The sequence below is a fragment of the Gymnoscopelus microlampas genome (assembly GCF_963454915.1).
Source record: "Gymnoscopelus microlampas genome assembly, chromosome: 13".
Lineage (NCBI taxonomy): Eukaryota > Metazoa > Chordata > Actinopteri > Myctophiformes > Myctophidae > Gymnoscopelus > Gymnoscopelus microlampas.
The window spans coordinates 48265584-48337672 of NC_139950.1; the positions used below are offsets into that span (position 1 = coordinate 48265584).

General features: G+C 41.8%; 2 protein-coding genes across 2 annotated transcripts; one reads left to right on the forward strand and one right to left on the reverse strand.

The window, feature by feature from the left end:
- The first annotated feature begins 562 nt into the window (after positions 1 to 562).
- LOC311058988 (kinesin-like protein KIF20B) lies at positions 563 to 48739 on the forward strand. Its single transcript, XM_084076554.1, has 34 exons — positions 563 to 687; positions 3098 to 3202; positions 4967 to 5044; positions 5947 to 6054; positions 6292 to 6430; positions 7072 to 7542; positions 8151 to 8262; positions 8690 to 8761; positions 9990 to 10136; positions 10724 to 10886; positions 11541 to 11702; positions 13462 to 13605; positions 14251 to 14390; positions 16100 to 16211; positions 17454 to 17550; positions 19916 to 20040; positions 22981 to 23226; positions 24324 to 24575; positions 26163 to 26387; positions 27791 to 28136; positions 33673 to 33943; positions 34295 to 34445; positions 35763 to 35885; positions 36231 to 36294; positions 36823 to 36948; positions 37471 to 37586; positions 38829 to 38975; positions 40314 to 40484; positions 42540 to 42614; positions 43070 to 43279; positions 45622 to 45693; positions 46030 to 46120; positions 47252 to 47391; positions 47745 to 48739. The coding sequence occupies exons 2-34, from the start codon at positions 3098 to 3100 to the stop codon at positions 47817 to 47819; spliced, it is 5076 nt and encodes a 1691-aa protein (XP_083932680.1). The 5' UTR covers positions 563 to 687; the 3' UTR covers positions 47820 to 48739.
- A 7993-nt stretch (positions 48740 to 56732) lies between these two features.
- LOC311058865 (5-hydroxytryptamine receptor 7-like) lies at positions 56733 to 67649 on the reverse strand. The gene is made up of 7 exons (XM_084076391.1): positions 67569 to 67649; positions 66536 to 66641; positions 64883 to 64996; positions 61636 to 61931; positions 60143 to 60290; positions 58370 to 59298; positions 56733 to 57343 (listed from the first exon to the last, which is right to left on the reverse strand). The coding sequence occupies exons 2-7, from the start codon at positions 66620 to 66622 to the stop codon at positions 57220 to 57222; spliced, it is 1698 nt and encodes a 565-aa protein (XP_083932517.1). The 5' UTR covers positions 66623 to 66641; positions 67569 to 67649; the 3' UTR covers positions 56733 to 57219.
- Positions 67650 to 72089: the final 4440 nt, after the last annotated feature.

Here is a 72089-nt window from a genome sequence, read left to right on the forward strand (position 1 = left end):
GGCTTGTTGTTTTCACAGACCCTGGTTGCATCTTTCTTGCATAATCTGGCAACGCTGGTACCACGTGGGCATGGGGGTTGGCTCTGTGTTCCGCGTTGCCATGTCTGCTTATTATAAGCGACGTAGCGCTTCTTTTTCTGTAAAGTTCGCTTGTACATATTGGTCGTTGCTGGGCTTGTTTCTAAAGTGTAGTTGTTTATCTGGGCTTGTTTCCAGTTTTTTTTATGTATTATTTAAACCAGTGGTTCTCCAATATTTTCATGAAAATGTTTTGTGCCACAGAGAGCATTTAATGTGTTGTTAGAATGTTTCAGAAATATTCCAAATATTCCACATTTTATTGCAAATGTTGTTTTAAATAGCAGATCTACAAGCTATTAGATCTGCTATTTTCAAATAGCTGCTGTATGGATAATGGATGTATACAGTAAATAGGTTTAAAGTGCTCATGTGTTCTTTAATTAGTCGCTTCTTTTTCTCGGAGGAAAGTTTTCATAGACCTGGTGGCTCGTTTCTCTCGCACAATCTGGCAACGCTGCTCCGTGTTCTGATTGGTCAGATTCAAAAAAGGACGCGGCTGTGTGCTGCATAGTTTCCTTGTTGTTTCGGCTGGAATGTTTTAACGTTTTAATCTGTTATATTGTATTTAATATTAAACGTTCTTAATCCTGATTCCTGTTATTTAAGGTAAGTCCGTTTAACGTATTAAAACGCAACGGAGTGACGTCATATTGTAGTTCTGTGTGTTTAACTATGAAAAGCTGCTGTTAGCGCTCAGCTGGTAGGTTGTTATGCTAACATGCTAACATGCTAACTGGGTTTGTTTGTTTGTTAGTTTAAATATTTGTCAACCTGTTGATACATTAAAGTGAACACACTCATGTAGTTGTTAGTTTAAAGCAGTGGTTCTCAAACCTTTTCATGTCAAGGACCCCCAAAATGATATGTATTTGCCCATGGACCCCCATCTCAAAATATGATGTTCCAGGGACCCCTAGAGCAGTGGTTCTCAAACTCTTTCAGGTCAAGTACCCCAAAAATGCATTTTGAAAATGCGGATTTGGCCACGGACCCCCATCTGAAAAGATTTTCACATGTGGTCTTAAAAATATAAAAAATATTCAAACATTTTCAAAGAATATCAAGATTTTTTTTTAAACAGCTGATGTATATACGGCCCTGGGGGTCCCCGGACCCCACTTTGGGAACCCCTGCATTAGACCACGGACCACTATAAATCTGAGAGTGTACAAATGTTACCAAATAACATTTGTACACTCTCAGAGTTACAGACCCATAAGGGTCCATTTGGTTACTAACTATCCAACATTTATCTGGGGACCCCCTGGAACCCGCTCAAGGACCCCTGGCGGTCCCCGGACCCCACTTTGAGAACCATGGCCCTAGAGAATCAAAGATTTGAGTTACAAATGTTCGCTTTAGAAAATATACATTTTCAAAGAATATTTCAAAAATAGCAGATCTACAAGCTCACAGTGCCGCGCTATGAGCTTGTAGATCTGCTATTTTTGAATAGCCCCAAAGTATAAAATATGGATAAAGGGGTCACAAATGATCGTGAAGCTATACTAACTAATTTTGCTGCGGACCCCCTATAGCTGGTACCCCTCTACGGACCCCTGGGGGTCCCTGGACCCAACTTTGAGAACCAATGGTTTAAATAACCTTCAACCTGTTGGTACATGTCATGAAAGTGAACAAAGTGATAGTTGTTTAGTTTAAAGCTTATTTAAAGCTTATTATTAAGATAATAGCTAACTCTGTTATCCTATTATCTTATTAACCCTTAGAACTGGTAACCTTGTTAACTGTAATGTTTCCCACATGAAGTCGTTAAATGTTTAATTAAATTACAGTTGGTTTTATTGGTGATAAAGTACACTTAGTCTTATTCAGAGTCGAGTGGTTTCAGTCATCTAATTAGAGCAGTGGTTCTCAAACATATTCGTGCCAAGGACCCCCAAATTGATATATATGTGACCACGGACCCCCACCTAAGAAATCTTGTGCCAGCTAGGGACCCCCACCTGAGAAATATCTTGTGCCAGGGACCCCCACCTGAAGAATTATCTTTTGCCAGGGACCCCCAGAAGCAAAGATTTGTTAAAATCTTTTTAAAAAATAATTTAAAGATTTTCCTACATTTCCAAGATTTAAAAAAAAAATAGCAGATCTACAAGCTCATTGCGCAGCACTCGTGCCGTACTATGAACTTGTAGATCTGCTATTTTTGGTACATTTTCAGAATGGGGATACTAGGGTTCAAGTGGTTAATATCACACAAACAATTTGGTCACCCCCCCCCCCCTGTAGTAACTCTGGGGACCCCCAAGTGGTCCCAGACCACCTGTTGAAGACCCCTGGGACCTTTCCCCATAAATAACTAACGGGGGCCTCGTTGTTGTTTAAAACCATTATGGTTCTCTTTTAATTTCAAGGACCCCCATAAGTTATGAGTGGAATAATTGTGGAAACGCGTTGCGATGTGACATGTTGTGAGCTTGTATATTAGATGCTATTTCCACTATTTTCAAAATATTTTGAAAGTTTCAAAATAAAACTAAATAATAAATGTCAGTCTTTTCTTTTTATATGTCATGTATAGTTACTTGTCATCTGCCCTGTGCTATGTTTGTTTACAAAGCCTACAAGGCAAATATAAATGTCATTTTTATCTATATGTTCCAATGTTCAATGCCAAAAACAATTTATTTGTGACAATTTCCACAGACAAATGCATATAACTTTGGGGGTCCTTGACATATAAAAGTTTGAGAACAAATGTATTATAGGAACATAAGTTAAAAAAAAACTGTTAGGAGATTTATAGAATCTCCCAGAAGCAAAGATTCGAGTAATATGTTGTCTTTAAAAAACATATGTATTCAAAGATTTGCACACATTTAGACGATTTTTCAAAAAAATAAGCAGATCTACAAGCTCGTAGCGAGCTTGAGCTTGTATATCTGCTTATTTTTTTTGAATAGCCCATAGTGTAAAAATAATGTAATTATAGCTAAAAGATGACACAGTATGCGTTCCGGGATTGACTGACTGGGTTAATGTTTGTGTCCAGATGGAGTCTGTGGAACAGGAACTGGACAGAGGTGAGCCTGTAGACGTGGACGACCTGAAGATAGACCTGAGCTCTGAGTTCAGCGCTCTGCAACGCAAGTCAAAGGTGTTTGAACGTCGTTTTTATTTACTAGACGTTAGGGATGGGACCATAATGAACATTTCATGTTGTTATTGTGACCAAAATAACTGATTTTATTATATTATCGTGATAATAAAAATATGCTTAAGTTGTAACCACTTGAACCCTAGCATCCATAGTCTGCGGTGGAACATTTGCCGAAAATAGCCGATCTACAAGCATCGCGACGCGTTGTGAGCTTGTAGGCTATTTTTGGCAAAGGGATTTAGAGTGGGAAAAAAAGACCGTATCAAGTACGTTCTTTACAGGTGCGTTTTACCAATTCTAGAGGGTTCAAGAGGTAGCGGACATGCAGCTATTATTATTATTTTAAAGATATTTTTGGGGGCTTTTACGCCTTTATTTAGACAGGACAGTAGAGAGAGAGTCGGCGTGCTGAAGTCAAGGCACAGACGGCTGTGTTGTTGACGGACAACGGATGCACGCTTATGAGAAACAACAAAAATAAAACCTGACAAAACAGTTGCGTGCATTAGCACAAGATGAGGATAAAGGAAACATTCAGTCTAAATGTACAGCAGGGTTCCCCAATTACTTTTCCCCAAGGGCCAAATTATGTCTCGGGGACGAGCAGAGGGCCAGGGACATTGTGCCCGTGCGCAAAATATTTAGTTTTTTATTCGTTTTTTTTCTCTATAAATCGAGCTAATTTGACACTGTGTTATTTTAGGCCTGGGATTCTTAAATCCTGTGTTGAGGGTCACAAAAGGAAAAAGATGCACTCTGGAAACAAAATAAGTCTGCTTGAAAAGTAATACAGATTAACAGCAGCCAGTTGTACATACTGAAAATCAAAATAAGTCCGGAATCAACAATTGACTTACAGATGTGTTTGTTGGTCTGCTTGAACAGTAATACAGATATTATTATTTTTCCCAAAAAAAAATAAAAAGAATTGGGGAACCCTGATGTACAGTTTGCTAATTCTCACCTACTACTTTTGTATTTGAAAGTTTAAATGTCTCTAAATATTATAAACTTTCAGGACAGCCTAAGTACAAATATAATTTATGAAAAGGCTACTATAGGCTACACAGTGAAGTCACTATTCAGTCCGACTTCACTGTAGCCTATAGTTTTGTAGATGTTGTCTTTTTCATGTTCAAACAATGTTGTCATGAAACAAATCAGAGATAAGTATTCAAAGTGGCGTGCACAGACATTTTGAGGGGCAGGTGCTCAAGTAAATTATACTTTTTTTTGTTTACTTGGTCTGCTCTTTTTTCCCTCTACTCCTATACCTCCAACTCCTATACCTCCAACGCCTCGCGCTGCGAGGCGTTGTGAGCTTGTAGATCTGCTATTTTTGGCTAAAGTTCTCCTCAGAAAAGGGATGCTAGGTTTGGAGTGGTTATGGTAAAAAGAAAAATCATATCACATAATGATTTGGCGGACCCCCTGTAGTAACTCTGAGGACCCCCTAGGGGTCCCGGACCCCCTGTTGAAGACCCCTGCTGTAAACTGAAAAAAAAAAAAAAAAAAACGCTTTTTTTTTCAAAAGGGCACTTCTGGTCAAGAGGGCAAAGGGCAGGTGCTGTAGCACCACCTAGAGTCTATCTGTGCACGTCCCTGAGTATTCATTACCGCCTCATCAGTAAAAGTGAACCCCTGAACCCCAGCTTCCCTGTCCCTAAACTGGGGGGGCGAACATTGACGATCTACAAGCTCACAACGCGTTGTTACACATCTAGATTTAAACGCTCACTGACTTCATCATCTCTCCAACAGGAGGGCAGAGAGCTGCTGAAGGTCTACCTCCGAGTCCGACCTCTGACCTCCAGCGAGGCTGATCAAGGAGAGGCCCAGGTACGTTTAGTTTTTTTTTTTATCTCCGGACGTTTGTTCATCTTGTGGATCTTTGTGTTCTTTGTGGCGTTTATATCGAGGCCTGTCACAATTATTACATTCCAAACATGACCTGCATTCATCACTTCAGTCTATGTTGGTTGTTTAATGACTAGTATTACAATGTCATTGTCTTTTTTATGTCCAATGTATTTGTATTGAACCTCATAAAGTTAACATCAGTCTAACTTATGCATTAGAAATTCAATTAAAAAATAACTTTTCCCAATTAAAAAATATCAAAAATAGCCGATCTGCAAGCGCAAACGCTATTTTTGCTACTTTTGAGTGACAGTAGAATGAAGAAGTAGGACATTCATTTACGAAATAAATCAAGTTCAAACATGGAGATAAGAGGTTTCTGCCCGACAGTAACGACATGCAATGTGGCCTCCTGGAGTGAGTGGAAATATATAGTCATAGTTTTTTGGAAAGTATAAAGTCTTTAAATATGTCAGTAATGTCTTTGTATGTTTAGGTTATTTGTCAGCGGCAAAAGTAGCAGATCTAAAAGCTCAAAACACAGCGTGTTTTGAGCTTTTAGATCTGTTACTACTGAGGTTTTTTTTTGTGAAGCTGTAGTATGATCAAGTAGGCCGTTAATGTACAAAAAGTTAAAGTATGGGGGGGGTGTGTAACAGGGGGTCCCCAGCAAAATTAGTCAATAAAGCGTCACAATCATTGTAACCCCTTTATCCATATTTAATGCTTAAGCTATTAAAAAATAGCAGATCTACAAGCTCATAGCGCGGCACCAAGTGCCGCCAAATGCATATCATTTTGGGGGTTCTTGACATGAAAAAGTCTGAGAACCACTGCTGTGTGTGTGTGTGTGTGTGTGTGTGTGTGTGTGTGTGCCATAGGACTGTGTTACCATTGAGTCTTCAGACACCGTGCTGTTGAAGCCCCCTCCGTCCAGACTCAGTGATAAATCACTGAGTCAAACTGGACAACGTTTCCAGTTCTCAAAGGTTGGATTTGTTTTTGTTTTTTTAAATTCTATAATTATGAGAGAATCGTTAAGAAACATCTGTTATCATCATCACACATTGCTCATTCAATCCTGTATAAATAGTGTGTGTGTGTGTGTGTGTGTGTGTGTGTGTGTGTGTGTGTGTGTGTGTGTGTGTGTGTGTGTGTGTGTGTGTGTGTGTGTGTGTGTGTGTGTGTGTGTGTGTGTGTGTGTGTGTGTGTGTGTGTGTGTGCAGGTACACGGTCCAGAGTGCAGTCAGAAGGAGCTGTTTGAAGGCACTGTGAGGAACTCTGTGAAAGAGGTTCTCCAAGGAGAGGATTCTCTGGTCTTCACGTACGGAGTCTCCAACGCTGGGAAGACCTTCACCTTCCTAGGTGAGTTAACCACTTCAACCCCTGTGTGTGTGTGTGTGTGTGTCTGTCTGTTTTCAGCTGTATAACAGCAGTATGATTAGTGTTATAACACTGTGTGTGTGTGTGTGTGTGTGTGTGTGTTCAGGGTCAGAGTGTGATGCAGGGGTCCTACCTCTGTCTCTCAGACTGTTGTTCAGCAGTATAGAGCATCGCAGTTCCGCCACTTCCTGGTGCCGGAAGTAAATACTCGATGCATTTTTCCCATTGACTTTTCCAAAAATATTTATATCAATTAATTTAAGCCTAGAATCAAGCCATCCAGGGTCCTGCTGAATCATGACCATAAAACCTTTTTTTCTGTGTTTTTTTTTAAATTTTATATTTAATGATATGATATACTATATTTAATAAATACCCTTTGTTGTTGCCGTTTTCAAAAAAGTTATTTCACAGAATCAAACGTTTTATGGTCATGATTCACCAGGATCCTGGATAGCTTGATTCTAGGCTTAAAATAATTTATATAAATATCTTTGTAAAAGTCAATGGGGAAAAATGCATTGAGTATTTACTTCCTGCACCAGGAAGTGGGCGGGAACGGCGACGCTCTATAACATTAGTAATATAACATTGTGTGTGTGTGTGTGTGTGTGTGTGTTCAGGGTCAGAGTGCGATGCGGGCGTCCTACCTCGGTCTCTCAGACTGCTGTTCAACAGTATAGAAGGCAGAGTTTTCACCCAGACTTCGGTGAAGCCACATCGCTGCAGAGACTTCATCAAACTGACCAGAGAGCAGCAGCGCCAGGAGACCATCTCCAAGAGGAACCTGTTCAAACACCTCAAAGAGACTGACTGTCAGAAGAGCCAGAGCTCAACTAGCAGCAGGACCAACCTGGAAGGTTCCTCCTCAGAGTCCCTGCAGGGCAGCAGCAGCAGCAGTGTGTCGGTCCCAGAGGACCGTGTGAGCGTGGACGACGTGGACGGCCAGGCCACGACGCTCTTCTCCGTGTGGGTCTCCTTCTGTGAGATCTACAACGAGAGCATCCACGACCTGCTGGAGGCCCCCGCTGCCGGGGTGAGGAGACAGGCCCTGAGGCTGTCACAGGACGTCAAAGGAAACTCCTTCGTCAGAGGTGTGTGTGTGTGTGTGTGTGTGTGTGTGTGTGTGTGTGTGTGTGTGTGTGTGTGTGTGTGTTCAATATGGCTTGTTCAGAATTGGGGTGATCTGGGCGATATGACTTAAAGGGTTAGCGTTTCGGCATCAAGCCTTCCTCAGCCAATTAAAGTGTTCAGTGGTGTTGTGTGTGTACCAGGAGGGACTGATAGACAGACGTAACAAGGACTTCAGCTGCTGTCAGTAAAAAATAAATAACCGTGATTATAGCCATATAATATCAAACACAGGTTTAATACTGCAATTTCTCAAAAACGACACATTTTATTAGGACTCCTAAAATGTCCATGGGACTCAAATGACCACCTGTGAGTCCTGGAAATGCATTGAAAACACTGTGTTCATGACATTAGAGCAAGAAGAGTATCAGTGCGTTGTCTTTGACAACATACTAAATACAAACATGTGTATCATAACTATAATATAATAACGTGTGTGTGTGTGTGTGTGTGTGTGTGTGTGTGTGTGTGTGTGTGTGTGTGTGTGTGTGTGTGTGTGTGTGTGTGTGTGTGTGTGTGTGTGTGTGTGTGTGTGTGTGTGTGTGTGTGTGTGTGTGTGTGTGTGTAGACCTGCATTGGGTCCAGGTCAACGGCCCAGATGAAGCCCTGAAGGTGGTGAAGTTGGGGAAGAGGAACCAGAGCTTCTCCTCCACTAAACTGAACCAGCTGTCCAGCAGGAGGTAATTATTCATTATTAATACATCGGGGCATTTTCAAATAGCCAAAATGTATATATAGGGCTGAAGTGGTTTAATTAAGTGGTGTGTTTTGTAATAATAATCTAAGTAACTAGTAACTAAAGTTTTCAAATAATTGTAGTGGAGTAAAAGAACAATATTTGCCTCTGAGATGTAGCGGAGTAAAAGTATAGAAAAATGGAAATACTCTAGTAAAGTAAAAAGACCTCAAAATTGTACTTAAGTACAGTACTTGTGTAAATGTACTTAGTTACTTTCCACCACTGTGAGCTTGTAGATCTGCTATTTTTGCGACCATAGTAGTATGACAAAGTAGGGCATTAATCCCATCCAACACATTTAAATATGGAGATGAGAGGTTTTTGCTGCGTTTGTAAACCTGAACTGTGTTGTGTTTTTGTGTCTTCAGCCACAGCATCTTCTCTGTTCGCCTCCTGAGGGTTGAAGATGGCTCAGTTCCTCGCGTGCACAGCATCAGCGAGTCAGTAAACATCTCCTTCATCTCATACATCTTACTGAACTGCAGTATAGAGGAACATACTGGCATATTCATTTTTTTTTGTGTGTGGGTTGGGGGAATTTATGATCACATAATGATTACATTATTATTATGAACCCATGTGAGACCTCTTGTGAATTGTTATACCTTAAAGGGCAAGACCACTTTGGTAGAGGTTTGGGTTGTGTATTTACCTTGCCATGATGTAACTCCCAAGGTTGACAAGACATTAAAAATAATTGCTCCATGGATTAGAAATTGATGATTGAAAATATGCTCCTCATTGACTTGTGTTGTATCGTAAAACGTCACTCTTTTAGCCCGTAAACGAACGCAAACAAAGTTGATCCAGACAATATAGAACATCACTTTTTTTTAAATAAAATGTTAACTTCTTCCTAATAAAAATGGCAAAATCAACAGGGAGTTAACATTTTTACAAAAAAAACAAAACAGTACTGGCTTTGTTCTGTGATGTTCTATTGTCTAAATCAACTTTTTGTGTGTGTTGTTCGTGCTAAAAGAGTGACTTTGAGAGCTGTTTCACCATACACTAAGTCAATGAGGAGCATATTTTGAATGATCAATTTCTAATCCATGGAGCAACTATTTTTGATTTCTTGTCGTCCACCTTTTGGAGTTAGATCATGACAAGGTAACTACACAACCCAAACATCTACCAGTCTTGCCCTTTAAGACCGGAGTACTTCTGTGTTGTTGTACTTTTTTTTTGTTTTTAATGCCGGGTAGATGCCTACATAGTTTTAGATGCTGCAATGAGTGTACATCCATTTATCAGCCTCTGTAGCAGAAACAAAAACGCTTAAACCTTTGACAATTACTGAAAATGACTTTACACATTCCCTAATATAATGAAAGAAAGAAAGGGAAACTATCAATAAAAAATGAATCTATATTAATCTTTAGAAATTCCACAAATCTCTAGTCTTTTTGATAACAAATTCAACAACCATTATGAACATTGCAGCAAATTAAAGTACTTTTCTGTTAAAGCCAAAGGTTTAATTTAAGCTCTAAAAAAGCTAAGCTGTAACAAATAAATAAAAGAAAACCTCCTACAGAGGCTGAGAAAACTCGCAGGTGATTTACAAACACTCAGGCTCATAGTTTGTCACTGTGTGATCTGGCAGGGTCAGACCTTTGTGCTAAAACCCAGAACATTAATATTATTATTATTCTTATGTTTCAGGTTGTCACTGTGTGACCTGGCAGGCTCAGAGCGCTGTGCGAAAACCCAGAACAGAGGAGAGCGTCTGAAGGAGGCGGGGAACATCAACACCTCTCTGCTGACCCTGGGGAAGTGCATCAGTGCACTGAGACACAACCAACAGGCCAAGTACGTTATAACATACATTATAAATACAACTAACTGGCCAAGTACGTCATAACATACATTATATAAATACAACACAACCAACAGGCCAAGTACGTTATAACATACATTATAAATACAACTAACAGGCCAAGTACGTCATAACATACATTATAAATACAACCAACAGGCCAAGTACGTCATAACGTACATTATAAATACAACTAACAGGCCAAGTACGTCATAACATACATTATAAATACAACCAACAGGCCAAGTACGTCATAACATACTTACAATTTAGGCCAAGGGTCTTCAACAGGGGGTCCGGGACCCCTAGGGGGTCAGTGGCCAATGAGTTGTCTAGGTTTCTGTATCTATGGTCCACTGGTCCGGTCTCCTAAAGAGGAGGGGCCACCTATGTCACATAGATACAGGAAGTAAACCGGAGATAACGTGTCTTGCTTTCCTGTTTGTCTTTCTTGGATAGAGCCTATTAATGACCTCTGTGTGTGTGTGTGTGTGTGTGTGTGTGTGTGTGTGTGTGTGTGTGTGTGTGTGTGTGTGTGTGTGTGTGTGTGTGTGTGTGTGTGTGTGTGTGTGTGTTTCAGGCTGTTGAACCACGTGCCGTTCAGGGAGTCTAAACTCACTCACTACCTGCAGAGTTACCTGAGCGGGCGTGGCAACGCCTGCATGATTGTCAACATCAATCAGTGTGCCTCCGTGTACGATGAGACGCTCAACGTGCTCAAGTTCTCTGCTCTGGCTCAGAAGGTTCACTCACTCACTCACTCACTCACTCACTCACTCACTCACTCTCTCACTCACCCATTAAGACCGGGAACGCATCTGTGTCACTTTTTGATTTGAGCTAAAAAGCATTATTTTACACTTTGGCTATTCAAAAATAGCAGATCTACATTTTTGAAAAATCGTGGAAATATGTGCACATCTTTTAATATATATTGTTTTAAAGCAAACATTTTTACTCAATCTTTGCATCTGGGGGTCCCTTGAACAAAATATTTTAAGATGGGGGTCGGCGGCCAAATAAATATAATTTTGGCGGTCCTTGACATGAAAAAGTTTGAGCACCACTGATATAGAAACATGTTTTTCAGAAAACTTTTAGGATTTAGAAGACATTTGTAGAATCGGCTTCAAGTCTTGGGTTAAAAGATTAACTTTACTGTCTCCGCCAGGCCGAAGGTGTGGCCGAGACAGACTTATGTTTTGCCCCCTGTCCGTATGTGTGTGTCCGTCCGACTCAACAGCTAATCTCCAGCGACATCTACAAGCTCATGTGCCGCGCTATGAGCTTGTAGATCTGCTATTTTTTTAATTGGCCAAAGAAATCTTAAAATGACAGATACTTTCCCGGTCTAAATGGTGTTAAGTACTTAATCACGTCTTCCTCCCTCCCTCCAGGTGGTGGTGCTGGTGAGCAGACCTCTTCCCGTTGTCGTCGTCGTCTCCGACCGCTCTGCCAGTGAGCTGTCCTTCCTGATCGACAACGCCGACAGGAAGGCCCTGCTGGGACGCAGGAGGAGCTCTATGATTGGCTGGGAGAGCAGCCTGGAGGACGTACAGGTAGGAGGCGTGGCTTTCATTCAACCTTCTCTCTGGACATGATATCCAAAGCTCTTCCGTTTTCCATGTCCTGAAAAAGTACACGGCTTTGCTCATACAAGGTTTCCTCCGTCACAGCGTTTGGACAAAGTGTCTGCATTATGTTGAAACGTATGAACTGCTGTCTATTCTTTTGAGCTGCTAAACATAAATAGTTGAGGGCAATTCGTTAAAAAGTCTTGTAATTCCAAATCTGGGAACCCATCGCCAAATAAAAATCACACCCAGTGTGAAGTGGGCGGTGTGTGGTCATCACAACATGACTCACTTAAAAAAAAAGGATAAATGACTTTTTAAGTCCATAATGCTATTCATAGGGCTGCACATGTGTCATGTGTTTCGCTAGCCAATCACAGTCCTGAATTTGCAAAGTCAGCCAATCACATTACAACTAGTGGTGATGACACTAGCTGTAATGTGATTGGCTGACTTTGCAAAAGTATAGATTTGCATTGACTGTGGAAGGGTTAGGGGTGTAGACTGCGTTGTAGACTATTGGCCAATCACGGTGCAGGATTGGTCAGTGTCCAAAACTCACTTATAGGGGGCGGTTACACCGCCCCAAAAAAGGAAAAACAGCGCCCTCTGCTGTTTTTTACATTTTCCCTTAGCTCTGGGGGGAGCATGGAAACCGGGGTTTTGGTCTGCCTTCAGCCTTTCACTTCCGCTGGTGCGACTATGTTTTCATTCCCACTAACAATATTTCTACACGGAACACTAACACCACTTCTCCCAGAGAACATGGATGGTTTTGGTTATAAGACCACTTGTTTCTATGATGAAAGAGCAAGTTGAAATGTGAATATCTTTCCGTGGTTTTCTGCTCCGCGGAAGCTATTGTTAAATGAGTTTAGGTTTGTTTCTAGTGGGGAAGGATCGGCACACGCGTAAATCCCGCCCACTACATTTGATTGGGTAAAGCGCGGCCTGCTTCCTGATCTGAAGGCACGCCCAATTGTAGGCCAGTGCGTACGCGATATGACGAACCCCCCCCCCCGACAGATTCAAGCGGAGAGCAGAATCTGTTCTTGAGAGATTATGTAATTCCTAAAGAACTCATGTTTCTATATCAGTGGTTCTCAAACTTTTTCATGTCTAGGACCCCCAAAATTATATGTATTTGATTACGGACCCACCATCTCAACATATGTTGTGCCAGGGACCCCCAGAACCATAGATTTGAGTTTAAAACATTTAGCTTTAACCCATTTTGGGTGAGGGAACCCTTATCTGTAACTATACCTTTCAGGACGGGAACCCCCTTTGTGGTTCTTGTTAATGTACAGTTTAACCCATTAAGACCTGAGGCCGCATCTAAAAAAAAATCTAAATCCTAACAATTTTTCGGAAAAAAATATAAAAAAAATGTTCATGATTTTTCATAGTGCCGCGCACCGAGTGCCGCGCTATGAGCTTGTATATTTGCTATTTGCCAAAGAAATCTAAAATGACACAGATCCAGGTCTTAATGGGATATAGCAAACATACATTTGTTGTAATTTTTAAGTTTTTCAGAAAACGTAGTCAAGATTTTAGAAGGCGTTTTTAAAAGGTATTATTTATTCAAAGATTTGCAAAAAAAAAATCAAAATGGCCGATCTACAAGCTCATAGCGCGACACGAAGTGACACGCTATGAGCTTGTAGATCTGCTATTTTTGAATAGCCAAAGTGTACAGAACCAAGGTTTAAAAACGTGTCATGACACCTCTGTGTGGTAGGAGGATGGCGATGGGGAGAGTGATGAAGAGCAGAGCCTGATGGAGCGGACACTGGGAAACACTGTTGATGACGATGATGAAGATAACATCACTGTTGATGAAGATGAGGAAGAGAACATCATCGTGAACAGAGCTCAATATCAGGTCAGTATCTCTGGTTGTTGTTTTTTTAATCCAGTGGGTTCTCAAACACTTTCATGTCAAGTAGGGCTGTCAACCTTCCTCAAATGATATTCGAATTTTGGTCTTTTTTTTTTTTGCAGATATTTTATTATTATTATAATAACAAAAACGGTACAAAAAAACAATGTATCGAGAGCTCGGATCAATAAAACTTATCTTTTGTTTGTTTTTATAACTTCATACATTGTTTTTTGTATTGTCCCTGTCAAATAAACAAGAACTTTTTTAATTGTTTAAAAAAAAAAAATAGAATATTAATTAGCGCTGCACCGAGTGCCGCGCTATGATGGGCTTGTAGATCTATTTTTGAAAAATCGTGAAACTTTCTTTGCTGAACTTGGAAAAAATATATTTTTTGAATGAGAACATTTGTAAATATATGTTGTTCCAGGGACCTCCAGAGGCAAAGATTTCAGTTACAAATGTTCGCTTTAAAAATATATATATTCAAAGATTTAAAAAAAAATGGCAGATGTACAAGCTCATAGCGCGGCACCTTTTGTAGATCTGCCATTTTTGAATAGCCAAATAAATCTAAAAATGACAGAGATGCGTTCCCAGACTCGATGGGTTAAGTGGTTTAAGCGCGTGTGTGTACCTCCACAGAGGCAGGCGGCGCTGTTGGCACGTCTTCAGGAGGAGCTGAGGAAGGAGCGGAAAGACAAGCTGCAGTTTGAGGCTCAGATCCGACAGGAAGTGTCCAAGGAGTTCACTGAGCTGATTGAAAAGATGCAGAGCGACTTCAAGTGAGATTATACTACACCCCCCCCCCCCCCCTCCTTATACCCTCTCTATAAAACAGACCCCACTTAACACATTAGCCCCCTTCCCATTGCATCTTAAGCACCACACCACACCGCATCAAAATATCTACCGTTTCCATTACACAAAAGTATCCCCGCTCAAATCCACAGGTATGAGTAGCAGACTCTGGTCAATGACACTCATTTGTAATGTAAACATAGGTGGAGGTCATTTCTTTTTGTCTAATGTAATGTAGGTGAGTGGCCAACTGTCCTGTATACAAATGCAAATCACCTGTGCACGTGCGGGTGAACCATTTGGTTCGGTATGAACCAAATGGATCCTTATAACTGTGATTATAATACAATATAAAGTAGTGTAATGTTTTACAACTATGATACTTATAGTACACTATAGATTATAACTGTGATTATAATACACTATAAATGATTATAATGTTTTACAACTATGATCATTACAACACACTAGAATAGATTTTAACTGTGATTTTAATAATCTATAAAGTATTATAATGTTTAACAACTATATCCTGTTCTAAATAAAAAGTCGGTGAGTGATCAGTCATTATGAAGTGTTTGGCCCCGCTTGGCCTAGCTCAGACCTACCCAGGACTGGGTACTTTTTAGGCACCAGTTTAGTACCACTTACACACCACTCTACCCACTTCATTGTAGTGGAAACCGAGGCTCAAGTGGGCGGTGTGGTGTGGGGTGAGGCCATGCATATGGAAAGCCACCTATTGAGTGCCAAAAACGTAGATCTACTTTTTTCAAATACACCCGTCGAGTGTTTTTTTTTTTAATTCCATAAGAGGACGCAGTAACGCAACTTAGGAATGATCCCCCCCCCCCCCCCGGACTGTGAAGAAATCGACGGATGTGATGTCATCCCAAAAAACGTGACGTCCGTCCGCCCCAATGATGGGATCTTTGAGAAAAACACTTCTAGCTCCATATCTCTTTCTTTGGGTGAAAACCAGCCATTTTCCATGTCTCTCGAAAATGGCGGATTGCGGTAGAAAGCCTCCGAGCGCAAGTTTTTCACATGCATGTACCTGTGCATCTAAGTGTCAATAAAGTGAATCTGATAGACCAGGGGTCTTCAACCTTTTCAGGCCAAGGACTCCCTAGCTGAGAGAGAGATGAAGCAGGGACCCCCTACTCTATATTGTATAAAATTGTATTTCAGATTAAAGTTTTTTTTTTCCTTAGTCTGCTCTTTTTTCCCTCTACAGTACACCTAAAAAAATAGCCGACTGCGAGGCGTTGAGAGCTTGTAGATCTGCTATTTTCCCCTCAGAAAAGGAATTCTAGGGTTCAAGTGGTTAATGTAAAAAACTAAAATCCTATCACACATAGATTTGGCGGACCCCCTATAGTAGCTCTGAGGACCCCCTAGGGGTCCCGGACCCCCTGTTGAAGACCCCTGTGATAGACGGACCCCTACCCCATCGCCCGGACACTTTTTTTTTTTTTTTTACACATCCGGGTCCACGTTGTGGCTTCTGCAGCTGTCGAAAGATCGCCAAGACACGGTAAAAAAACGCTGGCACTCTAAGAATGATCTCTCGCAGTCAAGGGAACATTCATAGGTTGCGGAAGAGCGCCCCCCTAGTGTAATTTCTAAACAAATGTTTTATTTTATTTGCATTCATTACATGTTATATGTGTTGTGTTTATTGTGTGTCCAGTGAGCGTCTTATCCAGGAGAGAGACATGTTGGAGGACAGAGCAGAAGGCAGAATGAGGATCTTCAAGAACCTCGTACAGACCCTGCATTCACCACAGCCCAGCACCAGCACCGTAAGAACATTTAAAGGAGAATTCCTGTCATTTTAAGTGTTATGTTTGATGTGTGTCAAATCACTTACCAACGTAGGAATGAAAATCGCGTAACTCCACAGAGCCCCCTATCGACCCCCACCGTTGTCATTATAGGAGGATATAGGATAGCCCAAATTCGCCTATTTTAACCAATGCAAAGTCTGTTTTTTTGCTTCTAGTACTCATTGTTGAGTCCCATGATAATGTAACAGGCGCTAAAACTCCCGACAAGCTAACGGCTAATAACAGAACGAGCTAATGCTGGTTGCTGGTTTCTCTCCCGACCTGGCAACCTGGGGCTGCCATGCAGAGAGATAAGCAGCCCCAGCGTTAGCTCGTTTGTTATTAGCCGTTAGCTTGTCGGGAGTTTTAGCGCCTGTTACATTATCATGGGACTCAACAATGAGTACTAGAAGCAAAAAAACAGACTTTGCATTGGTTAAAATAGGCGAATTTGGGCTATCCTATATCCTCCTATAATGACAACGGTGGGGGTCGATAGGGGGCTCTGTGGAGTTACGCGATTTTCATTCCTACGTTGGTAAGTGATTTGACACACATCAAACATAACACTTAAAATGACCGGAATTCTCCTTTAACCTATAGTTCACCACAACCCAGCTCTATAAGAACATTAACCTATAGTTCACCACAACCCAGCACTATAAGAACATTTAACCTATAGTTCACCACAACCCAGCTGTATAAGAACATTTAACCTATAGTTCACCACAACCCAGCTCTATAAGAACATTTAACCTATAGTTCACCACAACTCAGTTCTTTAATAACATTTAACCTATAGTTCACCACAACCCAGCTCTAAAAAAACATTAACCTGTAGTCACATAGTATACTATACAAATCCATAAATCCATTGTAACTTTAAACTCTATTTTAACCATGTTAGATTCACCGGAAACACCCGTCCTTGGTTCTGGTGACTGATATCGTCCTTCTAATACGTGAGGAAACCGTGTTTTTTCAATTACCTTTTTAATTTATTTTTATATTTATATATCTTTTTTTGGAAAATAAACGATTCAATAAAAAGTAATCGAAAAAACACGGCCTCTCACGTATTAGGAGGGCAGGATGAGTCATAAAAGCCTGAGTAGACGATAAAATTACCCAATTTTTCTTTAAAGTTAAATATCCCTTTAACAAATACAAGATCATGTTATTACAGTCTAGTGACCAACCTATCTGTGTTTCTATCAGGACTCCGTCGCTCTGCAGTCAGTCTCCACACTGGACGGTCGTAAGCGTCCACATGATGTCCAGACGGACCGGGACGGACAACCTCCTCTGAAAAAAGGTACGACATTGTCCTGGAACCATGGTCCGTCTGCAGGTACGACGGCCTCGAACCATGGTCCGTCTGCAGGTACGACGGCCTCGAACCAGGGTCCGTCTGCAGGTACGACGTTGGCCTGGAACAATGGTCCGTCTGCGGGGACCACGGCTGGCCTCAGGGACGGACCCACGGCCAAACGGACAGCCGCTCAACAAGATGCCAGAAGATGCCAGTACCTGAAGACCAGAAGACGTCTGTCAGCCCTGAGGAAGAAATGACAAAAAACTATTGATCTGTGTGTGTGTGGGGGAGGGGGAGGGGGGGAGAGATGTCACACCTGTCCACTGTGCCTACTACTTTACTTGACTCCAGTACTTAAATACTTGAATTACTTTTTTATGTTTTACACAAATAAAGTGTTGTGACCAAAATTAGTGCACTGTCATTTACAGTAACTGCAACAGAGTGGGGGGCCAAAAAAACAACAACAATATGAAATGTGATTGATTATTTTCATTCACATGTTTTGTTTTTCTTCCACTGAATTATGGCTTGCGATTTTTCATACTGAATTGCAAGATGCATATCCATTTCAATAGATGCCCAAACACTTGTATAGAACCCCAAAAACAACTCATTATAACAACAAAAATCATTATAAAACACTTCTATCAATGAGAACTCGTTCTCTATCTGGTGGCTCGGTTGTAAACGATGAGTCATTGATGATCTTGCAGTTTTCAGCTCATGCTAGAAAATAATGTTGCATTAAGTGATACATTTGATAAGGTGTTAAATGGATGGTAGTCCTTATCAGAAACATGATCACAGGAGTCTACCTGTCTCTCTCTTTTAATACATGTTCAGGTCAGGATACAAATTTCATCCAATCAAGAGATCAAACTTAGAACTAGGATACAGTATAGACAAGTGGAATTGGAAGTGACAAAATGAATGAGACACAAATTAGAACAAAAATTGAAGGTGATTATTGGCTGAAGTTGACGACACAACCGAATATGTATTTTCACTAGTTAAAGACTCCTGTTACTGAACAAACACTGTATAGCAGCAACGATTGCTTCATAATACACTTCTGTAACTTTTTCACAAAGATATATTTATATTACAATACCTTATATAATAAAGAATTCCTATTATTTTGCTGGTGTGACATTTGGGCAAACATACTGTGGTTTACATGATCTGTGTATTTTAATCACACAAGGGTATACACGCTGTGAATGAAGTTCAGAATAATGACTATCCTGGACCATTTTAGAATTGTATTTCAAATTGTTGGGGACTAAATGAAGGGTAGCTGTTTAGCCGTGTATGTGGACAACATTGCTGCTATATATTTGTGCACACACACACTTGCATGCTGTATAGAATACTATTTGAATTATCTTCTAATGATCAACTATACAATATGGATGTAACCATAATACTAGTTATATCTATATGACTTCATGCATGTAATTACAGGTATTAAGACCTGAAGTCTCATTCTCAATAGAGACGTGCTAACTAAATTAAAACCTAGTGCAAGAGTAAGCACAACATTTTCCAGAGGGGTCAAGCTGGACGGCTTCAGTTGCTACTGTAGTGTTCCAGGTTGATCAGGCAGAGTAGGAGAAAGCCTTTTTTGTTCTGTGCAGATTTTCAAATAACCCCCCCCCCCCCGAAAAAACATTTTTTTCCATAAATTAAAAACATTCAAAAGAATTCCCCCCCCCCCCCCCAAAATCCATTGATTAGAGGGAAAACTCTACTTAGTAGAAGTAGTGAAAATAGCAGATCTACAAGCTCACAACACGTCGCATTGTGACGTGTTGTGAGCTTGCAGATCGGCTATTTTCACTAGTAGTTCCAGGGGGTCCCCAGCTAAATGATAGTTGGGAACCAAATGGACCCTTATGGGTCTGTAACTCAGAGTGTACAAATCCAACCAAATGGACCCCAACGGGTCCATTTGGTTCCATTTGTACACTCAGAGTTAAATCAACATTGATTTTACAATATAAATTGGGGTCCCAGAGATAGAAATGCTATTAAATGGGGGTCCGTAGCCTAAATTTGCATGTCAAACTGGGGGTCCTTGAAATTAAAATGGTTGAGAATCACTGCTAGAGCCGTAAAAATCATCTCTTATTATGGGGGTCTTTGGCATATCTTTTCAAATGGGGGTCCGCAGGATAATAAGTGTCAATTTGGGGGTCCTTGACATGAAAGAGTTTCAGAACCACTGGGTTATATAGTCAGTGTTTTGACATGTTAAGTGGATGGAGAACGAGGCAGCGGTCCCACGATGGACGTGTTCTCTCTGCTGTAGTTTAACCTGCTGTTCACATCATACTCTTTATGCTTTCCTTTCTTGTGTCAGAACAACTCCTGGAGGAGAGCAGTGGAGGAGAGACAAGGAGACGCACAGAGGAGAGCAGTGGAGGAGAGAGGACGAGACGCACGGAGGAGAGGACAGCCTTGCAGGACCAGGCCAGTGAACATCAGGTACACTGGCTGCACATTTTAACCACTTCACCCATTCAGACAGGAACAGCATCTGTGTCATTTTAGATGTCTTTGGCTATTAAAAACACATCACACCCTGTGTGAAGGAAGCGGTGCCTTTGATGAGCCCCGTATTGATGTTGTCATCAATATTTGTTTATAGCCCAGCCAATAAGAATGTCCGGACAGACACACGGACACCCGGACACACAGACACACAGACAAAGTCAGATATAGAGCGGTTGGCACCGCTAAAAATAGCAGATATACAAGCTCTGTGCCACGCTATGAGCTTGTAGATGTGCTATATTGGAAAAATCATGAAAATCTTTTAATATGTATTTTTTAAAGCGAACATTTGTAAAATATTTTGTTCCAGGGACCCCCAGAAGCAAATATTTTCAAATTTTCACTTTTTCAAAAATGGCAGATCTACAAGCTCATAGTGCGGCACTCTGTGCTTGTATATAGTATAAAATAATGGTTATAGCTGAAATGGGGGGGTCCCTGTAACAACATATTTTGAGATGGGGGTCATTTTAGGGGTCCTTGACGTGAAAATGTTTTGAGAACCACTGATTATAGAAACTGTTTTTTTCAAAAAACTGTCAGGATTTAGAAGACATTTGCAGAATCCCCCAGAAGCATTTTTTTCCCCAAGAAAATAGCAGATCTACAAGCTCCCGTCAACACTCCATCTCTTCACCAACAATATCTGAATAGCCAAAGTATAAGATAATGTTTAAAGTGTTTAAAATCCAAAATGACAGATGCGTTCTCGGTATGAAAGGGTTAACACATTTCCCATTTCTCATTTATTTTATTCACTTGTGTCTTATTTTTAAAGGCCTTTGCAGACAGGGCAATCAGTTATTACCGCAATGCGAAAAGACGCACAAATCAAACTGGGTTCGATTGAACTTGCCGCACGGCAAATTCGGAGCCGGTGTGCATGAGGTCATAGAGAAAGAACCCTGTTCTTTAAAAAAATTATATTGTCCGTTTTTTCCGTGCGAAAAATCGCACCCTCTCTGCAAAGGCCTTTACTCTGTCTTTGTAAGTTCACAGAGGCTGTTAATGAAGCATTTATTTGGTTCAATGTTGTTTCGCGTTCTCCCCTAACACCATTTTATTTGGTTTTCCACATCATTGGGGGAACACAAATGTTCACATTTAATCAACAAATGTGCTTTTAATCGACTTTATGACGTGGAACTTAAAGCACCGGGCTATATTTAATGCTGCTGACTATTGTTAATGCTCGCACGTTGTAAACCTAACGCCCATTATTCATTTTATTAGCTGCATCTGTTTTTTCAACATAACATTAGAGTACAAGGTTCAGCCTGGCATGGGTTTAATAAGAGCAGTTGTTCTCCACCGTTTTTGAGCACGGGACCACTAGCACTGGACCACTAGCATATGTACATTTAACATTAGATTATTAGAATATTAGAGCAGTGGTACTCAAACTTTTTCATGTCAACGACCCCCAAATTGACACTTATTAGCCTGCGGACCCCCATTTGAAAAGATAAGCCAGGGACCCCCATAAGAGAAGATTTTTACGGCTCTAGCAGTGATTCTCAATCATTGTAATTTAAGGACCCCCCCAGTTTGACATGCATTTAGGCTACGGACCCCCATTTAATGGCATTTCTATCTCTGGGACCCCAATTCATATTGTGAAATAAATGTTAATGTAACTGAGAGCGTACAAATGGAACCAAATGGACCCTAACAGGTCCATTTGGTTCCATTTGTACACTCTCAGAGTTACAGACCCATAAGGGTCCATTTGGTTCCTATAAATCATTTAGCTGGGGACCCCCTGGTATCCCCTCAAGTACCCCTGGGGGTCCCCGGACCCCACTTTAAGAACCAATGTCTTAGAGGCAGGGAAAATTTCACATATTTACGTACTGTAGCGTAATATGACATAATGTTCTAGAAATTAACAATGTCATTCAGGGGTGCCGTGGATGATAAAGTTATTTACAGGGGTGACCTCCTGAGCCAAGAAAGTTTGAGAACCACTGTAGACTACACTCTCCTTGTCTCTCCTGCTCTTTAGTAAACACAAAATACATGTTATGTTTTACATACATTTGGACGCGGACCCCCATCTGAAAATATGTTGTGCCAAAAAAGTATTCAAAACCTTTCACTTCATGTTCTAGATTGTTTTAATCCATTAAGACCTGAGGGGATTCTTTAAAAAAAAAAGAAAAATCAAGATTTTTCAAAAATAGCAGATCTACAAGCTCATAGCGCAGCACTCTGTGCCGTACTATGAGGTTGTAGATCTGCTATTTTTGGCAAATTTTCAGAATGGGGATACTAGGGTTCAAGTGGCTAATATCATACAAAGATTTGGTGGCCCCCCCCTGTAGTAACTCTGAGGACCCCCAAGTGGTCCCGCACCCCCTGTTGAAGTCCCCTGGGACTTTTCCCCATAAATAACTAATGGGAGCCTTGTTGTTTAAAACCATCTACAGCGTCATGGTTCTCTTTTAATTTCAAGGACCCCCATAAGATTCTTCAAAAATAGCCAAAGAAATCTAAAGTGACACAGATGCGTTCCAGGTCTTAAAGGGTTAAATAGCCAAAGAACAAAAGCTTAAAATGATTGTGACACTATATTAACTCATTTAGCCGTAGACCCCCCTGGAACCTCCCCAAGGACCCCTGGGAGTCCCCGAACCCCACTTTGAGAACCAATGAATGAATCTCATCCAATCAGGAGTCATACAGGATAAACAGCTGAAGTTGAATTGATGAAACAACAAATGAGCAGACACAATTATACAACTGGAGCACACGCTGATCTCTGTGGGGTTCTCGCTTCTGATTGGATGAAAACGGGGGGAGGGGGACCCCTGTTACTGAACAAACACTCTTTAACTTTTTAACAATGCACTTTTGTTTGAATGGAATAAGGAGGTGCTGGCGGCCCTCCAGGAGGAGAGGAGAGCCAGGGAGGAGGTGCTAGCGGCCCTGCAGTACCAGACCACGGGCAAGGAGGAGGCCATGGCCTCCTTGGAGCAGGAGAGGAGAGCCAGGCAGGAGGTCGTTGAAGCCCTGGTCAAAGAGAAGAGGAGCAGAGAGGAGGAGGAGACGAGGAGGAGACTGGTGGAGGAGAGAGAGAAGGAGCTGTGTGTCACCCTGGAGGCAGCACAGAGGGAGGTCAGTAGATGCATATTGTCTGTGTCGGGTAGACACAGACAACAGCTTGTGAGCTTGTAGATTTGCTAAAATTTCAGCCAAAATTTTAAATTTCAAATTGAAAACATAACGTCAAGAAATATTGAAAAACTATACCTTGTATAGAAGAAGCTAGTTGGTTGTTCGCCTCGGCTGCGTCTTACGTTTCCTGTTTTGTTTTAGAGGATTGTTCCCGCTCTTTTTCCAACTCGGTAACCTTTGCCCTCAGGGTCTCGGCCTCGGCGGGATGGCTGAATTAGCTCAACAATTAGCTCAACAATTAGCCTAACAATTTGAATCATGGAGATATGAGGTGTCTGCCCAACAGCAGTGATACACTGAGATGCGACACATTGAGCTTGTAGATCTGCTGTTTTCTTTAAATAAATATTTTTGAAACCTTTCACATTTAATGACATGCCCAAAGTAAGGAGAGATTAGTAATACATTATTTCATTAGAGTATTTTCCATAATCGATGAAATCTGTTTTGTTTGATTAACTGTAGTAGGTTTGCTCGGGTGGCGCAGCGGTTAACCCTTTCAGACCGAGAACGCATCTGTGTCATTTTAAGATTTCTTTGGCTATTCAAAAATAGCAGATCTACAAGCTCATAGCGCGGCACCGAGAGATCTGCTATTTTTTTTAAAAATCGTGAAAATGTGTGCAAATCTTTGAATATCTGTTTTTAACTCTGTTACAACGTCTGGGGATCCCTGGAACAAAATATTTTTACATTTTTTAGATGGGGGTCCGCGGCCAAAATTCATATAATTTTGGGGGTCCTTGACATGACAAATCATGAAAAAAGAACCACTGATTATAGCAACATATTCTTTTTTTTTTATAAAAAAAAACAACTATGATTTAGAAGACATTTGTCGAATCCCCCAGAAGCAAAGATTTGAGTTACAAATGTTCGCTTTAAAAATATATATAAATAAATACAAAGATTTGCTCAATTGTTTACGATTTTTCAAAATTAGCAGATCTACAAGCTCATAGCGCGGCACAAAAAAGGGATTAAAAAATAAATAAAAGATGAACCGTTGTGTGTTGAACCCCTAACTGGTACCACAGGTGACCAGGATGACGGTGAGAGCGGACCAGACCTCGGGCCAGCTGCAAACCAGAAACCACAACGTTGAGGAAAAGGACTCCCAGATACACTCCCTGACCCAGGAAGTGGGACGCCTCAAGCAGGAAGTGGAGAGCCTTAAACAGGAAGTGCAGACGAGCAGAGCCGACGGGGAACGAGAGGCTCTCCAGGAGAAGCAGACGTCAGAGATTCACATCAAAGCTCTATCTGAGGAGACAGACAGGCAGACCCGGGTGAGAAAAAATATTATACTCAGGGGTGCACATAACTTTTTCGGTCTAGTTCTCAGGGGAGCACCTGGATATGTTACTTGGTTTTTGCCGCGACACGTCTCGCAGAATGGATGAAAGAGGGATACATGGATAACTTGCTGTTATCAATTGTTTGCACTATCATGCACTATGATGCACTTTGATGTGCTCTTTGCTTTTCTCATGCTTATCAAAAGCTGGGTGACTGAAATTCTTTGTCCCTGTATAAAAGGCGCTGCTTTTACCCGCCAGATTGGGATGTTCACGGCATATTTTGCACCATCACGATCGGTGACGAGTGCCTGTTACACAGCCAGCAGCTTGCTGCATGCGAGTCGCGCGACTGACTGTGTCAGGATTCGAGGCCACACTCACACAATCACGTGCAGCATGCGTCCCCTCCCCCTCCGCCTAATGGCTGTGTATGGGGTGCGTATGGGGCGGACGCGTGCTTTAGCCTGATTGTGTGAGTGTGGCTTCAGGAAGTAAATTCCTGTCCCTGCATTTTGATGACGCATGCGCACCAGTTATGTGCACCCCTGATTATACTTAAATTATACTTTTTGAAGAATGTAGTATGAAGTGTATTTAGTATGGTTGTGCTTTTTTTGTCGCATTCAAGTGTACTCGAGTACTACTCAAGGACTACTTGAGTATACATTTTAAAGATTTGTTTGTGGTAGATTTTTATTATTTTTCATTGAGGAGGGACAGGGAAAGTAGGCTGACAGGAAGAATGGGGAGAGAGATGGGGGGAAGACATGCAGGAAAGGCCGACGGGAACGGGACGCAAACCCGCGGCACACTGCTATTAAGGATTTTCAACCAGGGTGCCTAGACCGCGACGCCACGGTCTAGGCCTTGAGTATACATTTTAAATCAGTGGTTCTCAAACTTTTCCATATCAAGGACCCCCAAATTGACTCTTATTAGCCCACGGACCCCCATTTGAAAAGATAAGCCAGGGACCCCAATAAGAGAAGATTTTTACGGCTCTAGCAGTGATTCTCAATCATTGTAATGATTGAGAAACCCCCCCAGTTTGACATGCATTTAGGATACGGACCCCCATTTAATGGCATTTCTATCTCTGGGACCCCAATTCATATTGTAAAATCAATGTTCATTTAACTCTGAGAGTGCACAAATGGAACCAAATGGACCCGTTAGGGTCCATTTGGTTCCATTTGTACACTCTCAGAGTTACAGACCCATAAGGGTCCATTTGGTTCCTATAAATCATTTAGCTGGGGACCCCCTGGTATCCCCTCAAGTACCCCTGGGGGTCCCCGGACCCCACTTTGAGAACCAATGGTTTAAATATGTCAAATTGGAACAACTGTTTAAAATCAACTTCTTTAAAGTAATGACCCGAGTCATTTTGAGGAAAATGTAGTTACTTACTTACAGTACTACTTACTTACTGGATGTTTTTATTTGACTTTGGCCATTATTTTAAGAAGATGACTTAAATAAAGATTAAGTATACTTTTTTGTATAATCTCTGTACACTTCCATTACATTTTAAAATATACTAAAAGTATACTATTTTCTTTTCTCCTGGCACAGACTCTGGAGCAGGAGTTGGCGCACGCTAAACAGCAGCTAGTCCAGGCACAGCTGACCTCAGAGCAGCAGATAGACCTCCTCAAAGAGCAACTGAGGGAGAAAACACTGGCGTCAGAGCAGCTACTGGACGAGCTGAGAAACTCGCTTCAGGAGAAAGACCAGCAACTGGACCAGCTGAAAAACACACTTCAGGAGAAAGACCAAACACGTAAAGGTCATCTCGAGGTAAGTCCGTCACAATTATTCCATAATAGCCTGATGGTACTTATTAGAGATCATACAACGGTTGCTGCAAACGTATTTATAACACCAATTATAGCAACATGAGAGAGGTGGGAGGGTCAGTTCAGAATTATCAAGAAAAGAATGATCAGCAAAAACAAATGATGATTCAATTCACAAAATCTTTTCAAAACAAACGACAAACAAAACAGTCCCCAAAATGTTTTCAATTGGATAGTCAGCCCCTCTTTGTGTCCTGTCACCGTCCATAATCCAAACTCAATGACCAAAATAAAAGTAAACTCGATCATTCTATGCAGTTAAACGATACGATACGATACGATAATACTTTATTGTCAGTTTGCACTGAAATTTGTCTTGCGACCCAGAAACAGCCATGTATGCAACATATAACAGTACACACATTTGACATGACACAAGAAAACAACAAAATACAAATACATACATAAAGACATGCAAAGACAAGAGCAATGTCCACCACTCAGCCTACCCCTGGCTTATAACTCCTGATTAAGCCTCAATGTCGTCTGATGGACAAACGACCTCTTCAGTTTGACCTTATTGTATGTAGGAACACTGTATCTCCTTCCTGAAGGCAGCAACCTATATTCTCCATACAAAGCATGGCTAGTGTTTGAAGTGATATTCCTTGCCAACCTTATCATACTGTTATCATACGTAGATGTATAGAGCCTCTGAAGTGGTTGTCCAACAATCTTTGAACAAATATCTGGCAAAACAAAAAAGGCAAAACAGCCTTCGTTACCACCAGCCCAACTCTTGCGCAGTCTGTCCTCAATAGAAATCCTTACCCCAGAAAATGATCCACAATGGAAATAAAAGTTCCACTTAAATCCATCCAGTGGGAAATCCAAACGATCTAAATAGCAAGAAAGAAAGAAAACATCACATCTTGCTTCTACAGTAGCCTGTCTCTGTCCAGATTCACCCTGTTCTGCCAAAGTCACACAAACATTCTGACTGGCAATCTATTCAATCAGCCTGGAGCAGTGGTGGAAAGTAACGAAGTACTTTTACTTAAGTACACTTTTGAGTTATTTGTACTTTAATTAGTAATTCCAATGTCCAATACTTCTACTCCACTACATCTCGGAAGTTTCAAAAGTATAAAAAGTAGCAGATCTACAAGCTCAAAACGCGGTGCAAATTGTTTGTATGACAATTAAACGTCAACTAATATCCCATGATTGTGTGTGTGTGTGTGTGTGTGTGTGTGTGTGTGTGTGTGTGTGTGTGTGTGTGTGTGTGTGTGTGTGTGTGTGTGTGTGTGTGTGTGTGTGTGTGTGTGTGTGTGTGTGTGTGTGTGTGTGTGTGTGTGTGTGTGTGTGTCCGCGTCCGTCCGTCCGTCCGTCCCCTATCTGCAGGAGCTCAAAGGAAAACTCCAGACCCAAGAACAGGAAGTGAAAGATCTCACCTCCAAACTGGCACGACAGGAAGTGACATCAGAGAGGCAGCTAGAGGAGCTGAGACAGAAGCTGGGCACACAACAAGAGGAGGCGGAGAATCTCACACAGGAAGTAGACGGCGCTGCGTCCAAAGCGGCCCTCCTGGACAACCTCACGGCGCTGAACTCTGACCTCCGCGCCGAGGCCGAGACCCTGAGGGCAAAGGTCACCGAGTTGGAAAAAGAGCGGGAACGATCCTCCAGAACAAAACGGGAAACGGAAGACGTAGCCGCGGCGAACAACCAGCTAGCTTCCTCTGTACAAGGTTAGTACAGTTTTGAGATGTTCATAACTTTTTATCTTGTTTTGATGCTATCATTTCAGCTCAGTTTTACTGGGTTTACCGGTTTAGTTTTTTAACAACTGGGTGGCGATGGGCTCTGCATCGTTTATGACAGGGGTTCTCAAACTTTTTCATGTCAAGGACCCCCCAAATTGACACTTATTAGCAGGGTCCCCACGGTCATGAAATTCCTGGAAATATTTTGAAATAAAATTTAAAAAAATCCAGTACTGGAAAAGGTTTGAAATTGATCAAACATCATCAAAGGTCCTGGAATTTATCAAGGGTCCTGGAAAAATATTTGGCTATGCATTGTTTTTGGCTATTGATTTTGTTAAAACAAAACATTTTCATAAACATGAATAATATCACACGAAATATGTAACATAAGTAGTTTTTCGCCGAACGGGCTGTGTGACGGCAGCCTAATGTATGTCTCAAACTTTATTTTTGCTACACTGCCTATCTTTGGGCATTCTACATAGGAGTAAGAGACACATTATTGCGCCGAATGATTGTTATATAGGCCTGGAAATTGGGCTAAATATTCTGGAAAAGTTTTGGAAATTCATTGCTAAAAATGTGTGGGGACCCTGTATTAGCCCGCGGACCCCCATTTGAAAAGATATGCCAGGGACCCCCCATAAGAGACGATTTTTACGGCTCTAGCAGTGATTTTCAACCATTTTAATTTCAAGGACCCCCAGTTTGACATGCATTAGGGCTACGGACCCCCATTTAATGGCATTTATTTCTCTGGGACCCCAATTCATATTGTAAAATCAATGTTAATTTAACTCTGAGAGTTTCCAAATGGAACCAAATGGACCCGTTAGGGTCCATTTGGTTCCATTTGGACACTCTCAGACCCACTCTCCATTTGGACACTCTCAGACCCACTCTCAGACCCATAAGGGTCCATTTGGTTCCTATCCATCATTTAGCTGGGGACCCCCTGGAGCCCCCTCAAGTACGCCTGGGGGTCCCCGGACCCCACTTTGAGAACCAATGGTTTATGATATTCGTTCATATTTGATACATCCTGTTTCTGGCGAAAATGGAATTAATTCTGCCTTAAAAGTCTTAAGAACTACTACTTCCAGTTCTGAAATCATTGTCCCTACAGCAGCCGCGTTCATGGGAAATGTAGTCTTTGGGTTGTTTGACTCGTTTCTAGTGTTTATATTGTGTTACCCTTTGGGTAAATGTGTACATTTACACCTTCAGTCGATGCTTCATATCCATATGAGTAAAGTCGCCAGGGTGGTGTGTTTATTTTTGGAACACAGTTCTTATATGAGGCGATCTAAGATTCCCCAATGAGGATATCAACACAAAAAGTAAAGCCACGAACCAGCTTAACAGCGCCCTCCACTGGCAGTGACGTCAGCACTTCGGTGCTCTATATATCATGGATGTTACTACTAGTTGCTCTGTAATTATGGCGGAAGGCGGGGACGTCTGCCTGGAAGTCCATATTTGGGCAACGGTTTGTGCTGCGTCTGTGTTGCATCACGCCTGAGACATAAGCCTATATAATGACATCCAGCAGAAAGTTGTGTTGCAAAAACAGAAATGAAACGAATGTTAAAACAGGACATATACGAGGAGGCGGTTAGCCGATTGAGAGCACAATGGGCTAAACCGAAGGATGAAATCGTTGAAGAGTTAAACCTTGCAGAGAAAAGGATTACACATTTGGAGAAAGACCGAGCGGCCCTCAATGTTGCCAAACAGACTTTGATTGAGAGGGACGAAGAGATTGCGGGCCTCAAAAGCAGTTTGGCTGAGCAGGAAGAAGCAAACGCCATCCTCTATAAAGAGAACAAGGACCTCGAAGGGACTCGGGCTCTGCAGGTATCTCGTCCTCCCTCTTAAGGCCCGTTCAAAGTCACTAGATGTCACTAGACGTGCGGGGAGGGGGCGAGTAATGTCGTGCGTTCTTTATGGACACATGCATAGTCGCTATGTTATTTCGAAGCTTACAGGCGTAATACACATATTCATCCACTAGATGGCAGTTGCGAGAGAGCGTTGGCTCTGAGATAATGTTGCCATGTCTATGACTGCCATGTAAGCGACTTTGAGCTTGTTTTTTTGTTTTTTATTTGGGCTTGTTTCTAAAGTGTAGTTGCTTATTTGGGAGAATGTGGTTCTCAAATATTTTCATGTCATGGACCCCCAAATGAATATGTATTTATCAGTTAGTTACATGGACCCTCAAATTAATATGTATATATTTTCAGTTAGGTCTAAAGCAGTGGTTCTCAACCAGTGTAGGTACTGTGAATTTTTACATTCACAGTAAAATAAGAATAAAAAAATCACACCCTGTGTGAAGAGAGTGGTGCCTTTGATGAGCCCTGTATTGATGTTGTCATCAATGTTTGTTTATTGGACATACATACACACAGACAAAGTCAGATGTAGGAGTGGTTGGCACCACTCAAAAACAAAACAGGCTGGAATGTGAAAACCATCGGAACCATCAGTCAAATAAGAATAAAAAAACAAAACAGGCTGGAATGTGAAAACTATCTGAACCATCACCTGACAGGGGGGAGTTTCACCGGTAGGACGTAGCGCATGGAAGGAACTCGTAATTCCAACCAGTTCCCTTTCCCCTCCATCAGGCGCCCCGGCTGTCATGGGGAGGCAGTATATTATGTTTATATTGTGTTACTCTTTGGGTAAATGTGTACATTTACACCTTCAGTCGATGCTTCATCCATATGAGTAAAGTCGCCAGGGTGGTGTGTTTATTTTTGGAACACAGTTCTTATATGAGGCGATCTAAGATTCCCCAATGAGGAGATACCCCCCAGGGGTACTTGAGGGGATACCAGGGGGTCCCCAGCTAAATGATTTATAGGAACCAAATGGACCCTTATGGGTCTGTAACTCTGAGAGTGTACAAATGGAACCAAATGGACCCTAACGGGTCCATTTGGTTCCATTTGTACACTCTCAGAGTTAAATGAACATTGATTTTACAATATGAATTGGGGTCCCAGAGATAGAAATGCCATTAAATGGGGGTCCGTAGCCTAATGCATGTCAAACTGGGGGTCCTTGAAATTAAAATGGTTGAGAATCACTGCACGAGAGCTGTAAAAATCTTCTCTTATGGGGGTCCCTGGCATATCTTTTCAAATGGGGGTCCGTGGGCTAATAAGTGTCAATTTAGGGGTCCTTGACATGAAAAAGTTTGAGAACCACTGCTCTATATATCATGGATGTTACTTTTAGTTGCTCTGTAATTATGGCGAAAGGTGGGGACGTCTGCCTGGAAGTTCATATTTGGGCAACGGTTTGTGCTGCGTCTGTGTTGCATCACGCCTAAGACATAAGCCTATATAATGACACCCAGCAGAAAGTTGTGTTGCAAAAACAGAAATGAAACAAATGGCAAAAGACCTGCAGGACATACACGAGGAGGCGTTTACCCGAATGAGGGCGAAACTTAGGGCACAACTGGCTAAACCGAAGGATGAAATCGCTGAAGAGTTACACCTTGCAGAGAGAAGGATTAAACAGTTGGAGAAAGACCGAGCGGCCCTCAATGTTGCCAAACAGACTTTGATTGAGAGGGACGAAGAGATTGCGGACCTCAAAAGCAGTTTGGCTGAGCAGGAAGAAGCAAACGCCATCCTCTATAAAGAGAACAAGGACCTCAAAGGGACTCTGGCTCTGCAGGTATCTCGGCCTCCCTCTTAGTCAGAGTATGAGACGCCTGCAAGGATGCCTGTGAAAAGAGAAATCTAAGAAGAGAATGAAGAGACCGTAATTATCTGGGACGCGGCGAAAGCACGAATGTTAGTAGAACTGTCTGGGAAGAGGGAGGATTGGGATGAGCAGCAAACACAAAAATGTCTGGCATGCAGGAACAAGGGAACCAGGAGACCTGGTACTGCCAGACCCCTAGTGGTTGAAATCTGAATGGCCGGACTTCGCATGACGTGTGTGCAGAGGAAAAGAGCGACCGACCGACCGACAAAGCCTCATGTAGGCCGACCCCGGCCGGGTCTGGAAAAAACTCGTGAATGAAAGACGGGACAGCTTAGATGATGAGAGAGAAAAAATGCAGGCGGAATTTAAAGCACAAGTGGCTAAAGCGAAGGCTAAATTGATTGAAGAGTCATACGTTGCAGAGCAATTATATTATAATAATATATAGGTGCGCGGCACCGAGTGCCGCGCTATGAGCTGGTAGATCTGCTATTTTCTTGAAAAATCGTGAAAATGCGTGCAAATCTTTATATTATTATTATAATTATATTATTATTATAAATATATATTTCAAAACGAACATTTTTAACTCAATTCTTTGCTTCTGGAGATTCTATAAATGTCTTCTAAATCCTAACCGTTCTAAAAATAGCACACAGATGCATTCCCCGTCTGAATGGGTTAATATCTTTGAGGCCCTGCAGGGTTCTCTATCTCTGCATTCTGTTTATGCGATTATTAATCTTGTCTATTGACCTCTGGATGAGAGCGTCTGCTAAATGTTAGTGGTGGGAAAAAAAAGTTCATTTCCGTGAATGAACGATTTCGTTCACTTTCACGGCAATGATTCGTTCAAATGATTCGTTCAAATGATTCGTTCAAATGATTCGTTCAAATGATTCGTTTACGTTCTCGTTCAGTAGCGCTATTTTCTAGCGTTCAAAATTTACTTGAGTAAAAGTACAAAATTATCGGCATCAAAACATACTTAAAAGTACCAAAAGTAGAAGTGCTAACATATTTGAAAATAGCCGATCTAATAAGCTCACAATGCGCCGCGATGCGACGCGTTGTGAGCTTGTAGATCTGCTATTTTCAAATAGCCTGGGTATAAAGTAGGGCTAAAGTGTTTTTTTACACACGTAATGTGTGTAAAAAAAATACCATCGCGGGAGTTTTTTTTTTACATCGCACGTGAACGTAACAGTTTCAGAAAGTGAACGAGCTCGTTCACGTTCGCGGGAAATGAACTAGTTCTTTTGAACGAATCGATCATGAACGACACATCACTGCTAAATGTCTGAATACATTGTGATTGAATACATTGTAATTGAATACATTGTAATTGAATACATTGTGATTGAATACATTGTAATTGAATACATTGTAATTGAATACATTGTAATTGAATACATTGTGATTGAATACATTGTGATTGAATACATTGTGATTGAATAAAATGTAATTGAATACATTGTAATTGAATACATTGTGATTGAATACATTGTGATTGAATAAAATGTAATTGAATACATTGTAATTGAATACATTGTGATTGAATACATTGTAATTGAATACATTGTGATTGAATACATTGTGATTGAATAAAATGTAATTGAATACATTGTAATTGAATACATTGTGATTTTGAATACATTGTAATTGAATACATTGTGATTGAATACATTGTGATTGAATAAAATGTAATTGAATACATTGTAATTGAATACATTGTAATTGAATACATTGTAATTGAATACATTGTAATTGTATAAAATGTCTTCTTTAGAGATGGAGAGAACGCTGAAAGACAAGGAGGCGGACGCGGAGAGGACGCTGGCGGAGAAGGAGAAACTCCTCGCGGAGAAGGAGGCCCAGATCTGCTCCCTGCAGAGGGCTCTGAAGGAGGCGCAGGAGCGGGGGGAGGAGGAGGAGAGGCAGGCCGTGAAGGAGGCCAGGGACAGGGAGGTGGAGCGACGCAGGGAGCTTCTCGCCGTGGCCGAGGAGGCCATCGCTCTGAAGGACCAGGAGCTGAAGAAGAGACAGCAGGACATCGACATGTAATCTATTACTATTACTTTATTAATAATAATACTACTAATAATATAGACCTGGAGCTGAAGAGGCGATCGTTGTGAGCTTGTAGATCTGCTATCTTCGGTTAATGTTCCTCAGAATAGAGATTCTAGGGTGATAAATGCATGAAACGCATATACTATCACAAAGATTTGGCGGACACCCTGGAGTAACTTCAACCCTGAGGACCCCCTAGGGGTCCCGGACCGCCTGTTGAAGACCCCTGACTTAGACTAAATTAAATTAATTCAGGACCCATTAGATCATTTTCCTACACAATGCTGCAAAGGTGACAAAATGATCTAACGGTTTATGTGTGTGTGGTTTAATCCCAGGCTGAAGCAGACCTCCAAACAGGATCAGGACAGAGTGAAGACCATGAGCCTGGACCTCCAGAGGAAAGAAGACCTCACCACAGACCTCAGAGCATGCACGTGCACACATAGACATCAAAGGGGGCTTGAGCCCCTGCCCTTTTGTCTGTCGGTAAAAAGTGCCCTCGTCTCCTCTGACTGTAAACTGTAGAAACCCCTGCGCCCGTTGGCCTCGCACCTGCAGTAAAGCTTACTTAATTGAGCCCCGTGCCATGCAGTGCTCGCGCAGAATTATAGTTGATTTACAAGCTCACAACGCGTCGCAACGCCAGGCATTGTGAGCTTGTAGATCGGCTATTTTTTGGGTGCGCGATACCGCCCGGCAAACGAAGTCTATTATACACAATCGAAACCTAAATGAGTGCACAACTGAACGCAGTGAATGCACGCAGAACACGGACCAATTGTTTGAGACAGATTAGGTATGTATAAAAAAAATATATAGCTGTTAATTTGAAATTACTTGTCAAGCAGGAGCCTATATATATCTCTCTCTACCTCCCTCTCTCTCTCTCTCTCTCTCTGTGTCAGCACAGCAGCATTGGTGGGAAAAGTACTCAATTTCTTTACTTAAGTAAAAGTACTCATTATACAGAAGAATAAGTGGCGTCGTTAGGCGGGGGCTTCGGTGGCTATAGCCACCAATGTTTTATCCAAAGCCACCAAAAAACATTATTAGAAAAAGTTTTTTTTTAATTTTTTTATTATATATCTATAACCCTAACCTAACCCTACCCCTAACCCTAAAACCGAAATAAAGTAACAAAAAACGGGTAAAAAAGTACCCGAATCCGACGAATATCCGCAAAATTTTGCGCGCGTGCATTTGTCCGTGCATGTGCCCTTTTGAAATTCCAGCCCCTGCCTCTCCAAATCTCTCTGCACGTCTCTGCCTCAGAGACAAGCTGTCTGACTCCAAGAAGCAGATCCTCCAGGTCCAGAAAGAGGTCCGAACACCAACTGATTCAATACCTCATGTTTTAACCCAGTGGTTCACAAACCTTTTCATATCAAGTACCCCATACATTAATTAATATGTGCTGTATTTGGCCACGTACCCCCACATGAAAAAGATTGTGTACCTCCCCCATTTGAGATTTGTGTTCAAATGTTTTAAAAAATATTCCAAAATTGTCACTATTTTTTTCTCCTATATTTTTTGTAAATATTTACAAACTCACAACCGTAACGTGTTGTGAGTTTGTAGATCTGCTTTTTCCATCTAGATAGTGTTAAAGTGTTTAAACTGATTTTGATGCTATATTAACTCATTTTGCTAGGGGGACCCCCTCGAACCCCCATAAATGTGAAGATTCATTCACATTTATATTTATTAACTGACTGATTTGGTATAAAGTGCTGTGGTCTTAATTAGTGGATTGATTCATTGGGAGGTTAATTGATTTATTGTTTTATTTATGCTACACAGATCTCAGTGATGAGAGAAGAGGAGAAACAAGTGAAACAGCAGCTGTGCAACGCTGACAAAACCAAGAAACAGCTCCAGAATGATCTGTCTGCTAGAGACAGAACCATACAGCACCTACAATCTGTAAGAATATGATATTAATATGTCTGTCAGAGATAGAACCATACAACACCTTCAATCTGTAAGAATATGATATTAATATGTCTGTCAGAGATAGAACCATACAACACCTACAATCTGTAAGAATATTACATTCATAATGTATCATATCGTCGAAATATCTTGTTAATGCTATTTCATTTTCTAACATGTTATTTTTCATCATTATTTGATGGTCTACTCAGGCTTGTGTTTCACCCCAGACAGACAGTTAGTTTTAAGTTGCTTGATTCAGTATTTAGATATTTGATATTCATTTTATCAGACACGCCCCCTTCCTATACAAACCCTTCATGTCCTGTTCTACAGAACCAGAACCACGCCTCTGATTCCAAATCTGACCACATGCAGAAACACCAAGAGCTCAGCAAAGGTAATACACGTGTGTGTGTGTGTGTGTGTGTGTGTGTGTGTGTGTGTGTGTGTCTGAAATTCCATTTAGTTTGTGTCACATTTTAGTCATTCTGAAATGTTTTAGTCTAGTTTCAGTTGACTAAATATCATAATATTTTAAATCTACAGTTGATTTAGTCGACTAAAATATGTTTTGGTGGGGCCGTGATGGCGTTGTAATGCCTGATTTATACTTGGCTGCTTGCCTAAAATAGCCGATCTATAAGCTTTGTGAGCTTGTAAATCTGCTATGTTTTGGGGCTAAAATGTCTTAGTTCTACTGGATCTCTTCTCCACTAGTCCCTCACTGACATTTTAGTCTTGTTTTTATTTGTTGATGAAGTCAGAATTAGTCAGAATTCTTGTCATCATAGCTTAGTTTTTATTTAGGTTTTGTCAGTGAAAAAAAGGTAGCCGACGAACATTTTTCATCATGGTTTTAGTCTGTTAAATTAACGCGTGTGTGTGTGTGTGTGTGTGTGTGTGTGTGTGTGTGTGTGTGTGTCAGAGCTGCGGGCTAAGGAGGGTGTGTTGGAGAACATGCGTTCTGTCTTGTTGGAACAAGAGGACACTCAGGAACAGATGGAACAAGAGCTACAAGAAAGACTGGACCAAGTACAAGAGCTGACTGATGGTGAGACACGAGACACACACACTCTAGAACTACATACACTGGAACTCACTGATGGTGAGACACATGCACTATAGCACTGTTTCCCAAGCATTTGCTCAGGTTAAGCCCTAACCCCTTTAACCTCCCAAACGCCATGCCTAACCTCGAAACCACACCCACCTGGGGGAAACACGGATAAAAGATTTTTCTAAGTGATCCTGGGCGCTACACTCCCCCTACCAGCCTAGGGAGGCCAGGGCCGAGGTCATGCCTCCTTCAATGCATGAGAGCCAACTGACCTTCTTGTCACCTGACAGGGGGGAGTTTCCCTGGTAGGACGTAGCGCGTGGAAGGAACACGTTATTCCAACCAGTTCCTTTCCCCTCCATCAGGCGCCCCGGCTGACCAGGGGAGGCAGTATAGTGACTAGGATTACTACATGCTTTTGTGAGGGTATTAACAACCCTGAGAGACACGGGGAGAACATGCAAACTCCACACAGAGAGTCTGTTTTTGTTTATGTTTGTCCTTTATGTTTTCCAGAGGTGGAGAGACTAAAGGGGAGGTTACATGATCCACAAGACCCGCCCACTCGCACGGACAGCCAATCACAGGATGAGCTCAAACAGGGTGCCGCTCAAGCTCAGGAGAGCCTGAAGGTAGTGGAGCTACAGGCTGTTAATGTGATTCTGAATTAGAGAACATTAGCTTGAATAACTACAATTCATTTGATTGTTATACATTTCATTGAATAAGATTAGATTACATTGCACTGAGTTACATTAGTGTAAGATGGTTAGAGAGCCCGCCTGGGAAGCCAAGGGTCCCAGGTTCAATTCCAGGCCTCAGCAATGAGTCGAAGTGTCCCTGAGCAAGACATTTAACCCCTAAATGTGCTCCCTGAGCGCTACAACCAACAGCTCCTAGCGTGGGTGAAATGTAGAGGGCAATTGTCACCTACTGTATGTGTATATGTATATAGTGACAGAAAAAGAGCGGGACCAAATTGAATTATTATATTAGATGATACTTGGTTTGTATTAGTTTAGATTGGAGTAGTTTTTACATATTAGTTGCGTTAAATTACATTTGTTTAGTTAAGATTAGTCTAGTGCAGGTTAGATTATATTTGTTTAGTTAAGATTAGTCTAGTTTAGTGCAGGTTAGATTATATTTGTTTAGTTAAGATTAGTCTAGTTTAGTGCAGGTTAGATTATATTTGTTTAGTTAAGATTAGTCTAGTTTAGTGCAGGTTAGATTATATTTGTTTAGTTAAGATTAGTCTAGTTTAGTGCAGGTTAGATTAGCTGACATTCATTTAGATTCAGTCCGTTGTAAGATGTAATGACTTAATATGTCCACCAGATGGTGGCATAGTAAGTGAGATAGGCTGTATGTTCAACTTGTGATAGACTTGTGAGCTAGAAATAATAATATGATGGCATTCTAGGACATTGTTTGTTTTTTCAACCACAAAATAAAAGGTGTGTGTGTGTGTGTGTTTTGCTATACTTTTGAGGACCAAATGTCCCCACAAGTATGGTAGAATTTCAGAAATCAGAAATTTCAGGTTTTACGCACGTACCCACGTAAAGAGATATGTTTAGAATTAGGAAAAGTTGGCTTTAGGGTTAGAACGAGACATAAAGTTTAGGGGTTGGCATCAGAGTTATTCCTGATTTATACGTAGTTTCGCACTGGTGTCGTGCACCCCAAAAATAGTTGTGAGCTTGTAGATCTGCTATTTTTCGGCTTTAGGCTTATGGTTAAAAAAGCCCCTACAATTTTGTGTGTGTGTGTGTGTGTGTGTGTGTGTGTGTGTGTGTGTGTGTGTGTGTGTGTGTGTGTGTGTGTGTGTGTGTGTGTGTGTGTGTGTGTGTGTGTGTGTGTGTGTGTATTAGGTGTGTACCGAGAAGCACCAGGCAGAGCGCAGGAAGTGGCTGGATGAGAAGATGCTTCTGATTGGCCAGGCCAAAGAGGCCGAGGACAAGAGGAACCAGGAGATGAGGAAGTTCATCGAGCTCAAAGAGCGACAGCAGAGAGAACTGGTGAGGAGAGCTGTCATGGTTATGCAATTTTACTTGACGATTAAGGCCCCGTTTAGACCAGTGGGTCTCCAACCTTTTCATGTCATGGACCCCCAAAATTACATGTATTTGGCCCGCGGACCCCCATCTCAAAAATATTGTTCCAGGGACCCCCCAGAAGCAAAGATTTGAGTTAAAAATGTTAGCTTAAAAATATATATATATATATATATATTCAAAGATTTGCACACATTTTCAAGATTTTTCTACAAGAATTGAATTTTTGAATAGCTAAAGTATAAAATAACAATTAAAGTGGTTGTGATGCTTTATTACCTAATGTTGCGATTATGTAATAATGACAGGCCTACTGATGAGATGATCCTCCCAGTAAACTAACTGGTAAGATGATGATCCTCCCAGTAAACTAACGGTTAAGATCGAGGGATGCCGACACAAATTTGGGTCGAACAATCTTATCGGGGGCAGTTAGGATATTCAAATTTGTTTCGGCTCAGTTTCTGGCATCCCTAACAGAAAGCAGACCTTTCCTAGATGACATGAGAGATCCATATGGTTCATGAATGACATGGCAAAAGATCATACATTTATTTTTCAGTCGTGAAATGTTCAGGGTCCCCACTGTCATGGAATTCCTGGAAATATTTTGAAATTATAAAATAACTTTTTCCAGTCCTGTAAAAGGTTTTGGAATTTATCAAGGGTCCTGGAAAAATGTGTGGCTATGTGTTGCTTTTGGCTATTGATTTTGTTCATGAAAAACCTTTCCCAAAACATGTATAACATTCCACGAAATATGTAACATAAGTAGTTTTTCGCCAAACGGGCTTCGTGATTGCTGATGTAATGTATACCGGACGTGACAAAAACAACAGATCTACAAGCTCACAACATGCTGCAGCGTGATGTGTAGTTATTACATTTGGCACAAAATTTGGAATGGAAATATAACGTATGGTTTATTTGTGCACTGCATGTCTTTGGACATTGCACATAGGAGTAAGAGACTCATTATTGCGCTGAATGATTGTTATATAGGCCTGGAAGGAAATTGGGTTAAATATTCTGGGAACGTTTTGGAAATTCATTGGTATAAATGTGTCGGAACCCTGGATTTTAATTTGTTTCATTTGTGTGTGTGTGTGTGTGTGTGTGTGTGTGCGCGTGTGTGTGCGCGTGTGTGTGCGCGTGTGTGTGCGCGTGTGTGTGTGTGTGTGTGTGTGTGTGTGTGTGTGTGTGTGTGTGTGTGTGTGTGTGTGTGTGTGTGTGTGTGTGTGTGTGTGTGTGTGTGTGTGTGTGTGTGTGTGTGTGTGTGTGTGTGTGTGTGTGTGTGTGTAGGACACCCTGTCCTCCCAGCTGTCTCAGAAAGACGAGGATCTGTCCAGATGGAGACAGGACAGAGACACTCTGGTGTCTGCTCTGGAGGTCCAGCTGAGGAAACTGGTGTCTGCCAACGCTGAGAAAGACAAGACCATCCAGGAGCTGTCTGTCTGCGCTACAACACTACAGGTCTGTCTGAATGACCTGTCTGTCTGCTCTGTAACACAGTAAGCCTGTGTGTCATCAGAGAGAGGAGATGTTAAAGTTTAACTTCTCCTTCACTTAAAGGACGACTTCACCCATTTTCAACCTATGTTCATATAATTGGTCCTCACTAATGCTCATGATAAAATGGTACCATTCTTTTCTACTCGGTCTGTGTCTCAGAGGAGGGCTGTGGACAGTTCAGAATCCTGTCTACCAGTGACATCATCGATGGGGAATCCAAGCTAATATAAACTGCAGGCTTTCTATTCCTGGAAAGTTGCAATGCAATAATGGAAGCCATTGTTCTCACGTTAATAAAAATCGAAATATGGGGAGAAAAAATCCTGCCTAACGATGATGTCACTGGTAGACAGGTTTCTGGACTGTCCACAGCTCTCCTATGAGACACAGACCGAGCAGAAAAAAAATGTCCCATTTTATCATGAGTATTAGTGAGGACCAATTATATGAAGATAGGTTGAAAATGGGTGAAGTCGTCCTTTAATGCAGGTTAATATCAGACTACTGATATATTATTGATTTCAGCTGTTGCTATTCCAAACATGCAAACATGACCCGCTTTTATTACTTCAGTCTATATTATTAGTTTAATTACTTTTCATGTAAAAGTGTTTGTTCTTAAGTTCATAAAGTTAACTTAAGTATAATTAAATGCATTTGAAATGAAATAAAAATTTTACTTTTCAGGATTCCAATTAAAAAATACCAAAAAAGAATTCAGGATTCCAATTCTAAAAGTAGCAAAAAATAGCAGATCTACAAGCCCAAAACGTGTTGCGATGCGACGTGTTTTGAGCTTGTAGATCAGCTATTTTTGCTACTTTTGTGTGACATACTAGAACGGCCTTAATTTAGGAAAAAAGTTAAAATGTGGTGATAGAGGTTTCTGCCCGACAGCAACAATATGCAACGTGGCCCTCTGGAGTGAGTGTGGAAATATAGTTGCTCTCTCCATCATCAAAGTTGCATCACCCCTGTGCTAAACCATGATTCTATTGAACAGCAGAGATTGAACCCCTATAGTGTCCCCTGTTGAGTACAGGGGACACTATAGAATGGTGTACGCTTAATTATATGAAGATAATGTTGTAAATGGGCGTAAGGAAAAACATTATCAAATTTAGTGCACTGCCATTGTAAAAAATATATAAAAGACTATGCTTGCAATGCAATGGACGGCACCCACTAGAAGACTGTGGTTGTACTGGTCAGCTCCCGGTGACCAACAGTATTAGAAGTAGTAGTACTATGTGCACCAAAACTTCTTTGCCGAAAATAGCATGTCTACAACAACCTCTCATCACGTTGTGTTGTGTTGTGTTGTGTTGTGGAGCACATGACACCCGTAGAGGACGTGCAGTGTTCTGCTGCATCTCTGTTTGCCCTGAATGACGTGATAACATTTTATTGAAATGGTTGCTGTCATTATTGTTTTTTTTGTTTTCTTAAATTTTTTATCCCACGATCTCGTAACCCTATTTTTAACACCCAGTGCCAATTGTCTATGTAATCCTGGGCACTACCTTCCCTCTGCCAACCTAGGGAGGCCAGGGCCGAGCTCATGCCTCCTTCAATGCATGAGAGCCAACTGACCTTCTTGTCACCTGACAGGGGAGAGTTTCCCTGGTTGGACGTAGCACGTGGAAGGAACACGTTATTCCAACCAGTTCCCTTCCCCTCCATCAGGCGCCCCGGCTGACCATGGGGAGGCAGTATTGTGACCAGGATTACTGCATGTTATTGTGAGGGTACCTACCCTAGGGAACAGGGGGAGAACATGCAAACTCCACACAGAAAGGCCCTTTCACCAACCCCACCTAGGGTATGGGCACTGATGACGTGGAGGAGAGAACACGCCCCCAGCGCCCACAGCGTCCCCTGTGGGAATCTGTCATTATTGTTTAAATAATACCTTGGCTTACACTAATGCTTTTGTACCGCCCAGCCCCATGATAGCCTGTTACTATTAATTAGCATTATTAATTAACAATGATTAATTGTGTCTCTCGGTGGCAGACTGCGTCTGATGGTCATAAATCCAACATGGAGGTCAGCCACGTGAAAGAGCAGAGAGTATCTGCAGTCAGTCAGGTAAGATTAGGATGGAAGGCTTCCTACACACTTTAACATGAACAAAGACATTACACAAGTTTTGTGTAATGTGTAGCCATGTGGAACCCTGCATGAAGTGATTAAAGCATTAAAACCGGGAACTCATCTGTGCAACCAGTTACCACTTAAACCATTATTGTATACTTTGGCTATTCAAAAATCGTGAAAATGTGTGCATATCTTTGAATATGTGTGTGTGTGTGTGTGTGTGTGTGTGTGTGTGTGTGTGTGTGTGTGTGTGTGTGTGTGTGTGTGTGTGTGTGTGTGTCGTTGGAGACACATTGTAAGCTTGGCAATCGGCTATTTTCAACATGGAAACGATTATGCAAAAATAATAAGGATTATCTCAAATAGTTGTGATTAGGCGATGATGTGATAATTGTGAGTGTGACCTAACTGTATCTAACAGCATGTGTTTTGGGGGTTTGCTGCAGGGTTCGGCCGGCTGTTCGCTGGTCCTGGACTCGTCACAGATCTCCACGGAGAACGGACGCCACAGCCGCTTCCCCAAGCCCGAGGTGGAGATCTCCTTCAGCCCGCTGACGCCCAACCGCATGGCTCTGAGACGCCAGGGAGAGGACGGGGTCACCAACGTCAAGATCACACGCTCCACCCGCAAGAGGAAGAGTGGAGACATGTGGCAGGTGAGCTGTGAGCGCACACACACACACACACACACACACACACACACACACACACACACACACGTGCACACATAGACATCAAAGGGGGCTTGAGCCCCTGCCCTTTTTTTCCTGTCTGTAAAAGTGCCCTCTCCAGACCATGAATGTAGCACTTACTACTATGAAAGAAATGAAAAGCCCCCCTTTCCATGCCACACCTGAACGCAGCATTCAAGAGAATTGCCCCCCCCTTCCCCCAAAAAAAGCAGATCTACAAGCTCATAGTGCGCATTCGGTGTCGCGCTATGAGCTTGTAGATCTGCCATTTTTTTTATAAATCTAAAAATGACACGGATGCGTTCCCGGAATTGAATGGTTTCAAATGACACCAGACTGTAGTAGTGTGAGCCCGTCGTGCAGCAGTGCTGTGATGTGTAGATTTGAACTTGTAGATCTGCTGTGATGTGTAGATTTGAACTTGTAGATCTGCTGTGATGTGTAGATTTGAACTTGTAGATCTGCTGTGATGTGTAGATTTGAACTTGTAGATCTGCTGTGATGATGTGGCTCTGGTTCCACTTAGTCCAGTCAGGAAAAGTCATCAGCCCATCCTCACCAGTTTGTTTTATAGTGCAGTTATTGACTCGTTAATGTTTTTAACACACACTCGTAATTATTTAAATAGATCTTTTGTCAAAACAACTGCAGGACATAAACAGAAATGTGAACTTATAAATATAAACGTTCTTTTTTTCTAACCTTGACTGTTGGTTCTTTTTCCAAGAGCAAAAGTTTGAGGCTGACTAAACGGAAAGTGACTCCAGAGGTATTGTTTTATCTATAACCGTATTCAATCATAACGCCACATTACCTCCATAATCATAATCATATCTCCACATGACCTCCATAATTCAGCCTGTCTCTAATCGCAATTATTTGAGATAATCACAATTATTTTTGCATAATCTTTTCCATGTGGAAAAATGTTCACGCATTTTCAACATTTTCATTTAAAAAAAAAGCAGAAATGGCAGATCTACAAGCGTCACGAAGTGACGAGTTGTAAGCTTGTAGATCTGCCATTTCTGCTTTTTTTTGGTTGGCTATTTTGTATATATGTATAAAATTATTAAATAAATGTCAATGTATTTGTATATTTAAGTAATTTGTCATATCTGCGCAATTTTTTATTAAGACAACAGAATTATTTGTTTTACTCATATGTTATGTTCCAGTGTTCAATGCCAAACACACAATTAAATTGTTAATCGTAATTATTTGAGTGACTTTAAATCGTCAACTTGTAATCTTGACAGCCCTATCCATGATCATAATCATATCTCGACAATACCTCCATAATCATAATCAACTATAAGTCGACCACCGTACCTCCATATTCATAATAAATCATAACTCGACATTACCCCCATGATCATGATAAACCATAACTCATTACATATTCATAGTAATCATCCATTATTTTGAATAATCATGAATAGATAAAAAATGACATCAGAATAATTCAATTTTTAAATGTTTTTAAACAGAATGTTTAAATGTTTCTGACTGATGATGAATTGTATCAACTAAAATGACAGCATGAACTGTGTGTACAAATGGAACCAAATGGACCTTTTATGGGTCTGTAACTCTGAGAATGTACAATAGAACCAAATGGACCCTTACGGGACTGTAACTCTGAGAGTTCCATTTGTACACTCCCAGAGTTAAATGAACACTGCAGATTTCACAGTGTAGATTGGGGGGTCCGTGACCATAATGTACGGTATATCAAACAGGGGGGTTTTGAAATGTAAAAGCTCTCAGCTCAGTAGTGTGAAAACAGTCAGTGGTCTATGCAGTGATAGAGGGGGTCCAGTGGACTATGCAGTGATAGAGGGGGTCCAGTGGTCTATGCAGTGATAGAGGGGGTCCAGTGGTCTATGCAGTGATAGAGGGGGTCCAGTGGTCTATGCAGTGATAGAGGGGGTCCAGTGGTCTATGCAGTGATAGAGGGGGTCCAGTGGTCTATGCAGTGATAGAGGGGGTCCAGTGGACTATGCAGTGATAGAGGGGGTCCAGTGGTCTATGCAGTGATAGAGGGGGTCCAGTGGTCTATGCAGTGATAGAGGGGGTCCAGTGGTCTATGCAGTGATAGAGGGGGTCCAGTGGTCTATGCAGTGATAGAGGGGGTCCAGTGGCTCCGTTTTGCTGTGGGGGGCTTTTTTCCTGGCGTGGTTTGGATTCCACATGTCCCCTTACAGCGAAGGATCATGTTAATGTGTCTGTCTGTCTGTCTGTCTGTCTGTCTGTCTGTCTGTCTGTCTGTCTGTCTGTCTGTGTCTCTCTCTCTCACACATCAGGAGGAGGTGGATGTTGAGAACAAAAGGAATACGAGAACCAGACACACTCCAAAACCAACACACCAGGAACAGGTAACTCACACACACACACACTCACACACACACACACACACACACACAGGCCATTTCCATATCCACCATTTCTCTCTAGACTGGATGTGGTTGCTGTCGCGTAGAAACTTCTTATCTCCATAGTTTAAAACATAAATGTGTTTTGGTAAATGATGGTCCCATTTATTTGAAAAAATAATGATTAAGTAGGGAATGTTTCTAGGGTTTCTACTGGTTCTACCGAGGACCGGATATAAACGTGTGTGTGTGTATATATATATATATATATATATATATATATATATATATATATATACACACACCCATAACCCTCCTGTGTGTTGTGTTGTGTTGTAGAGATCTACAGACCCTCACAGCAGAAAGGAAGGCACTCTACAGAAGATAGGAGGATTCTTACAAAGTTCACCTACACTGCTGGGAAGTAAAGGTAATACTGTTGTCATGGAGAGAGACGTGCAGCAGGTGACTGTTTGACAGCTCAGAAGTAAGACCAGTTATTTCCGGTGGGAAAAAAAGGAGGTGACCAAATATAGACCCCTGGGGAACCCCAGTCAGCGAAGTACATCGGTTTAAGTGATTAGATAAGACCAAGGGTGGTGTAGTGCTCGCCTCACGCGGTACCACGCCGTTTCACCAGTCTTTTGAGCAAAAGCATGCACCAGCATGCACCAGCATTGTCATCAAATTAGAGGCTTAGGAATTCGACAAAAACTAAAAAATATCCATGAATTCAAGTCTCCATGGGGTGACTAATCGATAGAAATATCTTTTTGGGTGAACTATCCCTTTAAGCAAAACAATAGCCAGCACTTATCTGCACTTCACACCCCATCAGATGTGCAATAAAAAAATATGTTCATACTGTGCCAGCAATTTTTTTTAAGTAAAACAGAAAGTGCTCGGGAGCCGAGATACAGCCTTTTTCAGTAATAAGTTAAACAAGAAGTGAAAGGAGCAGCAAATCTTCGGATCACAATATCTTGGGTTCTGAACGTTCTTTTCCCAAAAAAAAACTATATATATATATATATATATATATATATTTTATTTTATTTTTTTAACTCGGGATAACTCGTTCTTGGCACTGAGGGCATTCAGAAAAAAAACTCGGGATAACTTGTTTTTGGCACTCAGAGAGTTAAGCTTGTATAATGCATTCCTTGGGCAAAAATAATATTTAATTTCATAATGCTGGTCGGGCCCATTCACGCGTGTGTGTGCATTAACTCACGTGAATTTCATTGAAATTAAATTGCGTTCCCCCGGTTAAAAGATTACCACTACACCTGTGAGCTTGTAGATCAACTATTTTCGGTCTGTGACACCCGCGCTAACCCATGATGATTAGTCTTAGTTCTACTGCATCTCTTCTCCTATTCTCCCTCCCAAACATTTTAGTCTAGTTTTTATTTGTTGACAAAATTGTCAGTATATTTAGCCATAGTTTTAGTCATCATAGCTTAGTTTTTATTTGGTTTTCGTAAGTGAAATGAAATCAAAACTGGTGCTCAGATGGCACAGGGGTTTACACTGTGCTGTGTGTCTTCGTTCTCTGTAGCGAAGAAGATGATGAGTTTCGTCAGCGGTCGAGGTGAAGGCGACACGGAGCCTTCATCGTCATCACCTTTGGCAAAGAAATCCAAGAAGAAAGTTTACAGACCTCAAATCTCCTCGCCTATGGACTTCAACTCACGCACGGTACACACGCAAGCGCGCACACGCACGCACACACATTCACATAAAAGTAGCAATAATGTATTTAATTAGATGTTTTCATTTCATACAGTTGACAGTTTTGCCAATAAAGCAGATTTGCAGGTCTTTGAATATTTTCCAGTGCAACCCTAGTTATATTGTATCAATAGATTGATTAAAATGTGTTATTTGATAAAAAAAGTACCTTTAATCATGTTAATCATACAAAACGAGCAATTGTCAGATTAAATGATGATTTTTCTTTGAGATTTAGTCATTCTGTGATTCATTGTTCATTATCTGAGAACACACACACACACACACACACACACTAACAGATGAATGTCCTCCTCCAGATCATCACCAGTGAAGTACAGGAGAGAGACGCTGATGAGCTGAAGAGACGACTTCGGTCCAGAACGGACAAATAACCACTGGGCCCTGTGGCCCACACTGGGCCCTGTGGCCCACACTGGGCCCCGTAGCCCACAGGCTGAGAATTGCTGCTTTAGACCACAGACGCCCATAACTCTGACAATGTATTTGGTTGCATTTATACTCTGTCCGAGTTACACACTTATAAGGGTCCATTTTTGGTTGCATTTTTTCCACTGTCAGTTATAGACTTGTAAGATATAGACTAGTATATTTAACCCATAAGACCTGGACATTTTAGATGTCTTTGGCTATTCAAAAATAGCAGATATATAAGCTCATAGCGCGGCACCGAGTGCTATGAGCTTGTAGATCTGCTATTTTTGAAAAATCTTGAACAAATATTTTCCAGATTTAAAAAAAAAAAACTGTTAAGATTTAGATAACATTTTAAGAATCGCCTCAAGTCTTAATGGGATAAACTAGTAATCCCTTTGCTGCGGAGGACCCCCTGGGGGTCTCCGGACCCCAACTCTGAGGACCGCTGTGCTAGGCTGTAAGTTAATGGTTGGGTTTGCTAGGATGTTAGTGAAGAAAGGTGTTTGCTAGGCTGTAAACGCAAACACTTTAAAAATGAATGTATAAAATACTCAACTACCTTTTTATTAATTTGAGTAGATTAGCACTACAGTTAACGTCCTCACCAGAATCAGAAGCTGTTTTTAATTACATTGTTTTTCTAGAACAAACTTTTAACACCACATGTCTTATCTTGCAATAATCAATCCATCAAAAGGCAATATAGGCTGTACATGGATCAATAAGCTCCATTGATTATTGACATGAAGTTAATGTGCACTTTATTCTATTGTACTGAGGAATTAATCCATGTTTAATAGTGCATGTATATTATTTTATTGGTACATGATTATACAGGTCTTTGTTGAATTGATTGGTCAAAATGTGTTTTTTTCTCAATAACAGACCGTTTATGTTGCTACTGTATGTAACACTAATAAAAAACATCTTTATATCAATATGTTGTGGCAAATGATTTGGTCTGTAATTCAGATGTAGTTAAAGTTCAGTGAGACGGACGAGGAGGAGCAGTTACAGATCCATGGTTAAAACATTAAGACCGGGAAAGCATCTGTGTCATTTTTAGATTACTTTGGCATATTCAAAAATAGCAGATCTACAAGCTCATAGCGTGGCACTGAGTGCCGTGCTATGAGCTTCTAGATCTGTTTTTTTTTTTTAATCTTGAACATTTGTGCAAATCTTTAGTTTGTTCGCTTTAAAAAATATATATATATATATATATATTCATTTTTAACTCATCTTTGCCTCTGGGGGATTCTACAAGTGTCTTCTAAATCTGAAAGGTTGTGACAGACGGGGAGCGGTCCACGCGGGCGTTACCCCTCAGATCAGCGGTGATCGCGCCGCGATCATTGTTGTTTTGTCCTCCTGCGCGGAAAAGGAAAGCGCATCACAATCCAGCACTTGCCGCCCGGCCGCGCGCGTGCACAAACGAGCGCGAGAATTTCAGGGGACCGCGCCCGCCTGCCTCGCCTCACCGCCCCCTCAACTTCTCCACACGTCCCAAATAATCGAGCGCCTCTCATTGAAAATGAATTACATAGGCGCGTCGGCCGCCTGCCGTCTGAAATGAGATGAGAAATGCATTGTAAAGATCGTAACACGCGGCAAGCGGTTCACGCGGGCGCTACCGCTTGGATCAGCGGTGATCGCGCCGCGATCATTGTTGTTTTTTTCCCCCGGTGCGGTGAAAAGAAAATCTGACCCTCTCACCTTGCCGCCCGCAAGCGAACACGCGCGAGAGAATTTCAGGGGGCCGCGCCCGCCTCACCGCCCCTCAACTTCTCCGCACGTCCCAAATAATCGCCCGCCTCTCATTGAAAATGAATAACATAGGCGCGTTGGCCACTTGCCGTGTGAAAGGACCTTTAATCCCCAAAGGGAAATTGTGCCGTTACAGCAGCACAGTGTAACAAATAAATAAGTAAACAACAGACAAACAAAAACACAGCAAAACAGATGGACACACACTAGACCAGGGCCGACACAGGACCAATGTATTTAGAGAGAGTTCTTAAGCATTGTACAGTCTGATGGCAGTAGGCATGAATGAGAGTCTGTACCCAGGGCCGGATTACCCATAGGCCATAGGGTGCGAGTGCCCTGGGGCACCAGCCAATGGGGGCACCATTTTCATGAAATAAAATAACCCTAACCCTAAAACCGAAATAAAGTAACCAAAAACCGAAAACAAAATCCGCCCAAAAAACAAGCACGGCCGACCTCCCCCCCAGCCTCAAGCCATATCTCCGCCCCAGGGAGCAGGGGGGGGGGGGGGGGTCACTTCAACTTGAGGTCGCCCTGGGGCACCACATAGTGCTAATCCGGCCCTGTCTGTTACCCCTCAGTTTGCATGTTCGGGGGGAGAGTGAGCCTCTGGCTGAAGGTGCTCACCCTATCCTGCAGCTCGCCATAGAGTGGATGGGAGGGGTCCTTAACAGTTTTTTTTGTTTAAACCTATGTTGCTATAATATCAGTCGTTCTCAAACTTCTTCATGTCAAGTCATGTATTTGACCCCCGTCTGAAATTGGGGTGCAGTACGTTAGTCCGACAGCGCATTCCTCCGACAGCGCAGCGCTCCGACGTTTCCAATACTAAACCCGAACCAAACCCGCACCCTAACCCTGACCGCACGCGGATGCCACATAGTCGGAGAAAAGGTCTGTCGGATTAACGCATGCCTCCCCTGAAATTGTATTCCAGGGATCCCCTAAGGGTTTAACGTTTCTTTTTTTTTTCAAAAATAGCAGATCTACAAGCTCATTGATAGCTTGTCGGTCTGCTATTTTCTGCTAACGCAAGGATTAAATAAAGTTCTCAGTCATGTGGATTCCATAGCATAGCCAGCAGCATGCAGTGGCGCGGGAAGGGGGGGGCTACGGGGGCTGCAGCCCCCCTGGTGATGGGAAGGGATTTATTTAGTTTTTTATTTTTTTATTTATGAGAACGAGAATTAAATAACGTAACCCTAAACCTAAAACCGAAATAAAGTAAAGGAAAAAAAGTGCCAAAACCCACCCAAACCCGCAAATTTTAAGACCTGAAACCGAAAAAAAATCGCGCGCATGCATGCGTCAAGAGGATTCCCCCGACGCTGTGCGTGGGGGAAATGCAGATCTACAAGCTCTCAATGCGTCTGCGCTTGTAGATCCGCTGTTTTCAGTTAATATTTTAAGATGAGAGCGTTTGAAGTGGTCTTCCATCAAACCCTAATGGTCTGGGATATTTCATGTACTTCACCTGGTTGGCTGTATGCAGTGGTGTGAAGTAACTAAGTACATTTACTGTAAAATTCTGAGGCAAGTTTACTTTACTGGAGTATTTCCAATTGTCTATACTTTTACTTCTACTCCACTACATCTCAGAGGCGAAAATTGTACTTTTACTCCACTACAATTATTTGAAGACTTTAGTTACTAGTTACTTTGCATAGATTATTACATTATAAAACATACATTAACCACTTCAGCCCTATTTTATACATAGATTATTTGAAAATAGCCGATCTACAAGCTTGATGCGACACATTGTGAGCTTGAAGATCTGCTATTTTCAAACATTTTAGTACTTTTACTTTTGGTACTTTAAGTAGCCTACATTTTTATACCAATACTTTTGTACTTTTACTTTCTGAATTCCGGACTAACTTGTAACAGAGTACTTCTACATTGCAGTATTGATGCTTTTATTTAAGTAAAACATTTGAGTACTTTTTCCACCACTGGCTGTATGTAGAACATCAGGTTTCACACTATTTCACTATAATTGCACATCAGGGTTTGGTCATTCAAACGGTTTCAGTCGTAAGATTGTGTTTTTGCTTTGATCTATGTGCTTAACGGGTTAAAGGGGTTCTAGGCAACTTCTACCGCCCCTCCACTCCACCCCCCGCCCCTCCTCATCAGCAGTTCGTTTCCCCGACCACCAGACAAGTGACGCAGGGGGACTTCTGAAAGGGCCATGCCGAAAATAGGTTGCTTTATTCGGATACAATGCGTGTCACTACCCGCCCCTGCCGGTTCTCTGAATTTTTATTTTTAAAGGGACTACACCATGAATTTTGTGTTTTTGGTCTCCCCTACCTCTCTTCTATCCCCAAAAATACACCAGTTTGAACACTCAGGCTTTCACAGCAAATCTGGGAATTTCTGTAAATTGACGTGACGTCACGCCAGGGTACAATCCCTCCCGTTTTTCAGTTCCAACGCAAAAAAGAAAAAAAAAACTTTTTTTTTTGTTTTACTTTTTCCACACAGAACCAGGAGATAACATGCATTCAAACTGGCTCAATAGCGCCCCGTGCCAAACAGGACAAAGTGGTATTGCAGGTGAAAGTGCTTTATAAGCCACAGAGAAGTTAGTTGGAATGAATATATCTGAGGCTTGATTTAGGCTCAAACCTTTTGAAAAATGTTTGAGGGACATAAACAATATGTTATTACATTTTATTTTATTTTTTTAATTCATGGTGTAGACCCTTTAAATAGGCTCTGTCATGATTAATTGATCAGTGAGTGTGGACCCTGTGTGGATCATGGACGTTGTGTGACATCAGTTAACTATGACGTCAATCATCAATGACAGTATGACTCCATATTTGGGCACGTTTGTGGGTGGGCATCGCAAACTTAACGTCCGGATTTGATTGGACGAATCTGGTAACACAACACAGATCTCATCATGTTTTAACATGGCTTTACTTTGTGTCACCAAATAGAATCATGTGTTGTGAAGGTTTAGTGTCTGAACCTTCAGACCAGACAGAGAAAGAAGACACACGTTAACAGCTCTATTTCCATACAGAAACATGTTGACTCCTTTTTTTATTCTTGTATTTGACAAATTAGTCGTTAACACAGTTCCTGACTCCCTGTATATTCTTGTCCAGTGGTTATCAACCTTTTCTGGATCAGGGCCCACTTTAACATTTTGAAGATACACGCGGCGGTTTATCATGAGCATTTAGTGAGGACCTATTATTGAAAATGGGTGAAGTCATCCTTTAAGGATTGTGTTGCGGCTTGGAACAAACAGTATATTTTATGTTCCTGTTCATCACTATCACGATGCAAAGCATCCATTGCACAGCTGTGGCCATTTCAATCAGGCTGTTTTTTTTTTGCCATAAAGCAAGAGGAATGGAGATATGGCCGTTTCCCCACGGGAAATAAACAGGAAGCAGTAAAAGAGTTAATGTTATATTATCAGAATCGTAGTGATTTGTTAATTATTTGGGGGCCCACTTGCAATATCCTCACAGCACACAGGTTGAGAATCACTGTTCTGGTCTGGGTTCTTTTTTTTCAGTTTCTTTCTCCTTCTTTCTTTCTAATTTGCTTTTTTCACGGCTGCCAGTTCCTGATGTTTAGTCATATTCCCAAGCTCCAGACGTCTTAAAACTAGGCCTTAAGTCTAGGAAGTCCAGGCCACTCTGTGTCATCTTCTCTACAGTCATCAACATCCACTGGAACATCCTTTTTTTATTTTTGCATTTTTTCATCCTATTTGCTTGTCTTTCTTTTACGTTTTCATCTTTCTGTTGTCATGGCTGCCAGTTCCCACCTGATGTTGTGTGGGAGTCCTGACTGCTCCAGACCGTTCTGAATAACTGCTAGCTTACATAACGTCTTCAAACTAGGACTTAAGTGTAAGATCTGTAAGATGAGTCGCGTCCAGCAGAGCATCTTTATCTCTGTATCTCTCTTTGTCTTCTTTGTGGCTCACCCTGTCCACGTCTGTCTCTGGGTGTCTCTCTGTCAGCTTCTCTGTATCAGTGTCTCTGTCTTATTCGAATAATCTAGATCGAATAATCTGCAACAGCTTATATAGGCTGACAAAGCTCTGGTCTGATGACACTCGCAACACAAACTGATGTCATGCATGTGGAGCAACACTGATTTGTGCAGGTGTTTTTATTTGCACACGTTTCCCTCTTAAATTAGACTGGATCCACTGAATTCTGATGCTGCTTTCCAGTCAAAACATTTCTAAAGCTAACGGCAAGATAACCATGATTGATAAATGATCAAGCAATGCAATCAATATGATTTTAAAAAAAGTTCAACTTTATACTCTCAGCTTACGATGGTAAATGTAATGTGCCGGGTTGTTGCTGGGCCAAACTCTCTTTGCGATTCCTTCATGAGAGGAAGTAAGAACTTGGCACTATGCCAAATGAAGGCTTGAATGTTTTGAAAATAACAAAGATCTTGAAAATGAAAGCAAAACAATTAAAACAACCCCAGTGGCCAGGACGAAATGTTTGCATTGTACGTTTCTGCAAACAAGAGATTGATTGAATTTGCACGTTTTTGAACGCAAAAATGTTTCACATTTCTATATGGCTGCCTATAAATAAAATGTTTCTGCTCTTGAAATAGCCACATATAAATTATATATGCATGGTGTGTATTATTACCCACCACATATTATTTTGAGAACGTGTTACAGGTTTGATGCATCTATGTTTCTGTTTAGTCAGACTCAGACTGCAGCTCATATAATATCTTTGCTTGTTTTTTTCCGTATTCAACAAGGCAGTCATGTAAACAAACACACAATGTCATCGTACAGCTAAAATTTCATGCCTGAGTTTTGTGAGTCGACCTGTTGCACTGGATGCTCCTGGCATGATATTTCTTTACCATAAGCAATTAAATACTTTCATAATCAATGAAATCGTAACCATAGTGTTTTTGCCAATTAGGGGCCAACTTGCAATACCCTCATGGCCCACAGGTTGGGGATCACTGACATACAGTTTTAAACATGAATCCACCTACAGGATTGGATCGTAATAGATCTATATATAGGGCATAGAAGTGGTGGCCATTTTGTGGTGCCACATATAGAAACCCCATTCAGTCTTCCCATACAGATTTCTGAAAATATTGATATAAATTATTTTCAGCCTGGAACCAAGCCGTCCTGGATCCTGATGAATCATGACCATAAAACACTTGATTCTGTGTCAATTTATGTATTGAACATTTAATTATATTATACACCATAATCAATAAATAGATACACAATATCCAATATACAATGTCCAATATTTAGTTCAGGGACCATGGGACTAAAGAATGGTTCAGAAGCTGTGTTCACGTTCTCTCTTCCATTGGAATCAATAGACTCCAACCTGCTTCCGCTCTCCTAAAAAGGCGTCCGGCTAAGTCACGCAGATAGGCCTACGGGAAGAAAACCGGAGAGATGGCATGTCTCTGTATTTCCGTCTTGGTTTTTCGGGACCGGAATATTCCAAGATGGCGGGATTTGAATTCGCTGTAATAGTGGCTTCACTACTACAGTAGGTCTCAAGATTCAAGAGATTTATTGTCACAAGGATGTATGAACACATGCACTGTGAAAAAAAACTTAGGTTGGGGTGCTCCATGATTACACAATAAAAACAATACTTTAAAAACAATGTTAAACTAATAACAGCCCTATAAAGCCATTTCTAAAAAAAAATGTTTAAAAACCCAGGTCAGCATACACAGGCCATAATACCACAGAAGATGTTCATCATGGTTTTTTTCTCGCCTGGGGGAGGAGACTGTTCTTCAGTCTGCTTGTGCTGGCTCTTAGGCTCTGACCGATACCTCAAATCTGATGGCAGTGATGTAAAGTAACTAAGTACATTTACTCAGGCACTGTACTTTAGTAAAATGTTGAGGTATTTTCACTTTACTGGAGTATTTCCAATCGTCTACTCCACTACATCTCTGAGGCAAATATTGTACTTTTACTCCACTAAAGTTACTAGTTACTTTGTTGATTGTGATTATTATTACAAAACATACATTAACCACTTATTTGAAAATAGCCGATCTACAAGCTCACAATGCGACGCATTGTGAGCTTGTAGATCTGCAATTTTCAAAAGATGTTTATATGTTTGAAAACTTGTGAAATGGGACCTTCTGCATAATGATTAGCCTATACTTTCTACTTTTGGTACTTTAAGTAAACATTTTTACCAATACTTTTGTACTTTTACTTGAATTCCAGACTTTTACTTATAGTACTTGCAGTAGTACTACATTGCAGTTTTGATACTTTTACTTAAGTAAAGAATGTTAGTACTTTTATCACCACCATTGCCGATACCTCAAACCGTTTGAACGGACTGTTATGGGGGCGTTGTGGGGGTCTTTGATGCAGTGTTGATTTTGTCGACTACCTTTTTTCACTGACAAAAAACAAATAAAAACTAGGCTACGATGACTAAAACTAAGACTAAATATACTGACAATTTCGTAAACAAATAAAAAAAACTAGACTAAAAATGACTAGAAGAGATCCAGTAGAACTAAAAGACAAGCCATTTTATGTTTGGTTGCGCTCGGGTGTTGCGCTCTGTCGCGCATTGTGAGCTTGTAGATCAGCTATTTCCAGCATGCAGCCAAGTGTAAAATCAGCCATTACGACACCACTGTGGCCCGCCAAAATACATTATAGTCAACTGAACCAACTGTAGATTTAGTCGACTATAATCTTATGATATTTAGTCGACTAAAACTAAAACATTTCAGAATGACTAAAATATGACTAGAACTAAATGGAATTTTATTAAAAAGTCTATGACTAAAACAGAATCAAAATGTACTGTCAAAATCAACACTGCGTTAATGACCCTCAGGCAGTGCTTCACAGCTTCTCCTAACTGGGCCGTTGATTCGTTCGGCTGCGCGTATGTACCACCCAGTAGAATCCAACGGGTGATGTCACCATTCCCTTGTGTTACAGACTATGGTTGAGAACCAGCTGTCTCATAGAACCGAGTCTGGCTTCTCCACAGACTTCCAAGACAGCCAAGCTCTTCACACTTCCCCCGACCTTTCCCTGATCTTTCTCTGTAAAGTAGTTTTTCTCACCATATATTGCCATGCCTGATTTGCCTCCTTGTTTCCACTGAACTGCCACCATTGAATTGACAGGTGTGAAACGGGCAACTGCACCAGTTCACACACCTCCCCTTTCTCTGTGACAAGGCTTGGACTTCCCACTGACTTCCCCCTTAAGTGCCGATGGCAGGCCCTTAGAGATGGTCAGATGTGGCCTAGGCCGTGGCGTCGCGGTCTAGGCACCCTGGTTGAAAATCCTTAATAGCAGCGTGCCGCGGGTTCGCGTCCCGTTCCCGACGGCCTTTGCTGCATGTCTTCCCCCATCTCTCTCCCCATTCTTCCTGTCGTCATACTTTCACTGTCCCTCTCCAATAAAGCAATAAAATGCCAAAAACAAATCTTTAAAAAAAAAAAAAGAGATGGTCAGATGTCTTCTCGGTAAACGTCTCATAAGCGCGACTCTGGCTTCTCCACCATGCAGTCTAAGAGCCTGGTGCATGGCCTGTGTTATAGAACAGAGTCTGGCTTCTCCACCAGTCTCAGAGCCTCGTGCATGCCCGCGGCGGACAGCTTGCGGTTGATGTTGCGGTAGCGGCAGCGCAGCAGGTTGCTGTAGGTGGTGCGCAGGTCCCTGTTGAAGAAAGAGAAAAAGGCGTAGAAGATGAAGTTGTCAGAATTCCGTACTCTGTTTTATTTTTTATAGGGACATAACGGTTTCCTGTTCTGCAATGTTCTTAGCCTTTACTTTTTTGTGTTTTATTTTAATTATTTTAAGTAATGCTCCTCCTAATGTTTTTCCTGTTGTCTCTGTAGCTGTTAGTCTGTCTTGTCTATGCTGCGATTGTCTATGCTGTCTATGCTGTGATGCTGTGATTGTTCATTTGAATCACCTGTGTTTCGTTTGCCCTCAGCCGATCTCTGTGTTGATTGTCTTTTGAGTTTCACCTGTGTCTAGTTCGTTCCCTGTGTGTGTGTATAGTCCATATTCACACGGCGGCCATTTTGGAATTTTACATTGCGTTGCTGTGGCAACTGGGGTGGCATTTCATTGACTTAATGGCAATATGGCCGCCGTGTGAATATGGTCTATAGGGCGTGATAGTGAAATGAAGCGCACTTTTGCCAAGACCCGGAAATGACGCGCTGTGATTGGCCAGTAGTCACTTTTGAGTGGCAGTTGGGGCAAACGCTCGCCCCAAAACATGATCTACGATTCTGTCCCTATCGGTAGATAACTCGGACGGCGCTGAGTCGGCTCAAGCAAACATCGCAACGTTCGGCATGGCAACTCGCTCGCTTTAGCTCGCCCGGTGGTCCGTCGCTATACTTTATCGGCCAAAAAAAACTGTCCGCGGTTGTGCCAGCGAGTGCCAGCAGCGAAATTCGCCAATTATTTTTTTACCATAGAGATTTCATAAAATATTGTATTAATTATATTAAGACTAGCACGGTGAATCATGACCATAAAGCCTTGATTCTGTGTCAAAACATATTTGAAAACCGCAAAAAATATATAATATATTAAATGTATAATCAAATATTTTTTTTACATATAATTGTCAGGACTCGGGACACAGCTTGAAATCGGGACAGTCCCGGCCACACCGGGACGTCTGGTCACCCTAACTTTCCACCACCGCCCCCTGCTGTATATTACCTGTTGAAGAAGGCGTAGACGAAGGGGTTGATGAGGGAGTTGGCGTAGCCCAGCCACAGCAGCGTGCGCTCCAGCCACAGCGGCACGCAGCTGCACTCCACGCCGCAGACGAAGGGCCGCGCCGCCGACACCAGGAAGAAGGGCAGCCAGCAGAAGGTGAACGCCCCGACCACGATGCCCAGCGTGGCCGCCGCCTTCTGCTCCCGCTTGAAGATGGACTGGTTCCTCTGACGCCTGTGTGACGGGCGGAGGTGATGGGAGGAGGAGTGTGGGAGGTGGAGGTGGTGGTGCTTTTGGGGGTGAGGAAGCTGGTTTTGGGAGTGTGGGAGGTCATTTTGAGAGGGAGGGTGGTGGTTTTGGGAGTGAGGGAGGTGGTCTTGGTGGTTTTGGGAGTGAGGGAGGTGGTGCTGTTGGTTTTGGGAGTGAGGGAGGTCATTTTGAGAGGGAGGGTGGTGGTTTTGGGAGTTAGGGAGGTGGTGTTGGTGGTTTTGGGAGTGAGGGAGGTGATCTTGGTCGGTTTGGGGGCGGGGAAGTTGGTGTCCATGGTTTTGGGAGTGAGGGAGGTGATTTTGGGAGCGAGGGAGGTGGTGTCGGTGGATTCGAACCTCCTGCCGGAGCTTCAAAGTCGCCGACACACAGCCCAGGCTCTCCTCTTCTTCTGCCTCCTCCTCCATGATCTCTCCATGTCGTCCTCCTAGCTGCCGCGCCTCCTCTTCCACTTCACCACCAGCACCACCTCCTCCCTCTAGCCCTCCCTCTAGCTCCCCCTCCTCTCGGGGGAAGCCGCTGATGATGGTGTGCTTGGCGGCGCTGTGCTTGGCGGCGCGGTAGATGCGGTGGTACATGAACAGCATGACGGAGGTGGGGATGTAGAAAGCCACGGCCGTGGAGTAGACGGTGTAGCCCAGGTCCTGGCTGATCAGACACACCTGCAGTGGGTGGAGGAAGTACACATACTTGTATTTTTTACTTAAAGGACGACTTCACCTATTTTCAACCGGTCTTCATATAATTGGTCCTCACTAATGCTCATTATAATATGATACCATGTCTGTCTACTCAGTCTGTGTCTCAGAGGAGGGCTGTGGACAGTTCAGATACCTGTCTACCAGTGACATCATGGATGGGGAATCCAAGCTTACAGAAACGGCAGGCTTTCTATTCCTGGAAAGTTAGCATGCTATAATGGAAGCCAATGATGATGTCACTGGTAGGCGGCTTTCTGAAGTGCCCACAGTCCTCCTCTGAGAAGCGTGAGTAGACAGAAATGGTACCATAATATGGTACCATTTCTGTCTACTATTATAATGTGCATTAGTCAGGACCAATTATATGAAGACAGGTTGAAAATGGGTGAAGTCGTCCAGGAGTTAAAGGAGTTGTTCACCCAAAAAGTGACTTATTTTCTATCAATTAGTCACCCCATGGAGACTTGAATTCATGGAGATGTTTTAGTTTTTGTCTCATTCCTAAGCAAATCATTTGATGACCGGCAGAGACTCCGGTAGGAGACTGAAAAAAAAAAAAGACTAAAAATCTCTTTTTGGGTGAACTACTAAAGAACTACTAAGTTACACAACTGTGCTTTCACCCTTTTTTTCTCCATCTACACCAAATCTCTTTGCCAAAAATAGCTGATCTATAGTATAGATCAGCTATTTTTGGCATTTTTGCATTTTTGTACAGATTCTATACAACCTCACAACGTGTCGCATCTGCTATTTTGGGTTTAAGTGGTTTTAGTGCAGTACTTGAGTAAATGTACCTAGTTACCTGTCCGTCGTTGACATTGTGAGCCCAGCCGAACAGCGGAGGGAGGGTGATGGATGCGGACAACAGCCACACACACAGGATCATCCTGGACATGCGGCGGCCGCTCTGACGCACCGGGTAGGTCAACGGCTTGGTGATGCCCAGGTACCTTCAGAGAGAGACAGACGAGTGAGAGAGAGACAGACAGGCAGAGAGAGAGAGAGAGAGAGAGAGAGAGAGAGGGGGGAGAGAGAGAGAAAGAGAGAGACAATTGTAATTGAGGACAGAATCAATGAAACAATTCAAACCAGAATATGTAGGCTATACGTTTACTATAGTGTTGTTGTCAGGCAGAAACCTCTTATATCCATTTTTTATCAAAAGTAGTAGATCTACAAGCTCGAAACGCGGCGCATAGCAAAGAGTTTCGAGCTTGTAGATCTGCTACTTTTGCATTTTTTTTATTTGACTCCTGAAAAGTAACAGTTTTGGACACGTGATGTTTCCGCCCGAAAGAGACCATATAAAGTGTATTATTTTTATTTAACTGTTCATATTATTTTCTTTCTTTCTTTCTTTCTTTCTTTCTACCAGTTAAAGCTAATTGGTCACTTTGACCGAATCAATCCAATGGGAAATACGTTCCTCTACTTGGAAAAATTGGAAATACTCCAGTAAAGTAAAAGTACCTCAAAATTGTAAGTACACTACTTGAGTAAATGTACTTAGTTACTTTCCACCACTGGGGTCCCCGGGGACCCCACACTTTGAGAACCCAACCGGGCGTTAAATGGGCGTAAAGGGCGATAAACGGACGTCACACACGGTGTATGGTGTTAGCCTGGTAAACCCTCCCTCCGGAAATCTTATTTGTAATTTATTTCAGGAGTGAGTCTGGCATGATCGCCCATTCTGTAATTTTGGCTGTGGGCTGGAGTTGGGCGGGAGTAATACCGTTGACTGACAACCCCTTCAGCCAATCAGCAGTGTCCCACTTCAGCCAGTGCATTTTTACCACCTCCAGACTAATGTGACGCAACGGGACTTTTGAGACGGCCATGCCCAAAATAGGTTACACTTATTCGGATACATGCGTGTCACTGCCCGCCCCCCTTAAATAGGCTCTGTCATGATTAATTGACCACATATATGAAGTTAAACAACTAAATTCTATCCAAACGATATCTTAAAAGTTAATTCCGTGCCTCAAAAAAGAAGTTTGAGAGCGTTTTAAAACCAAAAGTAAAAAGTTTAACTGCCCACAGAAAACAATGGCGGCTCGTTCCATTTTTGTCGGCTGCACTCGGTCCCATTTGGCCTCACTCGAACTCGCCACCTGATTGGCCAACTGTCGCTGTCAATCACAGAACGATGAGCGACAACGCTGATAGGCTCGTCCATTTGGTGAAGGGGCTAGAAACGCCCAGACAAGCCTTCAGGCTAGACTCCTTCCTGAAATCAAATGGAAATGAGATTTTCCGGAGGGAGGGGCTTTACCAGGCTAGTACGCGTACCTGTCGATGCTGATGACGCACAGCGTCATGATGGAGGCGGTGCAGCACATGACGTCCATGGCGATGAAGACGTTGCAGAAGAGGCGGCCGAACAGCCAGCGTCCGCCGGTCAGGTCGGTGACGCTGACGAAGGGCATGACCGCCAGCGCCACCGACAGGTCGGCCAGCGCCAGGGACACGATCAGGTAGTTGGAGGGCTGCCGCAGCTTCTTCACGAAGCACACCGACGTCACCACCAGCAGGTTGCCACACACCGTGGACAGGGTCAGCACGGCCAGGACCCCCCCGATCACCACCTGTATGGTGACAAAGTGGTGGAAAGTAACTAAGTACATTTACTCATTTACTCAGTACATTTACTCAGGGCCGGATTAACCCTTCGTGGGGCCCTAGCTACGACCCGTTTCGGTAGCCCCATCCCCCTGGACCGTTTTGTCAGTGGGGTTGGGGGGTGGGGGGGGGTGAGGGTGCAGCGCGTGTACACTTCACCGGCGCATTTTAGCACTCCTTCAGCAGCCGCTGCTTCTACAATTACTCCACTACAATTATTTTAAACTTGAGTTACTAGTTACTTTATAGATTTTGATTATTATTACAAAACATACATTAACCACTTCAGTCCTATATATTATTTCAGCCATTTGAAAATAGCAGATCTACAAGCTCACATTGTGAGCTTGTAGATCTGCTATTTTCAAAAGATTTTTATACATTAATGAAAACTTGAAATGGGACGTTCTGCATAATGAGTACTTTTACTTTTGGTACTTTAAGTACATTTTCATGCCAATACTCTTTTACTTTTACTCAAGTACATTTTGAATTCAGGGCTTTTACTTGTAACAGAGTATTTCTTCGTTGCAGCAGTGAAACGTTTGAGTACTTTTTCCATCACTGCCACTGAGTCTCTTGAGACAGAGCTGTTGCGCTCTTGGTTCAAGTTAATCCTTTTAAAATTGTGTCATTTAAGCCTCCTGTTGGTGCAGGGAAAGGTAGCTTTAGTTCCGGGGTATCTACCCTGTTCATTACTGCACGTAGGCACGTTTCTGTTCATTCTCACCAGTGGGTGTGCCACCTATTGTAATGTCTGTTTGTTGTTAGAGTAGGGAGGTTTTTGTTTGTCTATGATTAGGTTAGCTCTTTACTTTATTTAGGTAGTTCCTCTCCCCTGTGTTTGTTAAGTTGGCTTTATAGCACTTTGCATTATTCATCAGCTCTAGGCACTTTCAAAGTAAAACACTCCATTCTCTCATCCATCCGTTTCTGTTCAAATCTGTCATCGGTTATATGTTATTGTCCCTTATCCCCTAGACCAGGGGTCTTCAACATTTTCAGGTCAAGGACCCCCTAGCTGAGAGAGCGATGAAGCAGGGACCCCCACTCCATATTGTATAAAATTGTGTTTTAGATTGAACTTTTTTGTTTACTTGGTCTGCCCTTTTCTCCCCTCTACACCTATATACCTCTTTGCCAAAAATAGCCGATCTACAAGCTCACAACGCCTCGCGCTGCGAGGCGTTGTGAGCTTGTAGATCTGCTATTTTTTGGCTAAAGTTCTCCTCAGAAAAAGGGATGCTATAGGGTTCAAAATAATCATATCACACAAAGATTTGGCGGATCCCCTGTAGTAACTCTGAGGACTCCCTAGGGGTCCCGGACCCCCTGTTGAAGACCCCTGCCCTAGACCACCTAGGGCCATGACATGTATACAGTGCTTGTCATGAAAAGAGTGTGTGTCCGCGTAGAATTAATGGTTATCAAAGCGAAATTTGCAGTTGCAGTTATTAAGTCAGAGATGCGACATACGGCATGGATTTCTACAACATTATCGCTGCATTGAAGTTCAGGAGAGTTTGGAAAAGACAATTCTTTTGAACGCTGCCTTCGGGTATCGCATGGAATTTACATTTCTTTCACCATAGTAAATGCTGCAGTCAGACCATTGTAGGGAGAGAGAGGACACTTTTTGCAGACAGGTAAAGGGGCAGGGTCTTGAGCCCCCTTTGATGTCTGTGTGTGCATGTGTCTGGGTTGTGTAGTTACCTTGCCATGATGTTACTCCAAAGGTTGACAAGAAACAAAAAATAATTGCTCCATTGACTACAAATTGATCATACAAAAATAGATATGCTCCTCATTGACTTACATTGTACGGTGAAGAGGCTCAGGAGGAGCTCTTTTAGCCCGTAAACGAACACAAACATAGTTGATTCAGACAGTATAGAACCTCACCAAACCCAGTACTGTTTTTGTTTATAAAAAATGTCAACCTCCTATTGATTTAGCTATTTTTACTAGGAAGAAAACCCGGACTGGGTCCCGCGGATCTGGATCTTCAAATAGTAAAATCAATAGGAAGTTGATTTTTTTTTTTTTTATCCCACGATTTTGTTACCCATATTTCACCCAGTGCCAATGCCAAAGCTTGTAATCCGGGGCGCTACTCTCCCTCTGCCTGCCTTCCTTCAACGCATGAGGAGTGAGCAGGCCGCTGCTTATCACCTGACAGGGGGGAGTTTCCCTGGTAGGACGTAGCGCGTGGAAGGAACACGTTATTCCGACCAGTTCCTTTCCCCTCCATCAGGCGCCCCGGATGACCAGGGGGAGGCAGTATAGAGACCAGGATTACTACATGTTTTTTTGTGAGGGTATTAACTAGACACAGGGAGAACTCCACAAACTCCACACAGACTCCACAGTAGACCCTTTCACCAACCCCACCTAGGGTATGGGCACTGATGACGCAGAGGAGTGAACACGCCCACAGCGTCCCCAGCGGGAATCGAACCCAGGACCTTCTAGCTGTGGGAAGTTGACATTAGAGAGAGAAAAAAAAATCACACCCTGTGTGAAGGAAGCGGTGCCTTTGATGAGCCCCGTATTGATGTTGTCATCAATATTTGTTTATGGGACAGACACACGGACACCCGGACAGACACACGGACACACAGACAAAGTCAGATATAGAGCGGTTGGCACCGCTAAAAACAGCACTGGGTTTGGTGATGTTCTATATTGTCAGAATCAGCTTTATTTGCATTCGTTTACGTGCTAAAAGAGCTTGCACCAGAGCGGTTTTGCCGTACAATGTAAGTCAATGAGGAGATTTAACAATTTCTAGTCAGTGGAGCAATTATTTTAGATTGATCTTGTCCACCTGTGGAGTTCCATCATGGCAAGGTAACTACACAACCCAAACCTCTACCACAGTGGTCTTGTCCTTTAAGGGGTTAAGTCCAGTGGTTACCTTCTCCGCCGGGCCGTAGCTCAGGATGTGCTCGGCGCACTGGGTGGCGTTGGAGCCTGAGGAGGAGGAGCCAGGGGAGGAGGAGGAGTCCATGAAGACAGGGCCAGTGGGAACCTAGAGAGACAATGTGGCCACCGCAGGGTTAAAATGTTGTTTTTTCCCCCCAAAATGTAAAACTTGAAAGGACAATGCTTTGGAAAATGGTTGAGGGAGAGTTTACAGAAGGTCCTTGAATCTATATAGGCTTCCTGAATCTCTGAATATATTTCTAAAATTGCTGCTTGCACTGATCTGTTGGTCTGTTTAGTAACACCTTGATAAAAAAAACAACAACTATATTTTGTTGCTTAAACTTATGTATTCACTCATTGATTCACTCATATACCAAACTCTGTTTAAACTGAAAATAAATTGATTCTCAGGTTAAATATTGATAGGCGATTAATGCGATTAATTTCGATTACAAAGCCTCTAATTGATTAGATTTTTTTTTGTTATCAAGTCCCAGTCCTAATTTTTATACATTTGGAAACTTGTCAAATGGGACATTGTGCTAAATTAGTGGGCAACTTTTACTTTCAGTGCTTAAGTATTTCTCAATGGGAATGCTTTTGTACTTTTACTCAAGTATATTTTGAGTACTGGAATTTGACTTAAGTAAAACACGTGAGTACTTCTTCCATCACTGCTGTGCGCTAAAGCATGGCTTTGGCCTCCTATAGTCTATGACTGCTCTGGAGCCAGATAGTATAGGGATAGTTTGTTTACTCTTCTCTATTTTTACCAATAGCCTAAAAGCCTCTGTATTGGAATAAAATAAGGTATTGCGTGGTTATCTACAGTTAATCAGACTTCTGGTTCATTATATTTGTGCATATTAGCTGCTAGACAGAAATTACAGCAATAATACACATTTGAAGACAGTGATTAATGTTTCACAAAAAAAGTCATTGTAACAGAATTGTTTTCACCATACATCATTTCTATGAGCTGTCCAGAACAACATACTAAAAGTCCTAAGAAATCCCACTTGTGGAAATATGTTGAATTGCCATCAATCCAAAATGGCCACCAATTTTGGTCAAAAAGCCATATAAAATTATGGTGAGTCCAATTTTCATTCATCTGAGATTTTAATTGACTTCAAATTACATTTTGAGGAGAGGAATTAGTATATTAGTAAAAAAAAAATTGTATGTTTTGACTTAATAGAAATGGTCTGTGAAGAAAATAATTCTGTTATAATTACTTAGATTTTGAGGTCCAAAATGAGTTAGTTTGCCTGGACTACAAGGATGCTGGAGTTTAAGTGGTTAAAAGCGAAACAAATAAATAAATAAAAATGTGCTTGCTGTAGCCTACTTGCATTATATAAAATGAAATTTTAAAGAAATACGTTGAATTGATGTAAAAATACATTAGCATGAGCTCGGCTCTGGGCTCCCTAGGCTAGTGGGGGGAGTGTAGCGCCCAGGATCACTTTGAAAATTGACACCGGGTGAAAAAGGGTTACAAAATCGTGGGATAAAATAATAATATACATTTTTTTAAAGCATAAAAGCATACATTAACCCCTTTAGCCCTATTGTATACATACGCTATTTGAAAATAGCCGATCTACAAGCTCACAACAGCACCATGCAGTGTGCATACCGTTTCCATAAGCGGCGGTGTGTCCTCTGCGAGCCGCTGCCATGAAGACGCTTCCACAGCCTCCATGACCCCACACATCAGCATCATGGTGCCAGCATCACTAGACCTATAGAATAACTCCACACATCAGCATCATGGTGGCAGCATCACTAGGCCTATAGAATAACAACTCCACACATCAGCATCATGGTGCCAGCATCACTAGGCCTGCCGCCTATAGAACAGTTCACTACACATGTAATATTGTACATTGTTTGTACTAATGGGGTTAAATCGCAACACATAGAATAGGCTCTATGCACAGCAGCCATATTGTGAAGACATACGGACGTACAGGTCCATTTGGTTCCATTTGGACACTCTCGGAGTTATGGTGGTTGTGGAAATTAAAAGGTCTGAGAACCACTGTGCTACACTAAATGGAACAGAGCCTTCATTAGTGTCATTGGTAACACCTGTGAAGGAAGTGATACTATGGCTGCTGTGTATAGAGCCTATTGTGGGAAGAAAATATTAAAAAAAAGGTTAACAGAAATTAAAGGTAGGGTAAGTGATATTTTTTTGTTTGTAAAAAGGTTAAAGTATTATATTGTGATAGTAAGCATTGCTACAGAGCGTTTGTTCGGTCACAGAGGTCTCTCCAGCTCTTTAGTAAACACAATATAAATACATTTTCAGGTAGGTGACAACATTTAAGCCAATCAGGAGAGAGCACTGAAAATGCCTTTTCTGTTTAATAAAGAGCTGGAGAGATACTGAACAAACACTCTATAGCAATGAGTACTATCAGAATGTAGAGCTATTTAACACTTATTTTAACCAAAGTAAATCACTTACCCTACCTTTAAAAGTTAAGTAAACCCATTAAAAAAACGATGAAAACATAAAAAATAAACAGTAAATTGAAAACAAAAAAGCAAAATGAATAAAATAACAATAATAATAAAAACGAATAAAAAAATAATAACAATAACATAAAATAGTATGATAATAATAATATTAATAATGAAAATTGCAACACTATAAGCCTAACCTTGCCTGATGGATGGAGCTGTTTTCTGTCTGTCCTTACGTTCCATTCACTGCCAACGGCTCTGCTGCTGCGACCTTTTATTTGTGTGTGTGTGTGTGTGTGTGTGTGTGTGTGTGTGTGTGTGTGTGTGTGTGTGTGTGTGTGTGTGTGTGAGAGAGAGTTGTCACCACCCTCTCCTATCCAAGCCTTTCTGCTCTGGTGCACTGATTCCCAAACAGTGGTTTGGGACCCATTTGTGGGTCGCGGACACATTTTTATGGGTCAGGAGTAAATATCCTTCACGTTTAGTTTTTAATCAACGGTACTATTTCAAAACAATACAAAAAAAATCGTAAATTAAAAACAAATTCAATGATTTTAATGAATAATTAAAAATCAAAGCAATTCCGTAAATTAGAAAACAAATGTTTCAGAAGTAGTGAAAATAGCCGATCTACAAGCTCACAACACGTCACATCGCCACACACACACACACACACACACACGCGCGCGCGCGCGCACACGCACACGCACACGCACACACAAGCAGAATTATATAACAGACAGTCCGGGCACCTATAGGCTCCAATGTAGCCTGACACCGACAAGCAGCGCATCATGGGTTCGAGTCCCGTTCTCACGATCTTTGCTGCATGTCTCTCTCCATCTCTCTCTCTCTCCCTGTTTCCTGTCTATAAGGAAAATACAAATAAATAAAGGCCAAAAAAAGCCCATTGGCAAAAGCAAATTGTATAATATAAGAAAGATGCAAAAATGTTGAAAATATCTAAATTTTGTCAGGATCCCTAGTTCAAATAATATGATAATTTTGGGGGTTCACTTCAAATATGATCATTATGGGGGTCACGGGGTCTCTAAAAGGTTAGAGAACCTCTGAACACAGAACACTAATCATGTATGTGACTCTAGAGTGTTTATGATCCGTCTGTCTGTTGGGTTCAACCATTCCGTTCCGCTCTGCTCCGTCTTTAATAAGTTGACCTTCAAGTCACAATATAAAGTCTAACAGGCGTTATACTGGCTTCTATGTGAATGTTTATCCTGGTCCATGTGCTCTGTGAGGTCACACACTGTCTGGGAGGAGGTCGAACAGAGAGCCAACGTCTCTGAGCTCACAGCCAGAAGAAATGAGCCATGCTCAGCAGCACACAGTTATGAGTTTTTAAACATTCATTCGTTTGACTATATTTGTCACTGCCTCACACAGGCTAAATATCGTCAGTTTCGTGCAGAGAACCTAGTGTCTCTATATGTAATCTTTATTCATAAATTAAAGCCCTATTTTATACTGTACATGGGGCCCTATGTTCGCCAGTGCCTTGCCCAGTATCCCTAAACTTCTCTGACATTCTTCTTCTCTGACGCGTTGTTGTGAGCTTGTAGATCGGCTATTTGAACTAATTTATTTGAAAATGTTTTTTAAAAACGAAAATAGGGCCCTTAGCCTTATATGAGAGCTGTACAAAAGTAGCAAAAACAAGCTATGATTTAATGTGTAGTAATTATTAACTTCATGTACTTACGTACACACACACACACACACACACACACACACACACACACACACACACACACACTCACTCACTCACTCACTCACTCACTCACTCACTCACTCACACACACACACACACACACACACACACACACACACACACACACACACACACACACACACACACACACACACACACACACACACACACACACACACACACACACACACACACACACACAGCGAGAGAGACCAAAGCCACAAACAAATAAGTGGGCAGAGGTAATGTGTGTTTTTGTAGTGCGGTTGCCATGTTGAAACCCTTTAAAAGCGTATTGCATCATTGTGGTGCAGAGGGAGAGCGCAGACAGACAGAGGAATGAGAGCATGGCTATAGTCTGCTAATACAAGTTATTGTAGTGGTCAGTTAATGAGAGCATGGCTGTATTCTGCTAATAGAGAAGTTATTGTAGTGGTCAGTTAACACTTTTACTGCAGAAGCTGTAAATGTCTCTAACTCAGTGCATATATTCTCCATCTGGCTTCTGCATGAGACTCTGACATGCTACTGACAGTAAAAAAGTATGGACAAAGTGACGCCCATGGACCGTAAACGAAGACCATTTTAAATCCTATGCACTCGGAGCGGGGGGTGGGGAATGAATGCTATTGGTTGGGACCAGAGCGGGGGTGGGGAAAGAATGCTATTGGTTGTGTAGCTTGTCAATCAAATCATCACACGGTACAATGCGTGTCACTGCCCGCCCCTGCCGGTTCTCTGATTTTTTTTTTTTTTAATAGGCTCTGTCATGATAAATTGACCACATATATGAAGTTAAACAACTAACTTCTATCCAAACGATATCTTAAAAGTAAATTCCGTGCCTCAAAAAATAAGTTTGAGAGCGTAGCAGAAAACAATGGCGGCTCGTTCCATTTTTGTCGGCTGCACTCGGTTCCATTCGGTTTCACTCGAACAGTCCACACGGACACGGACGCGCACGGACGCGCACATGCGTGCGTTTACGTCCCGGATACCCGGGACGTACCCTGTCAAAACATAAATACCCTGTCAAAACATAAATAGTAGGGAAATATGGATTTCAGAAAGAGGACTGTGTTTCAATGCAGGAAAACACCCCAGCGCCATTATATAGTGGCTGAGGGGGAAAAAATGCTAAATATATATATATATAAATATTTTTAAATTTAGGCTTAATGTTGCCTAGAATCCCTTAAGGTAATACAATCAAGTGTAAAGTTTGGCAAAAACCCACCCGCTTGCATGGAGCTTAATTACTTCTGACACCAGCAGGGGTAAAACAGAGAGACTACAGGCCATTCATATGAACTGTCTCTTCCTATATAGACTCAATTTACAACTCGGAGCTGGCCCCTTGGTTTGGAGCTGCAACGTGCGTGTGCGCGCGTGTGTGTGTGTGTGTGTGTGTGTGTGTGTGTGTGTGTGTGTGTGTGTGTGTGTGTGTGTGTGTGTGTGTGTGTGTGTGTGTGTGTGTGTGTGTGTGTGTGTGTGTGTGTGTGTGTGTGTGTGTGTGTGTGCGCGCGAATGCTTGTGTGCAAACACACTCTTATTATAGAGAGAGAGAGAGAGAGAATTACACATATCTTTGTAGTATTATTCGTAGTAATAGTAACATTAATAGTAGCAGCAGTAATAGTACTGAAGTGTCTTAGTTGTAATGTATTGTATTACTTTTAGAATACAGTGTATTATTCTAGTGGAGTACACTGTACAGGGGTCACATGGAGGTCAATCACACCGTTGTGTAACAAGCCTCTGGGGACCATGATGATTGACAGCTGAAGTCATGATGATTGACAGCTGAGAGAGCAGAGTGGTCAGAGTGAGAGGAGAAAGATGCATTTACACCTTTAATAACATTTACACCTTTAATAACACCTTTAATCTAATGCACTCTAACCCTCTAATGCACTGCTGGACAGTAACTAAGTATATACTTACTTGTACTTTGGATTTTGTACTTCTGAATACTTGAGTATTTTTCTTGAGTATATACTTTTTCCACAACTGCTTACTTATACGTATGTACCCCTTGAGATGTGTTGTACCCCCCCCCCCCCCCACTCATTAGTTTAGATTCGCCTCTATTTCTTCCACTACTACTACTATGCAACACTATTAAAGGCATAGTTCACCCCAAAAAAAGACATTCTTTTCTATGGATTAGTCACCTCATGGAGACTTGAATTCATGGATACTTTATTTTGTCTCATTCCTAAGCCAATTATTTGAACAGCAGCGGTTCCGGAAGGAGACACAAAGAATTTAATTTATTTGTATTTGGCCAAAAATAGAAAGTACTCTTTATGCAGAATGTCCTGTTTCACAAGTTTTCAAATGCATGTGTTTAAAAATCTTTCGAAAATAGCAGCTCTACAAGCTCACAATGTGTCACATCGCCAAGCATTGTGAGCTTGTAGATCTGCTATTTTCAAATGTCCGAAATGTATACAGGGCTGAAGTGGTTAATGTGTGTTTAGAAATAATAATCAAAATCTACAAAAATAACTAGTAACTAACATTTTCAAATAATTGCAGTGGAGTAAAAAGCTGTGGTGGAGTAGAAGTAAAAGTACTGAAAATTGGAAATACTAAATCAAATGACCTCAAAATTGTACTTAAGTACAGTACTTGAGTAAAAGTACTGAAGCTACTTCACACCACTGTCATTTAGCCATGTTTGCCTGGTGTGGTTGGTTTGAGTGCAGATTTCACATGAATGTATGGGTTTTGACAGGCGTGACCTCTGCACACATTAGTGTAACATGTGTTTGCTGCTGGGGAACCATTTCAACACATACTGTACTGTACATATGTAATGAATTGTAATACATTAATTATAATAAATGCCCAATCTTTCCACGAAACCCCTGCAAAATGCTCCCCCTCCCTTGTGGGAGGGAGGCATTTCCTTGCCAACTGAAGCCCTGCACACTTCTTCTAAGATAGCTGATGCACAAGCTCACAAAATGCCGCAATGCCGTGC

Excerpts from the sequence above, each read along its gene's own strand:
- LOC311058988 (XM_084076554.1), top strand. The coding sequence starts at position 3,098 with ATGGAGTCTGTGGAACAGGAACTGGACAGAGGTGAGCCTGTAGACGTG. Across the intron at positions 24,576-26,162 it reads AGACAGACAGGCAGACCCGG|ACTCTGGAGCAGGAGTTGGC; the intron begins GTGAGAAAAAAT and ends CTCCTGGCACAG. Across the intron at positions 37,587-38,828 it reads AAGCTCAGGAGAGCCTGAAG|GTGTGTACCGAGAAGCACCA; the intron begins GTAGTGGAGCTA and ends TGTGTGTATTAG.
- LOC311058865 (XM_084076391.1), bottom strand. The coding sequence starts at position 66,622 with ATGATGCTGATGTGTGGGGTCATGGAGGCTGTGGAAGCGTCTTCATGG. Across the intron at positions 64,997-66,535 it reads CACCGCCGCTTATGGAAACG|GTTCCCACTGGCCCTGTCTT; the intron begins GTATGCACACTG and ends TTGTCTCTCTAG. Across the intron at positions 59,299-60,142 it reads ACAATGTCAACGACGGACAG|GTGTGTCTGATCAGCCAGGA; the intron begins GTAACTAGGTAC and ends CACCCACTGCAG.